Below are 70844 nucleotides of genomic sequence, written 5' to 3' on the forward strand. Positions count from 1 at the left end.
TTGAACTTTATTACTATATTCGTACTGACTTCGTGCTACATGCACATGCCAGCAACTTTCATGCACCATCAAATCAGTAATGTAATGGGATTTCGGAATACTACTTTTCATTGGTTAACTGACGACAGATCTATTTATCGACAACAGAATATGGCTCCCCCCTGAAAGATACGGCTTTTCTTTGTTTTTCCGTCTGGAATCTTACCAAAAAGTCTCACAAACTTAAAACGTTGCTTTTTTCGCACACACATCTGTTATTTATGGATGAAAAGCCACACTGAGTGGTTTTTGAATGGCTAATAGTTACATGTTCAGACCCTGTGCCACTGTCTGAACTTGATACGTTTTGAATTTGTTTCCAAAAATATGAACGCCTCAGTCGGATTTCACAAAAGTCGGTACCAGTCCTTTTCTCAACGCATGTCTTCGTACTTCTCTTGTTATGAACTGAACCAGTTATTTCCATTCATTTAAATGGGTTCAGTTCATGACTACCCAGCTATCTTTTGTCTTACTATTGCATAAGACTACTAGTTTGGCAAATAATACTTGGTTTATAATGGAATATAAAAACACTGCAACAAAGAAGGTTCTGCAAGAGCACAACAGACAAATTCACGCACAACAGATAAACGGGCGTTACTCTGTGTTTCTGTCTTATCTGTCAAATGTGAAGAAGCGCTTAAAAATGACTGTATTCGGATCCTAATACGGATCACCAAAATATACAGTGTAATGGATTAGTCATGTGTCCAAAGTTAATCTGTGCAAAAATTGCTGACAGACAAACAGCTATAAGCTTTTGCTTGGCGAGGGTAATGGTACGTTTGGCCTGTACTGGTGTATTGTGACATAGCAATTTACTGAAAAGAGCTGGTCGTCATTATCTCACAGGATTAATGCCAATGAGACTACGTCAGAGCGAGGGTGGATTTATGGTTAAAAGAGAGAGGAAATAAGACAATCATTGTCGTTGGCGAAACTTGGGTCATGTACCAAGAAACTTCATGCGGAATTAAAAATGTAGCTCATGCTGATTTTAAAGCAATGCTTCACACTTAAAAACCACGATGAATCAACTGTTTTAATATAAAAGACTACGCCACAGAGATTAAGAGCAGCAATGACAGAGTGACAGTTAACAAATGGTCACACGTGCTCTGGTAAAGTAAGGCCTCTTGTCAGTGTACCTCAGTTAGGATATTCTTTCTAACTTCTCGTGTAAATGCTTAAATAGCAGCAATTTACACGCCCAATCTAGGACCATAGCTTAAGCAGAGTGTAAAAAAAGGCGTTGATATTAAATGCAATTCATCGGACGTTACTCGTCTAGAATTACTGAAAATGCTGTGTTGTCATCATATTTAACATACCAAAACATTTAAAATGCTGTGTTGTCATCACATTTAACATACCAAAACATTTAAATGTTCCATCAAAGAATATGAATCAAACAAGCCAATATTTTCATGCGATGTGTCGTCACACTGATCCTGTTGTTTGATTTATTCATCTATTTATTTATTTTATTATTCTGTGGGGGTAATATATCATTCATATGACAGACCTTCCCACTTACGGCTGGAGAGGAAGCCAGCACGAGCTGGACTTGAACTCACAGCGACCGCATCCTGTGGTTTGAACTCCATTTTCTAATAAACACTGCTGTTTATATCTCAGTTATACTGAAAATTGATTAGACTACAGAAATGAAGTTCACATAACTTGTGTATCCTCCTTGTTCTTGTGAGTATTTACATCTATACGCTTTCCAGTGAATTGCTACTCAGGACAGGAAAAAATATATCTAAACAATAAATTGGTGAACAAAAAACACTTCCATGGAGAGCTGAAATGCTTGGATTAAGCAACGCAATTTAAAAACAGTATTCTCTTGGGTTTTTCGTCACGATTCCATATACTTTCTGTAGGCATCTATTGGGAATGGTCTCATGTCATATATTCCTTTTATGTCGTAAAAGTGCTTAAAACTGCGCTTCCGATAATTTTCTTTTGGCAATGAACTATCCGGTTTCTGTACACATGCCACATAAAACGGCACATTTGATAAAAACGAATCTCGCCACTGATGTTCTCGCGTGGGCGTATAATCAGCTTCATTAGTACAATTGTACCAGGTGTCCGTTAGAATTATACGCTGCATACTTTACAGAGAAAGCACGTGTGTCAGCAAAGGCTTGGACAGATGTTCTCACATCACTTCCTGTAGTGTTAAAGATTTCTGTACAAAACGTGCTAGTGATTTATTTATTTATTTACTTGATTGGTGTTTTAGGCCATAATATTTCACTTATACGACGGTGGGATGAAACCGGGCAGGAAACCCACGACGTTCCGCACGTTGCTAACAGACCTTCCCAAGAGGAGAGGAAGCCAGCATGAGCCAGACTTGAACTCATAGCGACCGCAATGATGAGAGGCTCAAGGGTCACTACGCGGCGTTCGCGCGCTAACCAAGAGCCGCGCAGGACCCCGAATGTGCTAGTGGTGGCAGTGACATAAAACGAGCGTAGTGAACCGGGATAGGGGGGGGGGGGGGGTGCAGTCAAGAGTATGTCGTTTAACTGGTATACCGAGGCACTTGGCCTACGGCTTTGCAACACTACTGTTGGTATTTTAGCACACACATACACAGGGATAGCACTGCGAAGCTGACCGGTGAACATGAGTGTGTCTAACCGTCCAACGATACACATGAGCATGGGTGGCTTATCCTCAAGGCGATGAACCTATCGTGGCTATTTGTGGATAATACAGACTCGGACGTTTCGTCTCGTTTGTGTCGCTCTCATGTTATGAAGTCATTTATCACGATAATTGTATTCATCTCCTCAAAGATATTGCTGGACGGCTTCCTAGCGGAGACTGTTCTCTCTGTGGTGCGCGACGAGATGAATGAATTGCTTTCTAAAGCCAATCGCACTGGGTTTATCCATATTTCATGGTCACACACACACAGCGTCTGTTAAAACGCCAAATTATTAATACAGATATAGCCCCTGTTGGAAGCCAGTAGCATATGACTATTTAGGAGTTAATATACTGTTCGTATAGATATGTGTGCTTAATCGTGTCCTGTGCCAAAGACCGGTGGGTAGATCGACGCCAGCGAGCTGGGAGCCCGTTACCTAGGGAATGCGACACTTCCACTCTCGTTTAAAAATATATATATGTACAAGAATTCAGCTTTCCTTTCACAATGTGAATTGTTCTGTAGTGTAACAAATTCTTACGGTCATATAAGGTCAGTTATAAAAGAATTGCCACTCTGCACATATAGGCCTACTGGTATGTATAATGTTGATGAAACTCAGAAAATCATGCGATAGAAGATTGAAATTCCTTCATCCATCTTTTCTTTTTACTTTGTTTATAAATACTTGAAGCATATATAATCAAATGCTTAAACTGTGATTTAAACTTATGGCTCACATAGATATCGTTCAGCCCAAGAACGTCACGTTGATGTTGTGTATCTTATGCGTGTGATGTATATTATTAAATATTGCAATACGACATTAAATTTGTTTCCGATTTAGTCTAGTGAAACAATTATGGTTAGACTTAAAAGTGGAGTAAACATATAAATTACATAAAGTTCAGATAAAATGTAAATGTGATCTTCAATATTTTTTTCTATTTTTCTTTAAAGAGAAAACACACTTGAAAATATTTTTTGTATGGTGGGTATTTGGGACCAACACATGTTAAATAAATATATTTGCACTAGAATTTGGTCTTTTCAAGTAACAAGTGTGTTCATCATGGATTTTGATCATATTTATATTTTTAATATATTCATAAATATTATCATAATTCAGATGAAATGCATATGTTTGGATATAAACAACAAATTTACATTTAAATAAATTTATTACACATGCATCGCATCCTTATTTAGATCATTATTACGTAAAGACGATAAATATCAAAAGGTGGCCCCAAATACCCACCATACAACAACCTTTTCATTTGCCCTTTTCTCCTGAAAAAAAAGTTGAAAAAAAAAATTAAAGATCATATTTGCAGATAAAGTTTGACGCTCTTTTTCATCTCATTTTTATGTTTTCTTCTCCTTTAATAAAAATAAAACTCTAATAAATTTTAGTGTATCCATGTCAAAAATTGTAACAATCAAATCAAATCATAGACTTAAATCATAAACAGTTTTCTGTTGCCTATGACTTGGTGATTTCCTAACTGAGTACATGACACCAACTTTTCTGGTTTTACCTCCATATTCCGTTTTATTCTTTATATGACTGCTGTTTTACGCCGCTCTCAAGAAAATTTCATACAGCCTATACGACGTCAATCACCACTGTGTTGAGAAGAGAACGGGTAGAACAACGGGTAGGAAACCCACGGACATTCGTAGAGTCCGAGTTTTTATCTAGATCCGGTCTGTCCAGTTGTCTTGCTCTTATCTTCTTTATGCTGAGGGTAGTGGAAACCAGGATGTGGTACATACACCATCTTTAAAACTGAGGGTACGTGGGGGTAAGCCGCAATGTTTTCCAGTAGATGAAAGGACCCGGTACTGTAAGCCGGAGAATTGGCCCCACAGAGGTAAGATTAGAAAGTGCAAAAATTAAAATCCCAGCATAATTCTGTATATTTCTGAATCAGAAGTAAAACTTGATTATATGTTATATGGCCATAAAATAGATGGTTGGTCAGTAATAGCCTGCCAAAAATGCACTGTCGATCAAAAACGTCTATTTTCGCTCAAACAAGGCGCTATGTTTTTAATTTGCATTTTAAAGTCAACGTTAACCACAAAAATACTTTTACGGAAAAATTCATGCGTTTTTCTACGTGATGTCAAAGTTACGGTTTGGTTAACGTTTGTTTTCACATGTAAAACATAAATTTTATAATGTGATTGATTTTGTCACAATTTCGAAAGTTTCAAATACGTATTTCACCAAAACTCATTCAAGCATTCTTCATAGTACAGTGAACTACCGAAATCAATCCGGGGAACGGGTTATACCTCACGAACGAGTTCGCATCTCTGTGGTTCTGGTTTTTTTTCTTTGGAAACATGCTTTTATGAGAGTAAAGATTAAATAAGTTATATGTATCAAATAAGTGTTATCACGGATTGAAATGGATAATTGTTAAGGCATGGTAGTACGTAACGTGTGGGAACTATAGCGAAATCATACTGACTGAGAATCCTGACTGAGAGCACCTGTAGGTGTCTGTCATTAACATTAACATGTTACCCTTAGCGGAAGTATAAGGCTGAAAGTTACATTTGTTATATATTTATTTGATTGATTAGTGCATATCTGCGGCACAAAAAATTTTTGGAAACTTACATTTGTGGCCTTCCCCTCTCTATAGTGTCTAATGCAAAAAAAAGATATTTCTGTATGACTGGTCAGGAATAGGCTGCCGTTTATCGATTTGATGTCGTCTACATGACTTCAGTGCAAGTTTGCAGCTTTGTAAGTCGGAAAGGAAAGGTTGAGTAAGACACGTCTGGAAAAGGAAGTGGCCTGACAATTGTGTCATTGGCTGTCACAGATATAGTCAGTTTCACTTTTTGAGGTGCACAGTTTCTTGCACTTGGGCCAGTTAGCCCACCTTATCATACCAGACCCTTTTTAAACTAGCCCGACCCCTTTATATATAGTGAACTGCGACAAAAACAGGCCACCAGCCTTGCGAAGGATGGGAATTCCTTTCAACTTTTCAGCTTGTTAAATGTAAGTTGATGTAAATCTGAATATCATATTAATTTGCCCCATACGCCAAACGTTTCCATGCATCCGAAATTCATAATGGAGAGGCTTACTTATCGAGGATCACGTGTAGTTAAGTTTCATATTGGACTGCTAAGACCCACTAGATGGTGGTTCGATCCCAACCTCGGACATGATTTTTTCTTCTAGATTACCAGTACACACTTTCGTAGGTAAGTTTTCGACAGCACTCCTTTGAGTAATTTTACTGAAAGTTCATTGGATATTCATCCTCCAGCAATATGAGATTGATATAACTCGCTTTGACGTTTGAAAATTCGCTTGTTATTTATCCAAGGCCACTGGTTTACTCTTGACATTGCTGTGTACTCTGCTTATATTTATTTATTTATTTATTTGATTGGTGTTTTACGCTGTACCCATGAATATTTCACTTATACGACGGCGGCCAGCATTATGGTGGGTGGAAACCGGGCAGAGCCCGGGGGAAACCCACGACCATCCGCAGGTTGCTGTCATACCTTCCCACGTACTGGCGAGACTCCGCACTGGCGAGACTCCTGGGTCATTATGTTGCGCTAGTGCGCTAACCAACTGAGCCTCGGAGGCCCCTACTCTGATTATAACTGACCATCTTCATTAAAAGGAATTATTCCTGAGTATACGCCAAACATACACTGAGTAAACAGCAATCAGATTAATAAATAAATAAATAAATAAATAAAGTTTCCATTCACAATTGCATGAGAGCTATTAAAACATACTATACTTACAATTGAACACATGCGTGTAGCTAAGCTGCTTATTAAAATGTAAATATACATATACCGCCGATTTATAATTGCGTTGTGTCAGGAGACTTGTCAGATATATTGTGTGGTGCGGCGCATGGTTTAAGCATTGGTCTTCACATATTCTTGCGCCCATAAATGAAGAATTCTTGAGTAGGAGGTAAAAGACTAATAAGTAAATAAGTACACATATACAAGTATGTCTTTCTTTATTTCTTTATTTATTCCTTTATTTTTTTTATTTTTTTATTTATTTCATTGTTGTTTAACGCCATGCTCATGAATCGTTCATTTATAGGATGGTGACCAGTTTTATGGATTGAGGAAACCGAAGTGCCCAGCGTAAACCACCGACCTTTGGAAAATTACCCATAAGCATCTGCTTAATCTATCTCAACTGCCGCATGAGTTATTATACGTTATTATCGCATCTACTGTACATTACAATATCAGTATACATCACAATTAAAGGAGAAGAAAATGTAAATATCAATCAAATACCATTGAAAAAAGTATGCATTTCTTCGCAGGTGCATGCCATAAAAAAATTTTAATATGTACCTCAAGTTGATAAATTATAAATAAAGTCAGTGCCAACATCCGCTGTCAACGACTCCATTTTGCCTAAGAACTAGTCCTGAAGTCTTTTGTGTTAGGAGGAGAACTGCCGTGGGAAACCACTGAAGTGCAGTTCGTACATTTCCGGTAGAACTCTTCTTTCAAGATGGTAGCGAACAGTACAGTTCGTTTTCCGCTTGACGATCGGGAAACCGGAATGTTGGACGTAGGTTCCGAGTTTACACGAACCAGGAGGCAGTTTTAACGACTCTCATTGGGCTGAGAGGCAACACACCCCCAGCATAAATTACAGGGTGGTAAAGATGGTAAACGATAGACTCAGCGATTTATGCCAGCTTTGCCAATTCAGGCTTTACGTGTATGGCGAGAAAAATCGCAAAATTATGCAACAGGCACCACCAGATAGAAAACGATGTGCTCTTTTCAGGCTATAGTGTCATGTTTTTTTAAGTTTTCCTCTCTTTTAATGGTTTCCTTCTTTCCAGGGATAGTCACAAATATGACGACAACATACGCCATTGATGGTATATGAAGATTTATTTTGAAGGTCAAAATAACTGTAGTACAATTACGTCAAGGTCATACAGACAGCACTGGGGAATGGATCATTACAAATTATGAAACAATAACACATCTGACAATCGTCAAAAAATAATAGCACATTATGAAAACCGATGTGAAAGGAAATGATATTCACCAGAAAAAAATGTATGTGTTAGGAGCAAGTGTATCAGACCTGACAGTGATTTATTAGAAATCATATTTTGACGAATCCGCTGCATGAACGTGATTAGAGTCATATAATGCACCATTTCTTGCAGGAAAAGAAAGCGACAAGGGCAAAATAAGTCTTCATCATAACACACATCACTGAATACTGTGTTCAAAATATCTTTATTGATTTTTAAAAATTTTAATAGAATTAAATGAATTAAAGTATTTGAATTTTAAGATAGGCCATATTGTCGAGGTCATAGACGCCTTCTTTGATTATAGCATTTGCCAAAGAGCAAATTTATCGAGAAATGCAATATATAACGTGTGTTAGTACACACAAAGAATAATTCTGACCGTGATTACTTGGGTCAAGCACTATCAAAATCTCAGATCTAAGTTACCAAATTCTCACAAATAAGATTTTTTTTTGCATATATGATTGACATCTGCTTCCTCAAACATCTGGGTTTTTTCTGGGTCAATCATTTCCTTAACAGTATGGCTCAGTACAGTATCACAAAAAAGAAACAACTGGAAGACTTTAGCACATAGATATCGTCTTCGCTTCTCAAACTATTTTCTGTCGCGCAAGAATCGCATGCGCAAAAAGACACGTGAATAGGTACCTGTATATAATGGCACAAAGCTTTTACTCTGTCCAGAATATAACGTCCCCAGTTAGGCCTTCCGTATTTTCCTGTTTATACACTTCATGTAATTTACACTAATTCTCTCGTAGACGAATAGAATATTTGACGACGATGTAAATTCTCGCCCTGCACATGGATTTCTTGGAAACCGGTGAACAGGTACACCATCTGAATCATTGTGTACAACATCAAAGACAAAAACGAAACTCTTCACAAAAACTTTCACTCCATGTTCCTTTTGTTAAGAGATTTCAATAATTACACACTTGGTGTTAGACACCAACCAATATATCGACTTTGTAACATTTTGTATATCTGATATCATGGTTGAAAGCAATTCTGTTCCTCGCTGCTGTACGGCTTCACTAAATAAATATCTACACTTCTCATAACACTGTGGATTTGTTTAAATCATTGGTGTGGTTACATAAGACATCTCTGTTTACAACAACACTGTTGTCAGTCAATAAAATGTTATTATTTTCCGTGAGATTCGAAACTGAGCTCAGAAAAATGTTCACTTGATCCGATTCGTGCCGCAAAGTTATCTCCCCTCAATCATCCAATGCCGACAGTAATGTCCCTTGTTTTTTCTTATCTTGCTTGTTCACTTTCAAAGTCAGTAACGTATAAAATCAGGCGCAGGCATACAGAATCAGATAACCCCAACATGAATTTCACACTTAATAGTTCACGTAAGTTTAGTGTTGCTGCCTGGTAAGGGAAGTGTTAGCCAGTGTGTCCGTGTCCCTTTCTCTGGGGCACACCCCCGAGCAGTAGTATCGTTTATGCGCCAAGAAGGAAGACAAGAACGTGAAGTTAATATCACAGGATTTACAGTACTTTGGCCCCAGCTTGTCAGTGTCCTGTTGTATGGACGTGTCGTCATAGTGATCCCCTGGCTGCCGGGTAAGCGCGCTGACACAACTACTGATTGGCAGCGGAACATTCTCCTTTTCGGCGTGTTCGCCAAACCCGTTTTCCACACTCTCCACAGTTGGAGATTTACTTGAGCTAATCTTCTTCAGAGCTGGCGGCGATACAGGAGACGATGTGGGCGAAGACGTGTGGAAGTCGCTGGAAGAATCTCTCTGTGAATTGCCAGAAAACTTACGCGGACTGGTTTGTTTCTGTGACGTTTTCTCCTCCTCTGAGTTTTCCGTTTTCACGGTGGAAGTGTCCGTATCAGTGCTCGGAGTTTCTCGCCTACCACTCGAATTGTCGTGTTGACTCTGCATGTGCTCGATCAGAACAGATTTGTGGTCAGTTGTAAAATCACACGCCCGGCATGTGTACTTTGAGCTGGATATGTGCATCTGCATATGATCTGACAGCGTTCCACTGTCTGGATAGACAGCGTAGCAAATGGGACACACATGCCGGCCATGTTTTTTCGGTGAGGGAGAATACTCGGATTTTTCGTACGATTTTCTGGATCGCCGCCTTTTATACGGTTCGTTTTTCATTCGGATGAGTTCGGCTTCCACGTCGATGGGTCCCACACCAGTTCCACTGACATGAGTAGCAGGTATTTGCGGAGGTTCCTCAAACTCTAACATGTGTTCATCCGTGAACTCTGATCCCTGGTCCACGTGCATCTTTCCGTGCATGCGCATTCCTCTGATCGTGTTGCCCCGGTAACCACACAAAGCACAGCGGTACACCTTGGAAGGCGCATGGGCCTTCATGTGATCCACATATTTGTTTTCCGTCTGCGCGACAAAGTCGCAATAGAGACATCTAAACAACGAGGTTTTGGAAGTGTTCGTGTTACAGAAGTGTAACTTAAGGAGTCTGGCCGACGGGTAGGAGTTATTACAATCGGTGCAAGAGAACACACCGGGTTTCTTCTCGACCTCATCTTGAGGGGAAGTAACGTCACGTGGATCAACACGGGAAACTCGCACTGAATTTTCCTGAACTACTTTCGATTTTATCTCTGAGCAGTAAAATTCCTTGTGGGCTTGTAAAGTGTCGGCAGAACTGAACTTTATAGAACACGCGTTGCAGAAGTATAGAAGTTGTGGAGTACAGCCGTTCTTGGTGAGGGCGATAGGAGTTTGCCGAGATTCAGTCACAGCTTTGGGACCGTAGTTATCCGGAACTTTGGCTTTCATACCCGTTCTATATTCTGTTTCGTTCTTCCTCGGAGAGAGGCGCGAACCAGCGCCACTTGTGTGAATGTCGCCGTCTTGCACGGAGACAGAGCCGTACCCATCATATCGCCGATCCTCTGGACTACGTTTCCGACTTGCACAATAGTGCTTCTTGTGAATGAGAAAGTTTTCATGTTTGAAGAACACAATATTGCAGTCGAGGCATTTGCTGACATGCGGAGAAGTCGCGTTGAGTCTAGAGTCACCATGTATCATATCATTCTGCATACGCCCGTAGAGAAACGCTGGGTTCGGTATCAACTGCCCATGAACGTAAGACGGCGCTAGATGGTCATACACTAAGAACTGACTCGGCGCTATCAAAGACTTCCCCTCAGTAAGATCAGACTTAGGTGATGGCGCCATCTCGCTGTCTGCACGACAGCCAGGTTTACAAGACCCGGATTCAGGCCTGTCCCCTGTAGGACTCGATCCCTCTGCTCTGAGTTGATTGACAGACTTCTCAGCTGACGGGCGCTCCCCCTGGGAGCGACGCGACGAGATGGACAAATCCCGCACGGTTTCTTCCAAATGCGCGTCCTCAGTCTTCTTACCCTTTGTAGAATCCGTTTTCTCTTTGTCCCCGGACGATCGTGACGAATTCTTCGTGCTAAGGTCAAGGGGCAAATCCGCTTGTTCTTTCGTCTCTTCTTGCTTCATCTCTGGGGACATTTCCCTTAGCGGACTTTTCTCAGAACTTGAAACCGTTTTTTGGTTTGTACCAGGACTTGTCTCTCTGTTGCTCACCACTGGCTGCATGATGATTGCCGGCATCGCTATGTTCGCCAGTCCTCCCGAAGCCAGGATGGGGGCAGCCAGTAGTACCGTCGGTTGATTGCCCATGGAAATTGGAATAGAAGGAGACAAAAACTGCGTCGGGACCACAATGCCAGAGTACATCTGGTTGTCCTTCGATGACATTGCCTTAGTTCTGAACGTTGGTGACGCCAACATGACACTCTCTGGCGAGTGCTGAGGGCTGTGTTTCATATTAGCAGATCTTTGATTGGGAGATAAGGAAGAGCTAGGTTCTGATTCTGTCAAGCGTTTAGGGCAATAGTAGTCTTTGTGGCCCCTGTACGTCGACATGGAAGAAAACTGTATATTACAATCGTAACAAAACATGTCACTAGGGGACACTGTAGGAAACTGTTCTTCGTTCTTCTTTTGGGACTGAACGCCGTGGATTTTGTTCTTGTGCCGAGTGAGACTAGAAATAGACCAGCAGGAGTAGGGACAACTCTGACACTTAAGTAAATCTTTGTTATTTTGCCTGTCGGCCAACTCCCGCTCTGAAGACACCGGGCTGGAGCCTACGGAACGCCCCGAGTCCATTGAGCGCTCATCTTCTGACGCACCGCACTTCTCCTGCGCTGACGACCGAGCCGAGACTGAAAATGTAGAGAAAATAATCATCAAATCTAACATCCTGATAATACAACTACAGCTTAAATAAGCACTTTGAACGTTACAAAACCAAAAAGTTCACGATTTGTAGAAGGACTAAGAAAAAACATTACATTACGAATAAACTGAGCAATGAGACACTACAAGCTCTATGGAAGATGAGCGGAATAACACCCTAACTGAAGTAAATTGCCAAGAGGTAAGTTGAGAAGAGGCTGTATTTCATCGGTTTCGTGTGACAATTTTCCAGCAATGACACTGTGGTCGCCGCTGTGGTTTTTCTCTCTGTGCTGTACGTCTAAGTGTCTTATGTAGTATATGGTCTATGATTTGATTGATACTTAACGCCATTTCTTAGATTTTGCAGTTCCTATCGTACGGTGGACAAAATGGATAAAACCTGTAATAAAACTGGCCAGCATGAAGATGGGAATAATTTCTATTCATGTATGCATGCATTTGGCTAAAAATAAAAAGATTTTACTTAAGAGGGAAACTTGTGAATTGCTTCAAGAAAACGCGTTTTACCTTTGCCAGGGCGACTCCCTTCTCGGAAACCCGTTGGGCTGAAGTGAGACGATGGAAGATGACAGTCTGTCGTCATCACTAAATCCGGGGGTTTCTTAGAGCAGTAAAACTGGACATGCGCATCTAGGGTGCGAGGGCTGCTAAATCTGACAGCGCAGAATGGACAGGGATAGATCAGTGCTGTGGAGAAACAAACAAAAAAGAAAATCTCATCTACTGTCTACCACACAAGCAAGTAATGCTTACTGACTTATTCATTAATTGCTTTATTTATTCATTCATATGTATTCATGATCTTAAAGTCTGACGTCAGTTATTCAAGAATTGTTCCTGTCAATCTTGTATCCACGAAATGATCAACTTAACTAGTTAAACGAGAATTAATTTTGCTAATCAGTTATATTCTACATTGACTGATCGAGTCATCACATTCATAACTCGTCGATTCAGTCGGATATTTATGACATCATCATAAAAGACGCGCATGTATTTCAGGAAGCGTTTTTTTATTTTTTTAAGTACGTATACTTGTAGCAATCCTTATATTAGAAATTTTAAGAACTGTTTCCAGCAACTACATAAATAAATATATAAATAAATAAACACTTCCTTTATAAGATTTAATCGATTGCTTTAATGCTTTTCGATAGCATCAATATTTCGTTACTTTCAAGGAAAATAACATGAGACTTGTAATACAATCCTCTAGAATTGACCTCTGACTAACGACGCCATAGGGTCACATATTGCTGGCTCAGCTGCTGCTTTACCTGAGTAACCCGAGAGTAAGTCGTTGTACAGGTAATCAAAATTCTTGATCCGGGCCTCAAATCAGTCAATCAATCAATGAAAGTTAACATGTTCTTTTTACTTATGAATTAACTGCCAACATATACAGGAAAGTGAAAACGGCATTAAACAACAACCAGTCAGTTTCTTCATCTTAAACTTCCTTTACCTGGTATTTTTCTATAAAGACAACAAAACACAGAAAAATCTAGAGACTTACGATGTACAGGTGAGGTTTGTTCTGGCCGTGGAACAGGCGGAGATTTCCGTGGTGAGCTGAGTGGGCTCACGGAGTCTGTGCTCACTCCCACCCTAATGTCCGGCATATCCGTGTCGTCCACGCAGAGCGGTGAGTCCGGCCGGGGCGAGTTGACTTCCGGGTTATCCACGGTGAACACAGCAGTCAGCTCGGAATGTATGAGGACGTCACGCTTGATCTCGCACCAAACCTTATCACCTGACAAGTCATTAAATTATAACCACATATAATTATATAATTATAGATATAATATGAAAAGAACCACGTGTTCACACTTTTGTATAATGTAAGGAGAGTTTCTATCTAGTAGGCTGTAATCAGTGATATGTGCTATAATTAATATCAGATCGAATATTATTGCAGATACAACAGAGGGAATTCTAAGATACACTACGTACTTCGTCCTCAAACAAAATTAATTTAAAACATTTAATCCCGATCTTAACTAACGACGTACTGCATGCTAAGGGAGGCAACTATGTAAGTAGCATATAATCATTAGTTATCTCCCTTTGTCTGCACGTTCACAGTCTTTCTTAGTTACGATAGGACAACTCAAAAAATTTAGTCACAAATCTTACCGTCGTAATACACTAAGCAGTTAGCTGTGTGCTTGTCTTTTTTCTTTATTAGTGACAGCCAGCGTCCGTTATCACCCATCTTTAGGAACACTGGTTGGCCGTGATGATCGGTAAACTGGACAAAAATAACACCCGTTTTTCAACATTTCAATGAACGTGTTAAGATTTATATATTCACTTGATGGGTGTTTTATGCCGTACTCAAGAATAGGCGAAGAGCATAACTGTGGGAAACCGGACAGTGCCCGGAGGAAACGCACGACTATCCACAGGTTCCTGGCAAACCTTCCCAAATATGGTACAGCCGGAGAGGAAGGCAGCATGAACTGGACTTGAACTCACAGCGACTGCACTATCATTCCCTACATTCCCGCCTAAAAACAAACACAACAAACACAACAAACGGCATTGCATAGTGAATTAAGAGCCATTTGTCGATCTCAAAATATCCATAACATATTTGCATTTTAAAGCAAACACGATAAAAGACATATTGTATATTGAACTGTGCCTACCTATTATGTATGCACAACAGCTCATGCAATCACTTACAAAAATAAACCATTGGGAGCGAGTGTGTTGTGTTTGATGTCCAGTATGTATATGACTGTGTAGACTGGTTGACTGTGTAGACTGGTTGACTGTGTAGACTGGTTGACTGTGTAGACTGGTTGACTGTGTAGACTGGTTGACTGTGTACACTGGTTGATTGTGTAGACTGGTTGACTGTGTAGACACTGATCATGTACGGCAAAGGTTCTACACATTCTATTCCACATTATAATTTTTTGACAGCGTCGGTAGCGAATAAAGTCATCAATTACTTAAAGTCTCTTGGCTTATGTCATAAAATATAATTCTTTATACTTCTCTATATATACTTATCTAGATTATACATCTGTAAACATCTATATTGTATATTCTAAACATAATAATTGGCTTTAAAAAATGTCTCCTTTTGTTTGATTCCGGGTGTAGCCATTGTCGCCCTGAAAACCCTGCACAGCTTCGTGGTTTAAACATGTTCTTGCCATGATATGGCTGTAATATTACCTAATTTCATTCATTCACTCTTTAAGAAACACGATAAGCTGCATTGTTAATTGAATTAAAAGCCATTTGTCCACATCATGTACGCACAAAAACGTAGGCCCGAAGGCACTTTGGCAAGATAATTTGTTCCTGTAATACAGAAAACCATCAAAATGATGCATACTGTAGGCCTATTCATGTAAGATTTGCGTATTGCGTATGGTGTACAGGTATGTCTCTTTTCTTACCTCAATAATAGTCTGTTTGTCTTCCTTGTTTAGGTCCGATGGCTCAACAGGTTCCCCTATGAACGGACCTAGACTGCCTCCCCTGGGCAGGCGTATCGCCCCGCACACTGTCATTTCCCGTCCTTCCTCATTACACGGCTGCAACTCCAGGATATCGGGAGGTAACTCTATCTTCGGCTTAATGTCAGATGTGGTTATCTCCCCTCCTTCCCCGTCTTCGCTCTCTTCGTCTGATGGACCTAGCAATAATCAAGTAATATTGAAAAGTGCGATACTTGTAACAACCAGAAAAGTGTGTAAAATTAGGGGTGGTTAATGAAAGAAAGCGATGCTAAAATGTTTACATGCCGTTCAGTTATCCAACACCAGGATTTTTTTCAACCTCAATCTCAGACAGGGAATTTTATTGGTATCCCTGTGTTTGCAAAGTGTTTGTGGCAATAAGTGGGCAAAGTCGCTCGTGCATTCTTGGTTTATTCTCGTGCTAGCCGCTGTATTCCACTACCATAGAGAAAACCGGCATGATTCCAAGAGAAAATCCAGATGATCCAAGAGGAAACTGGGATGATCCCGAGAGAAAATTCGGGATGACAAAATTAAGAGGAAACCGGCATGATTACAAGGGAGAATCGAGATGATCGAAGAGGAAACCGGCATGATCCCGAGAGAAAATCGAGATAATCGGAGGGGATACCGACATGATCTCGAGAGAAATTCGAGATGATCGAAGAGGAAACGGCATGATCACGAAAGTCGAAATGATCCAAGAGGAAACCGGGATGATCCAGAGAAAAAATTGAGGAGATCCAAGCGGACATGGGAGGAAACCACCATGCTTTGGAAAAGATGATTACATCACAAGACTCCACTGAGTTGTGACATGTCATAACACTTGCTGAAAACAGGATTATGTGACAGAAATTATTAACGTGTGTTAATGGTCTAGTTTTCTCATCACCATCACATTAAGCCGCAGTGTTGCGTGTTAAAGTTTACCATTATACACGGGACACGACGTAAAGACTAACATTAAGTCGTACTGTATTTCAGACTATCGTATTTGTTACCAAAAGTTGTATTCTTTCCGGATATCTATATGAATATGGCTATGACAAATATTCCCAAACCAGCTGTGTAGAAGGCCTGAATCCTATTTTCATTACCTGTGTTTGACTTTCTAGCGAGGATAAAAAAAAGACTCTTATTTGTTTTTTCGCCTTATCTATTTAATCGAATAGATAGGGTGGGGGGAGTGTACATCATCCGCTACGGCGCGTACAGATCGGAGCAAAGAGACTAGTATGTAGATAATCCCTAAGCTTTTAAACTGGATGTATATTACAGGGCTTAAATCGATTGTAATCTAGGCTACAGCTACAAAAAAAACTATGCTGAGCTTGTCTGTAGCGAGTTTCCCAAGCCGACCGCTTGTTTTGCAGTATGATTGCGTTAGCTGATGTTATCACAGTCTGAAATATTCCCCGGGGAGATATAGGAACGGGTGCTGGCTTATCTGTCTCGTTCGCCGATAAAGACCTGTTAGAGCTTATCCTATTTTGTTAAGCCTGGGAACGTCACTATCTACAGAAGAAATCTTTTAATTTCCCCACCACAGCAGCCAATTTTTATCTCTTCTGGGATACGGTGCAAATGTAACAGTGACATGGCCCACGGGATCTGTCCGGGTGGAGTTGGGAAGGAAGAGCGAGGGAGCAGGATATCACGTGTTATGCGTATTTGGTTAACTGATGAAATGTTGCGAAACAACCAAGGAGATTCAAAATTTACATCTTACGCTTGTTTGATAACCGTATGCAGGGCCTTGAGCTAATCTACAAACGCAAGTATGAGAGCAAAATCATATAAAATAAAAAAATTTCACAAGTAAGTTAAAACCCATTCCCGCTCCTCACATTTCTTTAAGCCTGATAAAAAGCTAAGGCGAAGTGTAACCCTGCCAGAGGCGAGTGGCCATTTCCACAGCTTGACTGTATACTGGCTTGCTTCTGTTAAAGATGGCGTTGAGTACATACAGGTGTGGTTCTGCAAATGTCACGAGGAACCTGTGACAGCAAAATTGTTAACAACTACTTTAAATTGTTTATTGCATGTTTGTTTATTCGCAATAATATCAGATATCAAAATACGGGTTAAATCAAGCCTGCAGTTCAATCAAAATATGGACCCACGGTTTGAAATAATCTCAAGGACAGTTACACAAAGTATTCTTATTTCGGTTCATTGTAGACAATAAAAAGAAAACTCCCGTTTCCAAAGCGGTACTGCTAAGTTGATTCTGTGTCGACAGTAACGAATAGTTTCCAATTTGTTAGCACTTTGTTGTGCTGTGAAAGCCTCTCTAGTTTTATGTGCATGAGATCCCTTTAGCCTCTTTCCCCTCGGGTAAGCTAAAAAGTGTAAATGGACGTCAATTAAACGTCGAGACAGCTTTATATAAAGCCATGTTCTCTAGAGAACGCTAGTCCTTACAGCTGACAGGTCTTAGAACGTATGTAGAGCAAGAAAATTAAAATTTAAAAAGCATCTTATCTTTATCTTATCAATCTGTCGTTGTTTATGAAGCTTACGGAGTATGAATAAACCGTGGTTCGTCTGCGCTCGACCATGGACTGCGGAACGATTTTAAGTTAAGTCATCATAGAAATATATGTCAAATATGCTAATTAGAAATTGAAGCGTATATATTACACGACGTAGTAGAATATTGCGAAAAGCACCCTGCGGTGTTTTAAGTGCGTGTCTCAAATTTAAATGTAATTTACGAAAAAAATCACCTCAAAGTTTAGTTATATTATTCAAGTTCACAACGAGCCGAAATAAAAGGTCTGGGGATGATTTTCGTTCTAGCCTTCTGTTATGATGGTTTTTTTTTTTGTCTTTTTAAAGTTATTTCTGTTCAAGGCATACGTTTTAGTGAGATAAATAGCCAGTGGTACTGGTTCCTCTAAGTTTAGCTATATTAATTATTCCAGCTAACTGCAAGCCGAAATAAAACGTTTGGGGGTGATTTTCGTTCTATCCCTTTGCTGTTTTTCTGTTTTATTTTTAAAGTTATTTCTGTTCAGGGCATACGTTTTTAACAAGATAAACAGCCAATAGTATTGTGGTTTTTCTCACCTCATTCGGCTGCAGGAAACGGTTATATCTGATTCGAACAAGAGAACCCGGATCTGGCCGCTAATAGGATACAGGCTTTCTCTTCGTATATGTTTACTCGTTCTCGAGTTTCACATCTATTACCATACCGTATAGTGATGGCCAAGTGCTTATATCATATAAATATATATGAAGAGCACAGGTGTCCGTACAATGTTGCAAAATTTTTGGTTTCAAGTTACACTCAAAATCAAAAAAGGAATCTGTTATTTTTAACAGAAAGTCTGTTGTCTGTGTGATGCTAGAATGTATTCTTTTATTGCAGCAGATTGTTCTGTTAAATATAACATACATATTTTATTAATTCAACATAAAGATAATATTAGACTAACAGGATATTATGTTGAATATGACGCAGTATTATGCTATAATAACAGAATACACTCTAGCTTCACTCAGACAACAAACTTTCTGTTAAAATTAACAGATTAATTTTTTTTAGTGTAGGTGGCAATTCATACTGACGTTAGAATGAGGCAGCATTGTGAGCACTAGAGCTTGTATATGTGCTAGGTCTTACCATAACACATATGCTGCCCAATTCCCACCAACCCTTCAACCGAGAAACACAGCCATTCCGGCTAGTTCAAATTCTGCAAAATCTCTTTAGTAGTGGCTCATGCTGGCTTCCTCTCCGGCCGAACGTGGGTAGGTCTTTCAGCATCCTGCGGATGGTCGTGGGTTTCCCCCGGGCTCTGCCCGTTTCTTCCCACCCTAATGCTGGCCGCCGTCGCATAAGTGAAATATTCTTGAGTATGGCGTAAAAAGTCCAATCAAATAAATAAATGAACCTTTAGTAATGCTTTTTAAAAATTAACCAGATCGTCCCACACAGGTGCAGATCATGATACCCATGCTGGCTTTGCAATGACTCATGATTAGGGCCATGGGGGAATCGTCGTGATATGATTAAAATAATACTGAAAGCGAAATGAATAAAAGGGAACAGGTGATTTGCCTAGTTTTTTGTGCGTTTTCCATTATATGAACCTGTGCCTGATGCGAGCTACGCCACGGGAACAAAATCCTGTGAACTTATCGAGAGGAGAAAAAAAACTGCTATCCACACAGCGGATATATACGAACTTAAGGACAAAGAGACGAACCGAAACGTGCGAACCACGTAAAGTAAGAAACTTATGGATTGAATGACAGCTAAGAACCTATGGAAAACTAGACACTTGTGAACCACACCAAGCAAGAAACCTGTGAACTAAATGACGGATAAGAACCTATAGACATGGAGACAAACCTACGGATATAGAGACGAACCTATGGACATGGAGACGAACCTATGGACATGGAGACGAACCTATGGACATGGAGACGAAGAGAAACCTGTGATCCACACCAACCAAGAAACCTGTGTGCTAAATGACTGATAAGAACCTATAGGCATGGAGACGAACCTAGGGACATGGAGGTGAACAGAAACCTGTGATCCACACCAACCAAGAAACCTGTGTGCTAAATGACTGATAAGAACCTATAGGCATGGAGACGAACCTAGGGACATGGAGGTGAACAGAAACCTGTGAACCTCGACAAGCAAGAAACCTGTGTGCTAAATGACTGATAAGAACCTATAGGCATGGAGACGAACCTAGGGACATGGAGGTGAACAGAAACCGGTGATCCACACCAACCAAGAAACCTGTGTGCATAATGACTGATAAGAACCTATAGGCATGGAGACGAACCTAGGGGCATGGAGGTGAACAGAAACCGGTGATCCACACCAACCAAGAAACCTGTGTGCTAAATGACTGATAAGAACCTATAGGCATGGAGACGAACCTAGGGACATGGAGGTGAACAGAAACCTGTGAACCTCGACAAGCAAGAAACCTGTGTGCTAAATGACTGATAAGAACCTATAGGCATGGAGACGAACCTAGGGACATGGAGGTGAACAGAAACCGGTGATCCACACCAACCAAGAAACCTGTGTGCATAATGACTGATAAGAACCTATAGGCATGGAGACGAACCTAGGGGCATGGAGGTGAACAGAAACCTGTGAACCTCGACAAGCGAGAAACCTGCATGCCAACTTTTATGGACTTTATATGGGTCGAAGTGTGTGAACTACATGTACATGCGAGACTACAGAGAAATACCCCCACCCCCACCCCCTAACCAAAACAAAAGCAAAAAAAAAAACCTGCATCGGTCCAGTAAACACATCATTTTTACTGTTATAATTATTTCTGTTCATAGTGATCGTTATTGTAGGTAGAGATCAAACCCCGCATGCTCCATACACCGAGCTGCGCGGTTAAATCGAGAACACGTCATGCCTTCCCCGCACTGACTTCAGTGTATTTCACAGGAAAATATATGTGGCGATAAGAGATGAAAGGCGGAGAGTGAAAACATATTGCCTGGTTATGAACGACGGGAAAGAATAGCCGATGAACGATAAAACTACCGGAAATCGGCTTTATCAGGTTTGGAGCGACATTAAACTGAAAATCTTGACAGATTCCTGTCGATTTAGAACAGAAAAGTTTTCGGAGTCTATCTTTTTTTCCCCTCTCTCCTTTATTTTTTTTGTTTTGTTTTTTTTTTTCATTTACAGCCATTATCAGTGCGATGATATCGTCAACGTTCAGAGGACGCATAAAACGAAGGCTTTCCGCGCATTATGTCACTGGCTTTTTCTGCTGCCTCTCAAGTTCTAAATGTTATAGTAAGCTGACATGGGAACTGCCGCTATCGACCGTTACAATCTAAGCTCATTAATAACAAATCGTCTTATCAGCGAGCCTATCACACCTCGCCATCCTTCGCTAATTTGCCTTCATCATTTGGCGATACGCTTGGTGACTCGCCCGAAGCCCGTTACACAAGCCGCGTACACACACACACACACACACACATATATATATATATATACTGTACACTAACACCGTCACCGTGTACAAACAGGCTTGCCAGATAATAAAGGGGACAGCAGATTTGGTTCATGCCGGGGTTACGCGTTCGTTTTGTCTACATCAGTCACGATATACAAATATCCCATTATTGAGCCCTACAAAATATTTATCTGACAATGGCAGAGGCTGTTTAACACTCGAGTCCAGACAGTTTTCGGAAATTGTAGCCACTTGGTTCTTTACCTATACATCCTTGAGAAGCGAACCTTCCAGTTAGCATCGGCGCTTAACGACAAATTTGTACAAACTACTGATTTTCTATCGCGGGTACAGATGGATCATTTGACATTGGGAAGGTTTGACCTTCATATATAACCCTTTCGAAACAGACTAGTTTCTCACAACAACACACTAAAAACTTAGCATTTAAGAACGCAAGAAGCTTCAAATATACATACAGAGCCGCATTTTTATCTTAAACTTTTAATATGCATGAATGATAGAAGTAACGAATATCATAGGGAATTATATGTTTTAAGGTTCCAAATTCACTGATCTCATCAAAAAAGATCCTACGCCTTGCGTCGAAAATGGTGATACGGCATATGATCAAACGGTAATCTGCCACAAAACGTAGATCTTATCGAACTGAATCTTTCAAATGTCTTCTCGATTTCACTCGTCATTTATTTCCAGCTCTAAATTGCACGATGTCCTCTGAGAGAAGTTTCATGAATTAAACAGCATGTTTGTGATAAGGCATAGCCAGGATGGCCGAAATACCAGGGTCTAATTGAGAGACAAGCGCATCGGCGTTTAGCTAAGGTGGTCTGTAGATAAGAGACAAAGACCATGGTGTTTGAGGCAGCTGGAACGGTTCTAATATACAGACCACCATTGCTATAGCAATCCGTTTGATCTGTATCCTGCCATCAGATTTACTAAATCGCTCCGCGATAATGCATTGTAATGAGACGATATAACGGAAGAATATCGCGAGTGAAATCGGCGCTATCGCAGCTACAATATCCTGGCTAAGCACTAAATTGAAACATTAATCAGTAGTTCAAAATAAGATGTCTTGTGAAAAGAGGGGAGCGAGAGGTAGCGGATGTAGTGGGGTGGGGGATGGGGGAGGGGGTGGGATGAATGAAGGTTAATGTTAAAGCAGCTTTTTAACACAAAACCATGGCGAATTCATCTGCATTTCAACAGATAAAGTCCTATATTTTTTTCATTCAGATATTAAGGATTTTTAATCCAAGCCTGGGAAATTCTGCTCAACCAGATTAGTGTCAACTGATAAAGCGCTGCTTTTCGAACAGATATAGATTACCTACAATAATATACTGGAACAATTGATCGATTGCGCTATGTTTTATCCTTGTCCAGTCATGAAACGTAACAGGAAATGTACTTCAGTCGCTAATAATACAAAGATGATCTATTGTGAAATGTGACATAATGTATAACGTGTCGCTCAATAAGCGTCGGGGTTTTTGGTCAGTGTTCGTTTCACAGGCTAGACAAAGCTAAATTAAGAAATCTGTCTGAATCATTTTTTTTCAAATTAAAACATGATCTGGATCATTTTTTTTTTCTTTTCAAATTAAAACATGAACATAAGAAACAGGTTCTGTAGGTAATGCATTAAACATAACCACTGGACATTTAACTGAAAGAGCATAGTATGATATTCATTAAGAAGTTAATTGGTTAAAACCAAGGTTCGAACCAAGCTAAAGTAATTGTTTATTTATTTTCTAAACAGAAGAATGTCTTCAGTACACGTGACAGTAAATCTTTAACATCTTCATTAGGCTTTTGGGTAAGAATAAAATAAATACATTAAAAAATCGATTAGGCATGAGAAATGTGTTATGAATGATTAAATCTTATCTTCGTGTACACATGTTTGGACTACGAAACCAATTAAATTAAGTCAGACAGTTGTCAGTACAGGATTAACACCAACTATCAGCTGCTATTAGTTTACAAAGTTATTCTCTACATAAAAAATATAATAGTCGTATAAATATATGATCATTATAGGTCAAATAAATTGTTCAGTGTTTTCAAATAGTAAAGCTCGGCCTACGTGGGAAGGTTTGTCAGCAACCTGCAGATGGTCGTGGGTTTCCCCCCGGCGCTGCCTGGTTTCCACCCACCATAATGCTGGCCGCCGTCGTATAAGTGAAATATTCTTGAGTACGGCGTCAAAACACCAATCGAATAAATAAATAAATAGCAAAGCTAGGAAAATCTCTCTTTACACTATTTACTTGTGCTATACTTACTGTACCGGAAGAGCATATCTCCTACACAAAAACATTAAACCGCCAACGTGAGGCCAATGTACCGTTAGTTAGGGATAATAGCCATAATCACCCATTATCCGTCCCACATGCCTCAATTAAATAAATCAACTGAACGAATAATATTATATTTATGTTATAAGCCTACATATCCCGTTTATGTAACTGTTAACTGCTTCATGACATATAACAGGTTATTTGTTTTGCAATAATGCTAACCCCTCACAACCTCCGCACAAAAACTTCAATCTTGAAACTATTTGGCTGTTGCCGTGATGTCATCTTGTCAACTTTTTCAGTTATTCGGATTTATAATACAATGAAAAAGTCTGATAGTAAATATCTGCAAAATAATTCGTATGTATAAAGAGAACAAAAAAAACGCAGCCATTTAATCAGATTAATTAATTTTCTATAATCATTAAACAAGGTTAATCTCACAATATACTCAATCTATTACCAAAAATGTCGTTTTTTTCTGTGTGTGTCATGATGACTTGAAATACTGCGAGAACAAGGATTAAAACCAGTCTCATAATTCAGTTTAAATGTACATATACGTGTAGGTATGATGTACTTTAAAAACTAGTCAAATAAATAAATAAATACTTGATAAATTAGCATATAAATGCTAGAACTGCAACCTGTTGCAAGCCTAGTAAGCATGCGTATATAGTCATCAACTCGTTAATGTTTTTACAAATACTAGATTATCTGCATTGCAGTTGAGATGACATGTAGAATTAGTATCTGATATCGACGCATCTCATTTATTTTCCTAATACAAAATTAATAAAATACCAAGGACTGTATTTAAAAACGCTTCACTGAGCACGGTAACTCTCAACAGATCTGTGAACACAGAAATATGACTCGTATGTTTATTGGATATCAAGAAAGCAAGCCGATGTCATAATGCTGGCTGAATGAGCCGTCTTTACGCTTGACCGATCCCAGAGAGTAGAGAAGCTTTGTCTGCTGATAACGCGGAGACTTCACAAACAGGTGTCGATCTGAATACTTAGAGGAGACAAATGAGGGAGATATCAGTAAACTGCATAACACCATTGTTCCTTGCGGGGAAACAAGCTCTTGAGTTTAAGTCGGCGATATCCGGTATTCAGGGAAACAGTATGTGCGCGTGTGTGTTTGTTACGACGGAGACGTTAAACATTGTGAGAGGAGTTATGTTTGTACATTATATGGCTAGGCTAAGAATACATTTCTACCACACCATCTGTAGTCATTAAGCCTAGTCAGAATCAAAGAAGTATTTTGATTACCAATCCAAGATATCTTGGAATTAAAGTGAAGAAAAAAAAAACATATGAGGAGGATCATTAGGAGGTGGAGGATCATTAGGAGGTGGAGGATCATTAGGAGGTGGAGGATCATTAGGAGGTGGAGAATCATTAAGAGGTGGAGGATCATTAGGAGGAGGATGATCATTAGGAGGTGGATGATCATTAGGAGGTGGAGGATCATTAGGAGGAGGAGGATCATTAGGAGGTGGAGGATCATTAGGAGGAGGAGGATCATTAGGAGGTGGAGGATCATTAGGGGGAGGAGGATCATTAGGAGGTGGAGGATCATTAGGAGGTGGAGGATCATTAGGAGGAGGATCATTAGGAGGTGGAGGATTATTAGGAGGTAGAGGATCATTGGGAGGTAGAGTATTATTGGAAGGTGCGGAACAGGGATCAGTGAAAGGTGGGGATCATTGGGAGATGGGGATCATTAGTAGGTGGGGATCGTTGGGTGGTGGGGATCACTGGGGTGGAGGATCATTGGGGGTAGGGTATTATTGGCAGGTTGACATCATTGGAAGGTAGAGTATTATTGGAAGGTGGGGATCATTGGAAGGTGGGGATCATTGGGAGGTGGGGTCATCGGGAGATGGGGATCATCAGGGGAGGATGGTCATTGGAGTGGTGGGACACTAAGGGGGGGGGGAGAGTATTACTGGGAGGTGGGGGATCATTAGCAGATAGAGGATCGCATGGGTTGAAGATCATTACGTGTAGGATCAGGAAAGGTGTAGGATCATACTCAGCAACCAACAGCCGGACTCCAGGTATTACATATCATGTATATATCGTGTACAACAAAAGCACCAATTCAATTCTTGTTAACACAAAAAAGGATGTGCACTTGTCGGCTTTGGCTGATTTCTTGTATTCTGATATAAGATGATCTAACTACCTACAGGAAGACCTGTGCATTCTTCTGATACATTGTCCTCAATAGTGTCCACAACTGACACTGACAGTCAAAACTAATGGGCAGACATACATATAAAGCCTGGTTCTGTTGGGATGTAAGGCGATTTCCGTGAATGTCTACTAAATGCCCAGTAATTGGGAAGGTCTTGCAGCAACCTGCGGATGGTCGTGGGTTTCCCCCCGGGCCCTGCCAAGTTTCCTCCCACCATAATGCTGGCCGCCGTCGTATAAGTGAAATATTCTTGGGTATGGTGTAAAACACCGATGAAATGAAAAAATAAATACTAAACGCCCACACCTCCAAAAGCTATGAATTAAGACCAGGTGACAACATCCAAACATTTCCTTTAGTTAGTATTTTTAAGGAAATCTAAACAGCGCTATATATGATAATCTAGTAATCAAGTAGAAATTTATTGGTGTATACGCCTGCATGTACATCTCTGTCCAACAGCAGGGAGGTAAGATTCATATGATCAGACTACATTCATGTTTACACTGTTCCAGTATTCGACACACGTAACTGCACGTAGCGGTGTTTTGTTTTTCAGTTTTAGAGTTCAAAAGCCTGTAACAATATTATACAAGCATGGAATTTCCAAATTTCGAATATTCCACTGCTGTACTTGCTTTCAAGGTATCATCAAAATGAATTCGTTATGCAACCGTCGTGTTTTAAAAGAAGTTGTCATGTGCGAACGCAAAGCATGCTGATGCTGTGCTTAGGCAGTCTCCTTAGCTGTTCGTATAAATCCCCGTCGTTCAGAGAGGTGTCTTTTTCCACACCATTGTCACTAACGTACGTCAAACCCATAAAACTACCCACCTAGTTATATGTTGTCTGATACCCTCGTTAGGTTTCTATACATTAGACTCGCTTTCAGATCCCATATTTTGGTCTTATCAAGCCAAGAGTTATCGCTAAAGGTCTAAGTGCCCGCGTATCTGTAATAGCTCTACTCCGCCTTTACCAGAGGTTGTGAAAGTTGTGCTGTCTATCTCATAAATTTTCTTAAAAGGGGAAACGCGAGCCTCTTATCATGGTGTAGCCAAAGATAGGACAGGATCCAAACTATGGCCACAACCCAACTATTTGTCGATAAGAACAGCATTCTCGCGCTATCGCGCACCACCCATATCCCAGCATGCATTGCAATCCACTTAAGGACTTATCAAAGAGGAGATAACTCCCGTTAGCAGTCTGATGGTTATCTGAGCGAGTTATCTTGAAGCGAAACACCAGTTTGGAGGTTGAGATTTGGAAGGAAAAAGCACAGACAGCCTGGCAACAGACCGGCATAAAACAGAACGGCTTTTCAAAAAAGATCTAAACCCCTCATCAAAACTTATGTAAGACAGTTATCCCAAAATCAGCAGTGAGCAAGAGCTATAACGATACTTCTAATAGCTATTGCGCCAAAAACTCTAGGCCCATCCATAACCACGTTCTGAGCAACACTGGAGCTGGTCATGCACATCTAATGTCTTGCATCTGACGCTGAGTCAGGCTTATAGTAGTTGGGTAATTAAGACTTTATTCAAACCTCATTATGAAGACCGTGCATAACTGTTATTTCTCATTTGCAACAACACTGAAACAATGATACTTCGTTGGAAGGTAACAAATTTTTTGCGTTTTTGTCATTTGAACTATAAAGATAAATATATGATTTTCTTAGCGGTAGCCTCTTTGTCCCCAACCAACTTCTGGCAATGTCTATCTTTGCTGCACACGGCGTGTATTACATTTATCGCGGCTATCAGACGCTGGCCGGCAGTGACTGGTCGTCCACCCAGGGGGATCGATCGACTTGCTTTGCGATCAAGCGTGATTATCGGACGGTTACAGATTTCCAGTCTCGCGCTCCTAATTTACTGTGCCGACGCCGGGGCCGCTAGAGGCCGCCACTATCACCGCTTGGAATCGTCCTTATCTCCTTTACCATCTCGGGTAATGGATTAAAGCTAACAGAAATCTATCAGTCCTTGTGAAAACCCAAACCTTTTAATCGGACAATCCATACGAGAAATGGAAAAATAAGGCACGATCTTATCTCCCTGCGTTCTGTCGCTTCTTGGCGTGCCTGTAATACCCTGATACCCCTCCCCTCGCTCCAAAATCTTAGGTTTCTCCCTCCTATTTCTCTTAGCACGCTCTGCGCCCCTTTTCAAACCTCTTTCCACTGCATTTCACAATGTACAGTCTCCCCAGATCTCATATTCTCAATGTCTGGTGCAATTCAAAATATAACCATTTTCTCGCCCCATATCCATAGCCTGCATAAAGTGGGCGTACAGTGGACCTCAACATCGCCTTCCTTGAGAGCCTTGGACACCTGTAAAATTCATCACTGAGAGTCTTGAGTAACTGTAGACTCGTCGTCACTGAAGGTGGACCTGCACAAAAGTCCCTTATGCGCACTTATAATCTTGCAATCTCTTCTCACACTCGATTGGAAATATGTCAGATCAGTCCCGCTCCATATAGGTATAGAGTCTCGCGATTGTTTCATCTTACACAAAATCCTTAAGATATATTGTACTCTTGAAACCTGCTGCTCTTTACATGACTCCGTCCTAATGCTTATTAAATTTTTATATTTTCTTAGTTCTGTGGTAATTTATGTTGAACAGAGTTCTCGAAACAGACATTTCGATTACTGACCTGGAAGGACCATTGTGGATGGCGATTGGGTGTTAATTATACGGTACCTTTAGACGTGAAATTAACACTTAATTACCTAACATAGGCTCAAATAATTATTTATTTTACGACAGAGCTTGTTACATATATCAAAGTCAATATAACTGAGGTAAACTCCAAAGACTGCACAGTGCAAGGTCGTGGGGGTAGTCCGCTAAGGCTTCTCAGATCGTTCCTCATTATTGTGTCACGCAAGATCGACGGAGACAATTCAGCCTTGTTCCGGTTCAAATCAATGATAGTCTACATATATATCAACGACAGATGGCATTTCGAATGTGGAAAACGGTACATAGGTTTTTCTCAGCGTGGAAATGAATGCATTCACATTATTGAAACTGTCCAAAAACTACAGCGAATTCGGCACGGTATAGTTGCAACAACACCACAATATTACCTATATGCCTAGATGTGACATGCAAAGCTCAGTTTGAACGAAGTTTTATCTTGGAATAGGTTGCGCAGAAGTCTTGCGACTTCCGGTTTTGTTTAGGGAGGTCATAAAGGTTAGATACGATGAAGATCCTTCATTTTACTAAAATGTGAACATGAACACTGCTTGTGACTGACTGAAACAATTCATGGCATGTTATGTCAGTTTTCCTCAAAACAAGGCACACCGCACTGTATGTCACTCACCTCAGCCAATGAGTCACGGGCTACCCCTTCAGCTCCCCCCACCCTCCACACGCAACATACTGACCTGTGTCACTGTCGCTAATGATGTAACCTTAGACTGAATCTACAGCTAATGCTCCACATTCAATAATCTACAGATATACACCCTGTGCCGTACACCGTTATGTGGGAGATAAGAGGTTCGTGCTATAAAAACGGTCCCAGTGATAGCGGAATGAAAAGCGGCCTTGAACGCTGGAGATCGACGGAGGCTAGAGAGCCGGGCAGGAGTGCGGGTATCTCACAGGCCGGGAATGAATCCGCTGTCAGAGATGGAGGCAGACGATAGGAAGGGGAGAAGAAAGCAACGATTGTTACCCAGAGATGGAGAGATAAGCCATGCCCGTCTAGAGTAACCAGATTCACTGTCCAGTCAGTTATACAAGTATACGCAGAGTTTAGCGTTTCTGACAGAGACGTGATTCAGCAATTATATATGTGCAGCATAACTTGGCTACATAACTGACACAAGTGTGAATGCTTTCGACAAGGCGCAATATAGATACAGGTGTCAGCCCACACAATCGACGCTGTGCAACTGACACCTTACATCTGAGGTAGTGCGACAAAACAGAACTAAGATAACACGAACTACGTTATCCTGCAGAAATGATATAATACAGACAATATCCAATAGAAATGCGACAGTACGACAGACGCCAGACAACAGTATTGGGATACCACGGACCGCTGGAGGCAACAGAAGTTCAGTATTAGGACAGATGTTATCCAACAGACTTGCTATAATGCGAAATGAGATAATGCGACAAACGCAATCCAATAAAACACGCGAGAGAATAAATCGCTATCCTAAAGACCTTAAGCAATGCAAGAGACGTTGGACCAATGGGACAGACGTTATCCGATAGAGACGAACTCTTACAAGACATCACACTCCTAAAGAACTGTGGAATTTACAATACCTTATTCACAATTTGGCACAGTCACAAGACGCTATCAGTCAGAAATTAAATAACAGGACAGACACGATCCAACAGAACTGAGTTAACAGGACAGACACTATCTAACAGAACTGAGTTAACAGGACAGACACTATCTAACAGAACTGAGTTAACAGGACAGACACTATCCAACAAAACTGAGGTAACAGGACAGACACAATCCAACAAAACTGAGGTAACAAGACAGACACTATCCAACAGAATTAAGGTAACAGGACAAAAGAATGAAAGTTTTGTACGACAGACCGTATGTGGTGAACTGAAGGAATACTCTCTATATATACTTTAAAAGAATATCTTAATGTATCTGAGGATACACGCTATATCTGAATTTTTGTGCAAGGACTAAATAGCTATAAATGACTGCTATACGGTGATGGTAGCTGACCAGTTGACACAGGAGCACAGTTAGGCAGTGACATGATGTGAATGGAAACTATGACCAATAGCACATGAACAATGACATTTCATGGCACAAACAGCGTTACTTGAAAAAAAGAGACGAAAACCTGAAAATACACTTGATGAATAATATGTAGACCAAATCGCTCAAACAATGACACAATAGATGTGTCATGTTGATCATATTACACTGTCCCGAAAAGCTAAACAGCTATACACACGTCATGATAGCTGTGAGTTTACATCGTGAGAGTTTAACATTCCCTTGAATGCCGCAGATGAAGGCAACCACTTGGTTGAAGTAAACGAAAACAACAGTTACTCCAACACTGCGGCTATATTACACCTGCATGAAGTTATTGTTTATGTGTTTCACATCGACGAGATACAAGTTTAACTTATCGCCTCTTCTGTGCTGTTCAGCTTTTTATGCCTTCGCCAAAAGTCAGCAAAACATATGCTTTGTACATATATAGATTATGCATTCAAATGTACAACACGTTATTAACACCGTGTCATACATGTCACGTATGAACTGATCGCTCATACGCCCTAGACTATCACTGAGGATTAACGCCGCTCTTGAAAGTATTTCCCTTTATACACAATGACCGTTAACGTTACGGGTGCATTCAGTGCCCGCGGAGTAAACCATCAGCTTTTGTTAAGTAACTGACGAACTTTGTCACAAGTGATCTCCAACGAAGCTCATGTAAAGTGGTTTAAACGGCCATACATGCGCTGTCGACCATGCAGAGTGTTAAAGCTGCACTCTAAACACTAAGTTTTTAAATTTATAATATAATATTATGATTTTTGAGTATTGCTAGAGTAGATTGTGTTACTGCAACATGGTATTATGTAATGAATAGCACCGTACACCATCACACCAACAAAAAACAACGGTATTCTGTTAGAGTAATAGAACAAAGTTATTATATCAAGTAATGATGTATAGCAATTATTATAAGATAATCAATTCTCTCATCACTCAGATCACTCAGATTACATCACTCAGAAGTCATTTACCTGACTGGTGCTTTTACGTCATACTCAAGAATATTTCACTTATACGACGACACCAAGCATTATGATGGCGAGAAACAGACGCAGAAAACATAGTATCCTGTCAAATTAACACATTAGTTTTTACAGTGTAATATGTTTTGCCGTCAGGTAAAGTTATACGGCGTTGTTTGTAAACTGATCTATTGTTAATTGTTAGTGAGAAGGCTTGATACATGAAGACGAGAGACATGAGGTGAAGCCGAAACTGTATACCCTATAACCTAGGTTACGGTTTACCTTTTCTCGTAATGTACGGCATCCTAGCCGCCATGCGCTGTGGGTAGCTTGGCCCGAAGCTGTAACGGTTGGCTGGTGTAAAAAGGATCTGACAACGCATGCAGTATATTATATCCACCACAAAGGTCTATAGCTTATAACACAGCCGTTACGCTGCCTGTCTTATGAACGAAAGAATGAAAGGTCTTCCGAAAAGATATAGTCGTATCGCGATATGAGAAAAGTGTACCATAAATAGTATGATAAGATAGAGTGACATTCTTATCTGTCAACCCTCTATCACGTTTGTTATCGAATGTACCAGTTCATGATATGGTAACAAACACGTTCGGCGAGGGCGTCTTACCTATGTATAGCCTTTTAAACACACGTATTAAGGCAGTGTTCGCACGGTACGTCGCCACATATAATCATATAGTAATTGGACGAAAGCGGCAAAAATTATAAAGGTTAATCGAATCGTTGCTATAACAGGAGATTAAGCTCGATCTTCATTCGTGTTAAGTGCGAGACGAAGTTTCGTTTTAGACATGAGTCGTTAGTACAGATAAGCACACGAAGAGCCTGTATTTATAGTAACGTGAGGTTAAAAATCAAGCCTAAATTGCACCGCTGGCTCTTTACATAGGGCTACCCCGATGAGCACAAAATTCTTGGAATCTGTTCTCTTCTCTGAGTACGTATAATATGTATATTGTCGAGGTGATCTCAGATCGGTTTTTATCACTCTGCTCGATCACATCCAAAACAGTATCAATACAATATCATTTATATACATGTATATAACAAAACGAATAATGTGTTTTTGTCAGACAGCACTCAGAATTACTTGAAAAATATTAGCTTACATATACTGAACCGCCCAGACCCCAGGCCCCATTCGGACACAAAATTGTGTGCTGTATTTACTCGTCTGTGAATTCGGTCACGCGTAGGAACAGTTTCTTAAGCATGGTGGGGATGCTATGCCTGTAAAATTATATTACTTAATATACCCTTCTTAAGCTTTTATCCCCGAAGCGGTAACGTATTTGTTCTTGTATAGACAATAGTTTAAATAGTTTAAATTGCTCATGTATCGTGTTACAGAGTGAACAATACAGTTAACAGTTGTATGTGGAAGTTCTTCTGACCAGATTAAGAGTCGAATCCCCTCCTAAAAGGTGTGTAAATACTCCGAGATTGAATTCAACATCTACCCTGAAAAGGAGACATAAAGCTATGATTATAAAATGGAGGGGAGGGGGAGAGGAGGAGGAGTGGGGGACTGCACTGGATGAACGGGAGGAGAAGGTGGACAAATGTTCCTTATGTAGAAAGAGAAGAGAAGTAGGTAACTTTGTCTCACATGGAAAGGAAGGGGTGTAGGACAACGATCTCTTAGGTGAAAGTGTGTGTGTGTGTTGGCGGGGGGAGGGGGGGGGGGTGATAGGCAACATTGAAAGAAGGTGAAAGAAGTGAAGGGTAGGCAACGCTCCCTTAGGTGGAAGTAGGTGGAGGTACACAACGATCCCGTAGGTAGAATTAGGTGGAGGTACACAACGATCCCTTAGGTAGAATTAGGTGGAGGTACACAACGATCCCTTAGGTAGAATTAGGTGGAGGTACACAACGATCCCTTAAGTGGAATGGGGAATGACGGGCAACAACCAATAGGTGACAGAAGTGAGGGGTAGACAAATGCATCCTTAGGTGAAAGAATAGAGAGGTAGACAACGCTCCCTTAGGTCGAAGGAAAGGAGTAGACAGCGCTCTCTCTAGGGTCTCTCTAGGGGCATATCAAACAACCGTTTTGTGCGAAAAGTGTTCAAAAAATATTCTCTCCTAAGACCAAATATAATTCAACGATCGTGATTTCCAAATGCCGACATATACGTGTCATATGCTAAACAAAACTCTCTTCATTTTTTGGTCACATCAACAACTTCACCAAAACGCTACTATATAGATTATTTGCATCATGACATGTGAAAAACCAGCAGTAGAATGCAATTTATTGTGAACATTTAGGCCAACAACATAATGATATTACCAAGACGCCAAATGCTTCGACATGACGATGAATAGGACGATCTAGATGACAAAAATGATAACGATCAATTGACCTTCACACTAGACTCTCGTTGAAGAGTAAATGCATAAGGCCATACCTATGCATTAACAGCGCTGTTTATAATCGTACAAATAGTACTGGTAGAGCGGGAAGGTATTTGTCTACACCAAAATGAACAGAAGTTAATAGGCCTATGAAACGAGATATTTCCTTGCCTGTGATAAGGGCTTGTGTGAAATGATCGCTGCCGGGGCAGTTTGGATAAGGAGCCGTGGTGTTAAGAGAGTTGGGTGGGTGTGAAAGAAAATAGTTCTTTTGACCAGCTAAAGAGTCGAATCCCCTCCTAAAAGGTGTGTAAATACTCCGAGATTGAATTCAACATCTACCCTGAAAAGGGGGCATAAAGCTATGCTCATTAAATGGCGGAAATTCGACACCTCTTTGATACTGGTGATAAAGGCTGGACCGTCGAGCGCCGATTCCAATATAAAAACGCTCCACAGTTTAATCGGTTTTAGACATCTCTGTCGTTAGGGCAGATATTCGTCGTCCAAACATGTATAATATATCAGCTTTTTTCTTTCTTTCTTTCTTTCTTTCCTTAAACTATATCGCACTGGAAAAAATCGAATGGTATGATTGGTCTAATACAGTGGACCATATGTCTGAATTCACACCAACCACTGTTCAAAAATACTAGGGTTTGCTAGGAATTCAGTCTAATAGCTGGTGTTATATCATTACATATAAATTTTTAAAAAACCAAGAAGAAAAACAAAGGCTATTCAAGGATTGTTCCACGGTTATATTGGAGACCCTTTCAATTCCGTGTAATTGGTATTTTCTTTGCCACTTGTCCAGCGTCAACAAAGTATATTAAAAGCTTCTCTCATCTGAATACTAATCTATTTACTTATTCATCTGATCGTGGTTTTACGTCATATAATAGAATACAACACGATTGATTCGACAGATGAAACGGCACATATGGATGAAGTAAACCGAACTGTACTATGAGGAAATCACTTCCCATTGCCTGTGCTTGACAAACGCTTCTGACATAAGGCTGCAGACATATCAGCGAGAGCTGGATTCGAACTCGTGAGCTCGTTCATGAATTCGAGCTCATTTAACACGGAGCATGTAACAGTCTAGACTGAGGAAATCTGCATCACTCGTCATCTCTACACCAAGAAATAATTCCTTAAACTACATGTACCAGGCAATCACAGTACACGGAAAAGAATGTTATAGGCCTACTCACGCTTTAGCGGCTTGGGGTTAGACTGCTTTCTGCGGGACATGTTGGCAGCCCGGGCTCTCTGACTCCAAGTTGTTCCTCACACGCGATCTCCACTTTCTCTTGACTATCACATGTTTCCTTATCAATAAGGCCTTCTTTCCGTGGACGTCCGGCAGAGAAGTGTTGTGCGCAATGACCCCGAGCCTGAGGGCAGCTAGCTTGCGTCCTGACCTCACCGCTCAGCCTGTTGGGTACATTCCTGTTTGCAATAAAAAGGGGGAAAGTGATTGAAAGCGCTTACAATGGGCAAGTGATATCAGTCTGCGACATATGTACGGTATCAGCTAGCAGCCGCACTATAAATTATAGATACCGCCACCAAACGGCAATAATTTAGGCTTATCTGAAACTGAATATTTTATATCTGGCGAGATAAGGAGAATTAAAATGTCAATTCATATTGCGGCATTATCAGAGATAGTGCGTTAAGGCGCCCATACTAAGAGCACAACCGAAACTTAATCTGTCATCATTTTCAGCCGAGGCTACATCGGACTTACTCTATAGCTCCATCAAGCATACAATTGTATCGGCATGTCCTCAACACAGCCGCTCAGGATATATGCCGGGCGTCAATGTCACGTGACTGACACATCGCCGTCTGCATCAAGGCAAGCAGTACCTCCAAAATGGACAACCGAAGTATCTATTTACTTTAGCACGTCATTTGAGTCTATAATTCATAGAAAAACTCTTAAAGATAATCTGCTTCGGAGAAGTTCCTATCCTTTAAACCAGATTTGCAAAGCGGGCTGGAATTAATGTACAAAAATCCGCTATCATCTGATATCAGTTTTATTATCTAGCTATAGCAGTTTCCGTACTATGACGTTCTGAAACACAGAGCCACAGATACATTCGGATAAGGAAAACAAATAACATGGTTTATGTGTGACTACAAACGGTTGCATGTAGGTGTATGTAGGTCTATGTGTGTTTGGGTCTTAATGAACAATTCTGCATTCGTATGACGACGAGGAGTCCTTAGGTGTGTGTACATATACTGTGTCTTCTTGTGACAGGGCGAATCCATGCCGCCAAAGTGCTGCTGTCACTGAAGTATTAGACCAAAACACTCCAGACATGACACAACCAGTCACATTTATTGACACCGGGCTAACCAGTCCTGTTTCCTTCCTCTAACATTTCCGAGCGCCAAGCGAGTCAGAAACAAGCACCATCTTTAAAGTCTTGGTGTGACGCGAACTGGGTTTGACATGCGATTGTAGGCTGCGTATAATAATTTATGATCACACTGTCGCTGTTTTACTTCTGTTCTATATTCTTTTGACTTATCTGACATCTGCTTCGATTTATTCAGTTAAAGGATAAATTTCTCATGAGCTAAATATGAAATCCTATCTGTTTCTACATACATGTGTCATGAAATAATACGAATATTATTGCATGATCTGTGTTCAAGGTTGACACGGAAATCGAACAGGAATTTCAACTTGGAACAACCTGATCTTAACCGATTTCCAGTTGTATAAGTGGCGTAGGCGGACAAAGCATCTTGTAAATAAAGGGATATTTCTAAAGAAGTGTTCATCATGAATAAAGCAATTGCTGCATGGCGACATTTACACCAGAGAATGTGTCAATGGAAAATCACACGCGACTGATCGAATGTCGGTGACCAAAACAGAATTCCGGTTCTAAACTTAGACGCTATGTTGTCCACCTCAAACGCCATTGAACAAGAGTAAACTGCATGGGATTTTATACGACACAGGAAAGATTTTATACCAAAACTGTTTTCATAAATCTGTCTGGGATGTTCATAGTTGTATAAGAACGCTTATATTTACGCAAGAAAATAGTGTGTTTTGCATGTACTCTGTATGACAGAAATTCACCTCACATATCGCAAGTATGAATCCCTACATATACCATGCTGCAGAAAAGTGGCAGTGTCGTCACTTAATGCGGATTTATTGGATAGCACAACGAAACATGTAAGGTCTAGTCTAGAAAACAACTCCAAAACTCAAAAGTTGTCAAAAAAGTGAACAATTATTCCATACGTTATTGGGGATCAGTTCATCCATCATTCAGTTTATTGGCAAATTGATTAGCGTCTTGAAAAATATATTTGGGACAATATAACTGAATGCGGCATGCTTTAAACCTGTTCACACATCATTGGTAGCTATTGCACTAACAACCATCCAGTAATGCCATCCACTTCGACGCCATCTTTTGGGCACATTTCTGGCTTTCATTTGGAGGAAATGTATATTTATACTTAATAATATATAATATAATAACAATGCAGTACTTCATAGTAATGTATTCAAATATTTTCAGAACGTTGTGAAACATCAATCAAATTATTACCTTAACAAAGCAATAACATGCATTCATCGACCAAAACACATGTATGACTAGCTTTCAAATTTTCACTCTTTTCTAAACTACCTGTGTATTCTAAAGAAAACATAGCCCTGAGCCATCGCGTATGTCGTCAAAATCTTATACTCAAAATGATATATAGGCCTGCAGCTCTTTCCCGATTGTCTTATCGTGAAAGCCGTGCATGATACAAGCTTAGAGCATTACTCCTCTAATGAGCTTCGTCCTTATCAGTCAACAGCCAGACCGATCACACAAGTAACACCTGTTTCAATTTAAACGACCACTTTGCGCCATAAGTCATATCGCTTAACTGATTGGATGTTGACGACACTCCACCATGTAGCGCTTTAGGCCGTGCCTGTCGGATATACAGATATACATATTCAAGCCCATTCGATAGGAACTTGAAGGGACATAACGGTCGGACAATGGAACTTTCAGAATAAACTGCTGTCATTATCAAACAAATATGTTCTTTTTATGTTTTAGCAAAATCGTTAAACAAAACAGAACCGTTCAAGGAATCGTAATTTAGCTCTAGATAAATGTCACAAAGCATGTAGTAAAACGCCATTGCTACTAGGTAAACCATACCATAACCTGTATATAGGCCTATATATGTACTCTTGACGTGTTTATTTCCGAAAGGAAACATGTTCGTCTTTCAGTTATTTATTTTATTTATTTATTTGATTGGTGTTTTGCGACGTGTTGAAGAATATTTTATACGACGGCGGCTAGCATGGTGGGAGGAAACCGGACAGATCCTAGAGGAAACCCACGATCATCTGCAGGTTGCTGCAAGACCGTCCGACGTACGGCCGAGAGGAAGTCAGCATGAGTTGGAATTGAACTCATATCGGCCGCATTGGTAAGAAGTTCCTGAGACATTGCACCGCGCTCACGTGCTACCCCCCTCGGCCACTGAGCCCAAACCCCACCCCTCGGCTTCTTTCATTTGCTTGGACACACGAGATGCGGGTTCCATCCCGGCCTTGGAAAATGTTTGATGGTTCGATAGAACCTTAGGCATAAAACAAAGTCATACTATGACCATTATCACATGGTCAAGGATTGCCTATAATTACTCTTAATCCTATAATAGGCCTATATGTATAACTCTGTCAGAGACAGGTAGCACTAGGTCTGTGTTGTTAACTATCAGTTATCCCCTTAACAGTTAACAGTCGCGTATATACATACACAGTATCACTAATATTTACCTATATTATTTAATAACATGGTTAATGACCTATATGTGAAGTCACATATAACTATAACTGCGTTAATAATTTGTCTTACATCGTCCAAACGAATGATTATAACTGATGCTTATCTGTCCAGAATAACATATATATCTTCTAATTATAGGTGAAGAAATGTAGCTACCCATGCGTGGATAAACGCCTATGCGATATTTCAAATTGGTAACATTATACATAAATACAGAAGGCCTCCAAGGACATAATTATTTTTTGATTTTTTTTTCGTACTTATTTAATTGGTGTTTTGACAGAACTAGTTTATCACATTGTTTTAGCTGTAACTTAGCTGTAACATTGTTTTAGCTGTATATATATATATATATATATATATATATATATATATATATATATATATATATATATATATATATATATATATATATATATATATATATATGTATGTAGATACTTTATGATACATTATGATAACAAGGGATAGTATAATACTGATAACAGTGATAACCGCTGGGCCACTGATACTAATGACGCTTTGGCCCATTCATGACCAGGCACATGTAAACAAACAATTTGCATATAAACAAGTGTCCTCAAACAATGAGGAATTTTGTATAAGGTATCCTCGAATTGGTATTTTGCTAAAGGAAACAAAACATTATTCTGAAATACATGTACCACTGACAACGCAGCATAGTAATTCAATGAATGGCTAACGTGATAACGTGATGTATGTGCCTGCAATACGATTTTTCCAGTATGTTACCTCACGCATGAATATTTTTGTGTCACTCATGTCCATATATTATTACTGTACTCATATTCTGATTGTGTCAGGAATGTGCCTGAATTAAATTCTTTGACGAACGTGTTGATCATGTTACTAACTTGTCTGTACATAATAAGCTTATGAATATCTTGGTTTTGTTTCACCTTTACCGGTAGCATGATGTTAGCCTACCCCTCTCCAGCATTTCCATGGAATCAATTACGCATACCCTGCAGTACAACACAATAACGGCAGCCATCTGTTCTGCCTTCCATCTGACAAAGTCTCTACCCATAGCCGCTTAATGTATAAACCTTTTCGATTCAGTCGAGCTTCTAGGGATGATTTGAAAGCTTACCTAATATCGTCATCCCTAAATCATCGCGAGGGGTTACCATATTATATCACCTGAGGTTAGTGAATGTACTGTTAGCCCAGGGCATTTATTATTATTTAATTTTCTCCCACGTTATCTTTTCCTGCCCCACATTCTTTTAGTCATAACGTTTGATTTAGATCTGTGCCATTAAACCCAGATTTAATATAATCCAAGCGGCGGCTCTGCGCCTTTATGTTTCCTAAAGCGATGCACTCTAAAGTGTTATCTGTTTTAGTGAACATTATGCAAAAGCGAGCGATATTTAAAAGTCAGTAAATATCGCCTATATAGGGTTTGAACTATCCAAATATGTTTATAACAATTTGCATTGGGGTCGAGTTTATTGCCAGACTAGCAGGTCAAACAGTTTTATAGTCACCGGATCAGAAATTTATTATCTCCCATTAAATGGGAATCTGAGCTTTCACACGCCTTCGAGTCATTTATTATGCTTGAATGAGGGGGGATCACAGAAATATGTGTGAAGTATTGAATTGTTGCCACATAATTATGGCTTCCTGTCATCAATAACGGGATAATTCCCTGTTTGTCCAGAGATTCTTCAAAGCCTTTTCATATCATTTAAAATCTGAAATGCGATTTAAAGTATAACCTTTGAATCTTAAAATTTTAGAATTTCAAAAGCCTTACAAGTGTTATGTTAATAAGGCACATCAAAAAGTTTCACCTCTCGATCCGTAAACTATAAAAATTGAACAATATACCTGAATAACTGCAGCTAAGATTCGAGGATGCTATATCATAAATAGTAAAAAACAGTTGTTCTGTGGTTTATATAGCGGTCTCCGGAAATAACCTCTTCGGTCTGTGTGGCCGAGGTGATAGCGTCCCAGCGCGACGCAGTGGCCCAGGAGGGTCTCATTATAACGCGATCGCTTTTACGCAGTTCATACGGGCAAAGACAAGGTGGTTTAAATCCGATAGTGGCTTTGAGTCAGTTTGACGTCGCTCGTGTGAACTCAAAGTGGGGGCATTTAATCCGGTTTATTTGTCCTGCGAACGACGTGGTTTTAAGCCAGTTTCAGGTCTTGAGCCGGTTTATCTGTGTCGTGTGAACGGTAACTGGATTAAATGTCCCGGATGAAAGTCAGGGTGATGTTGCAATTACTTAACCGGCTTAAATGTGACCGTGTGAACGGACAAATTCCGGAACTGGCTTAAAACCTGCTTGGCCACATGGTCGTGTGAACCTACGCATTTATGCTACTGGCTTCGATTTAAACCGGCTCAGATTTGATCTGGATTAAATTTTGTGGACGGGTTATAAGACCAGCTGGCTTCCTCTCCGGCCGCACGTGGGAAGGTCTGCCAGAAACCTGCGGATGACCGTTGGTTTTCTCCGAACTATGGCTGGTTCCCCCCCACCATAATGCTGCTATGTAGCGGCAGCATTAACCGCCAGTAATACTAGAGGAATCCTCATTCACATAAATTTCTTCATAAATCACACTTTTTGTTCAAGCAATAACGGGCACAAGAAAAGCCTGGGGAGCTGTCCATATCATAGTACAGTGTATTGGGTTTTTTTTTGCACTATCGATGCCAAGTTGATTGTCTAAATTATCCAAACCTTTATTTATTTGGTGGGTGGATTAAGCCTTGTAGTCAAGAATGTTTCACTTCTCACAGGTACCTGATGTGAACACGCAGGGAAACCATCTGACAAGTGCCTGATGTGAACACGCAGGGAAACCATCTGACAGGTGCCTGATACGAGCATGCAGGAAAACCATCTGACAGGTGCCTGATACGAGCACGCAGGAAAACCATCTGACACGTACCTGATGCGAACACGCAGGGAAACCATCTCACAGGTACCTGATGTGAACACGCAGGGAAACCATCTGACAAGTGCCTGATGTGAACACGCAGGGAAACCATCTGACAGGTGCCTGATACGAGCATGCAGGAAAACCATCTGACAGGTGCCTGATACGAACACGCAGGAAAACCATCTGACTGATATCTGATGTGAACACACAGGGAAACCATTGCACGCGGAACGCGGCCATATTGGCCAAGAACTAATAATGTCAAGTTTTCAACTACAATAGAAAAGACCGCTCAGCTGGCAACGGGATGAAGAAATCATTGAAATAAAGAAACTGTACATAAATCCGCACATATTCATTAATTAATATGCATATTTATCTGTTATCCAGATCTGAGAAGGCATGGATATTGCATACATGTTGACTTAAAGTGTCAGTTGATAACGTTTTAATTATGAGCCACAACCAGATTGACATATATAAGACAAAGGATCATTTTCTTCCTTTCTTGTCTTTGACAGGTTTTTAATGAAGAACGAATTGTTAGGTTTACTAGTGGATAAAACAGGGGGAATTCTGCCGGGATGGATCTATAGCCGACTGCCTGTTTCGAGAGTGATGCTTTGGGGACAAAATTAAAAAAAAAATAGTCTTTTAGTTCAGCGTAAGTTCATGGATAATACCAGAAGTTAAGACTAACTCTAAACTCTAAACGTGACTTCATTTCGTGAGCCTCGGGACAATGAAACTAGCATGGTACAGTGCACATTTGCTAAACACTACACCGTATGGCAGAACAGTTTTATATTATCTACTTTTTATTATTTTTAATATTTATAACTTTTTTCTTCATACAACTAACAGATCTTGGGGGAAATTTCTTTGCTTATATAGCTAGGGCTTATTAGATTATTAATTTGTGGAGATAACTGACCGTAACTGATTTAACGTTTTAAATGCATAGCAACTATACCTTATACGCTGTCCAAATTCCTGTATACCAAAGCCCGTATAAATTATTTATGTATACAAATGTCGCAAAGATTAATGACTATATGTTATCTTCGTAGTTTTCGCCATTGTCATTTTATATGTATATGTAATTGCTAACGTTCTACCACGTGGCGTTTTTCCACAGAATCACAAAGCTGTCGTAGACCTAAGTCAGAGTTTGTCTTAACTTGTGGTGTTCGTTGTTCTTGAACTTATAAATTGGATCTTAAATAAAAATATTCATTTTTAACATGAAAGCTATGACAAATCTTAGTATTACAATAAAATTTCCTCAAGTATGTTTCTATTTTAGAGAAATAATGAAGCTATTCTGATGTTAGGACTACGCCTGAACTAAGTGTATTATAAATTTGTGATCCTTACAAGGTAAGTAATACGTATCTGTAGCACCTGCATGTAGACTCAATCAAAAATGCCAATGAGACAATAATTACAACTATTTCATTTCTGTGCAGAAATACAGACCATATAAATACATGTTTGAGGTGGCTGTTGTTTTGATCAATATCACACAATTTCAGTCAACATTTATCCTATTGTTTTACTTAAAATATTACGCGATGCAAGATCAAATTTACAGATAAGCAAAAATGACTCCCTTGTTTGGGTGACATTTCAAATTGTTTATCGAGTACTTATTGCGTAAAACAAGTTGAACACACTCTTTTTGAGAAATGTAAAGTCTACGTGAAGCCGGCATATATACTAGGGTAAAATTACAGAACTTGTACGAATGACAGGCACGTTATGTACGGACAAGACCTGCATACAAGAGTATATGAACTGGGCTAGTACTAACACACATCACAATACCACAACGCTAATAATAAAAGTAATATTTGTTTATTTGATTGGTGGTTTACGTCATATTTTATAATAAGTATGCAGAAAATTATATTTGCTTTGCTATAGAGGGGAAAATCTTACACGAGCACTACTGTGGATGTATCTCTATTCTTCATGTTCATATTCTTCAAATATACATGTAGACTAGAGATTTTCATGTAAATATACATTCTTCTAGTATATTTACATGAAGAATATTCTCTATTCTTCATGTAAATATTCACGAAAGAATAGATATATTACTACAGTTGTATAGGACTAAACGTTCCCATCTATATGTGTTATCTAACTGATTTCAGACCTGTCTTGCTTAATAAGTATACACTAACTAGTGGAGAACTAATATCTTGCTCTCAACACACTGATAAACGCTACAGACCCAAGGAGACTGCATTTACGTGTGGGCTCTTCCTCCACGGATGTATCGAATTATATGATAACGCGGGTGTCAGGCTTAGATGGGGATCTGTCGCGTAAGCTAATCACGGTATGGCTTAATGGACTCCCGAACAGAGGCGAATTTATACAACCAGCATATAAATAAATATTTATGTGTGTATTTGATGGGTGTTTTATGTCGCACTCAACAATATTTCACTTACACGACGGCAGACGGCAGCCAGTTTTATGGTGGGAAGAATTCCCATCCGTAGGTTGCCGATAAATAAACGTGACAAGTTGGCGAAACACGAAAATTTAAATGACAATCATGTTATGTTACTGTGTAAAGCTGTATTTTATACAGTTATAGACACTATGAACACAGGGAAACGTCATCACCCCTTCCCCATCCCCACCCCCGCCTGTGTTTAGACACATGGCCATTGTCTATTTCAATAGACGGATTGAGTTCTATATATGCTAAAGGGCGTCACTTAATTGACATATTACAGAGACGAGTACCGTAAGTATGTTAGTATAACGTGTGGATGCATGGCTTAATCAATACCAAGCCGGGTTATCCCGTTATAAGAGTTCCCCGCAGAATTAACTGAGCATTCGCAGGACCGCTGTCTATATAGATTCTGTACTGTTTAGAACTTCTAGGCAAGACAACAATTCAAAATGGAAATACGTGTACCGGTACTCACAATTCGTTCCTCTCAGCATGGCTGGGATTGTTTTGGCGGAGCGCCTCTCTCTTTCGTGGCAGGTAGTTCCCCCCAGTGGCAAGTCGAGGCGGGAGCCGGCAACGTTTATCCCGCACTAAACAGACGAACTGATATGACATTCGCATTACCAGCAGCACGGTCTAGGCGGCACGATAAGGAGGAGATAACCCAAGCGCACTGTTTTTGATTGGCCCGGCAATCTGTATTCTCAGCGCGGAGACTGAGTTTTGAGATAAGATAAAGCCAGAAAGATGTGAGTGCCGATAAGGCTGCCACAATCTCCCAGCGCGACTGCAGCTGCCCCCGTGAAAGTATGCTTTCATATGACGGCACCCGCTCTAGATAACGCTATCCGATCTCAGGCAGATAAGATGGCTATCGTCTCGACTCCATGGTAACGGAAGCCTCTGGTTATTGCCTGGCTGCTTATCTCCCTTATCTTCGGCCCGGGAGCCAGGATACGCCCGTCGCCATTGGTTGTAACGTTTGAATCGGAATACTGCATCATATTTGGAGCAACCACAGGAACAAACCTAATTTTGGTGTAAAAAAAAATAAAGAAAGAAATCGCCTGTTAAAACTTCATTTTAATTTATTTCATATATTACATTTTTCTGTTGAATGTTGCCTTGATATCAGTAGGTATTTTGATGACATGTTGTTGTTTGTATAGCGTCGCCGCATCATTATTACCAGTCTGACGGCGATGTCATTTAAATTGCTCTTCCTGCTTCCTGAAACGACATAGGCCTAGTTACATTTTACCGGTACATTTGATTACAGTGTGAAGATCACCGTAGACCGACATTACATGTATTTAAGCTAATTCATCATGTGCTGCACACCGTGCTTAGGAACTTGTAGAACTCCTTTCTGCCAAAACTATGTAATCTTTTGTTCTCTCCTGGAGTACGTCAGCATTTCTGGAGTATGTGTGTCTCATAAAACACATGGGTAGTACACAAGCACTGGCGCGTTACTGGGGAAAACAATGCGTTTTAGTGTCATTTGGACTTTTCTGTGTACTCGAATCAAAAGTTTGATCAAATGAAATACTGTATATATACATGCAATTTCTGTAGCCGCGTAAGTTCTCCCGGACTTTAAACCCAGGCATTTTCTCAGGCAGTTGTATGTGTGTATACGCTAAATGTACGGACTCAGCTTTGGTGTTTGTTTACTTCATTGTTACACCACTAACACCCTCACTGGTACGTTGACACCTAAAGCCAGTGGAGCTTGGTTATGCGTGACGCGATATTCACGCAGATACACATCTTGGAGACCAGCAGAGACGCCTGTGGAACAATTTCGCTTGAGATCTTGGTAATCAGGATTTTTGGAGAGTTCGTGGGTTGGGAGGGGGGGGAGGAGAGAAAAGGTAGGTATGTATACATAGACTGCCCAGGAAATGTTATCTGCACACGACGAGATGAATAAGTCTGATAGACTTCTTACGACACCAGCCCCACCAAGGGCGATATGAATATCAGGGGAGATAATATCAGTCAGATCTGGAGTATTGACAGTCGCAGATGATATCGGCTCGCCATAAACAAGAAATACGGAGAGCCGACTGGCACGGACAAAGCCCCGTGACTCAATGGACCCCGGTCTGCACTCGATACAACTGACTCGTGTGAAAAGTCCTTATCAACGTCTGCATCAAAAACCCCATGTTCCCGAACTTTTTTCACACGTTAATACATAAGCTCTATTTATAAAAACCATTAGCTCTATACTCCCTTACGCGTCGGACAAGGAAGACTTTTTTGATGTATGACTTTAATAGTCTATATCTGTCCCCCGCGTGAGATGTCATATTTGAGAGATCTCGAGTGCTCGGTTAATTCGGCGTTATAAAATATAATGGGCCCGAATGAAAACCTTGTAAATGAGTAAGTCGGGAAGGGAAAAAACGTTGAGGTACATTCAACGTGCATATACACAGGCACGTGTAACCAAACGAAAGAAATAAGTACATAGCGTAGGGACGTAAAGGTCCTTTAAAAATGTCTAATATACAAATGGACTGTTTCACGCTCCAGCGCACCGGTATCATGGCTATAACGCCTTGAAATCACGTATCACAGACTCTCTCACGAAAACCTCTAATCGGCTGACCCTTCAGGTCAACTTAAAAACACTTTACACTTCATAAATGTCGCCATTCTAAAAAAAAAAAAAAGCAGGTGGCAATATTTACAGATGAAGGTGTCTGCTAACTGGGTCCATCCAATATATCACAGGCAGCAACGTCAGAGTGTCATTCCATATGGAACAAGCCGGTGTGTCATATAGTAACCTTTGTGTCAGTACATTTTCACACAGTGTAAACCCGTCGTTGTCCCGAAACAGATATATGTGAACAGTATTGAAGTTTTTTTAATTGGATTGGTGCTTGTACAGCGCCATACTCTAGAATTTTTCTCCAACGAATATGACGGCGGTGAGGTCTATGTGAGAAAGAAATCGGATTGTAAACCGCACCACTTTTTGTCCCAGCCTAAAGCCCCTGCATGTCTAACGTCAATTGTCGTGAGGAAATGGTTGTCTATAACGAGGACAACAGTTTAGTCGAAAGAGGCTAAGACGGCTCCTACAGGAGACCATGTCAAAACCCCTATGCGCTGGCTGCACATCATTGCCACAACTAGAGAAGCTTGACCATTGGAGACTTAGCGACGCACGTGGGGCTTGTTTAGGATTAGACTCATCACCAATGTTCTCCCGCCGACCTATGATCAGCAATCGTGAATAAACTTGTTTCAGGTGTCCGTTAGAACCAGGTGTTGTGCATACTTCAGATAATGAGAATACATGTGTATCAAGTACAGATGGAGACAAAGGCTGAGACAGAGTGTTCTGTGACATCACTTCCTGCCTCATCACCGTGATACCAATGACCCAGGCGTTGTTCAAGACTTCTGTGCAAAATTTGCCAGTGATACATTGACGTAAAGCGAACACAGAGAGTGGCGCATCCGCTAAAACGAGTATGTCAGGTGACTTTTAATATGGGCCATGTTGAATTTCTAGCAAAGCAATTTCATGGTACATTTGCATTATATGGGCTACCAAGAAATTCTTTTGTTAGAAATCCAACATGGCCTCTTGTGTATGTCCTTTGTACTTAGTTACGTGTCATGTTTAAATTAACTGATGAAAGTCTTAAGGTATTAATGAACACTGAATGAATGGTTGGTTTATGAATGGATGCAATTTATGGGTTGATTATTGTTGGTTATTGATTGATTCAATGGTTGATTCAGTGACCGATTCATTGATTGTAAATATATGTGGAATCCGATAAAATTACATTAACCAGTTTACAGAATTTCAGACAGTAAGATGGAGATTTCTAAAGTTATTCACACAGTACAATAAGCTAGAGATAATAAGCCGGAGTCTTCTCTGTTTTATTCAGTATAAGACAATAAGGTTGGGGTTTCTCAAGTAGATAGATATCATAGATGTCTCTTTGAAACAACTAAGATTAAAATGGAATATTGCCACGTGATATCAACTACATAATTCATAATCATAAGGGTTTAGCGTCCCTTGCAGGACACCCCCAGTTAGCAGTGTAAAACAGCAGCTCTCCCATCTGGACCATCGCACTGGGAAAGGAATCAAACAGTCCTTGCAAGATAATGGGTCCACAAATAAGGGTATCAGACAGGCTATATAACGTGTGTCCTTGTGGTATTTATGAAGGTTATATTTTTTTAATCAAATTCCAATTTGTTGCTTATCACCAATGCAGTTGAGAATAATTTATGCACAATCGCCATGCTCATTTCATAATTTACAGTGAAAGTAGCTGTGCGTTCAATTCCTGTATGCGATAGAGTAAACTCTTGATAATGAAAATAACTAAATGTTTAAACTTTATACTTGGAATGTAGCAATCTATTTTCAACAAGCCACGTTAGCATTCTAGCTAAGTGTTTCCTTGTGGGCTGCGTTTTGGAAGATTAATCGAGAATTAGATGGCTCACGCAGTTAGCTGCGCCGCTGTTTCGTAATAAAAGACTGTGTGGCTACCAATTTTATTCCATATTATTTATTGCAAACCGTTTAAAATCCACATCGTCTTTTCCGTCTTTCGTCATTGCGGATCAAATTCAATATTAGTTAACGCTGACTTTTGCTAAAAGATTTCGCCTGACAGATATCATACGTGAGTGCTCAAACCCAATGTCTGCATATGATTGTCAAGTGTTAATATGAAGTTTTTAATTTACTCAATCCGAAGTTTATAAAAAAATCAGTGTACCTCCTTGATCACTTTAACTGACCAAGGATCTAAGGGTGTACGAGTAAAAAACTGGGCCGTAACACTTCTTTATCTAGTTTGTTAATTGGTGGTTTATGTCGTAGGCCTGCTCAAGAATATTATGCTTATGTGAAGTCGGCCAGCATTATGGTGGAAGGAAACTGGGGTGTGCCCGGCAGAAACCCAGGACCGCTGACATGGTGCTGGAAGGCCTTCCCACGCACAACCGGAGAGGAAGACAACAGAAGCCGGACTTCAAATCGAAGCAACCGCAGAGGAGAGAGGCTCCTGGGTCACTGACTTCAGGCTAGCATATTAACCACTAAGCCAAGGAGGCCCCGGGACCATAACGAACACTAACTCGTAGATTGGTTGACTGATTGATTAATGGATTCATTGATTCGTTTATTTACTCGTGTTTTAGCGACGCACTTAATAATATTGCATGCTTACAACGTCGCCGTCAAGATGCATGGGTTGGGAGAATGGTCAAAAAATTCACTGTCCGCTCGGCGATTAAACCACTGTGCAGTTAGCATTCAAACAAACCTAAACCGCTGTGTAAATAGCCTATGTTACATAAGAGTTCAGACTTATTTGAATGCTGACTGCACGCTGGTGTCTGTTAGTGTTTGGGCAATAGGCCGTTTGTCACAACTTGGACAACTGGGTTATATGTGCATTGCTAGGCCCTCGATGGCCCTCAAAACGTCGTCACTCGGAATTCTTAGGGGATTCCCATCATCTCAAACTTTGTTGGCCTACCGCAAACACCCGAAGAGTTCCGAGTGGCACGAACATGTGACACCCACAACGTCACATGTTCGAATTTAGATCTCACCTGCTCTGCTTCCAGCATAAAGAAAAAGAAGTTGCCAGTTACCTTGTGGTGGCAAATAAACCTTACCGTCATCGGTAAGGTGAACTGTGCAGTGTTAAACACCATGTAGTCAATTATATAAATAAACAAATAAGTAAATAAATAAATAATTTCAATAATTTATTATTTTATCGTATTAAACAAATTTCATTTTGCCAAATTCTGCCAGATCTTTATTACATATATACCAGTATTCTGCGATCATAAATACATTCAGCTAGTCTTTGTGGTAGGAAAATACTAACGACTAACGACGATGTGTAAGTAACACACATGTAATACTGTTACATTTTACGGTTATAAGATAGTGACTTTAATACAATCGCTGAATTGTGGCCTCCGTGGAGGAGGGGTTGGGCTCGCCAGCGCGGCGCAATGACCCAGGAGCCTCTCACCAATGCAGTCTCTATGAGTTCAAGTCCAGCTCACGCTGGTTTCCTCTCCGACCGTACGTGGGAAGGTCTCTCAGCAATCTGCGGATGGTCATGGGTTTCCCTCTGGCTCTGCCCGGTTGGTTCCCTTAATAATGCTGGCCGCTGTCGTATAAGTAAAATATTCTTGAGTACGACGTAAAACACTAATCAAACAAATAAATAACAATGACTGAATTTAATCGCATGTAGTTGTCACGGTCCTTTACAATATGCCTCAGCCTCGACACTAACGTCCTGTTCGACTATAGACCTCAGTTTCCACGATCATGAAAATGCCATAGACTGAAGTCAGATTTGGTCTTAATTTCAAAAAGTATACTGTGCTAATACCTATATTTAGAACTTTTTTGTTTCATTAATAACAGCTGTCGTATACTTTCATGATAAAATTGAGGTAAACCGTTAAAAGCAAAAGACAACATTAGACCAAATGTATATATATATATATATATATATATATATATATATATATATATATATATATATATATATATATATATATATATATACGCATCGATAAAGTATTCCACATAAAGTTTTAAAAACAAACCTTTTTATTATAAGATGTTGGATATATGCAGTTCAAAGTGGGCAAAACCGTGTACATTGAGAATATCAACAGCGCCGCCGCCATGTTATCAAATTTATCCAATCCGGCGCAAGTTATTTCTATGATCCAATGGAATAAAGCTTTCCGTTGACGTCACACGATCACTGGTTTGCCTTTCAGTTCTGTTGGGTTTTCTTCTAACGTATGGTGTGCCCCATGGTCTCGTAAAAAATTCCAGATTAAAATTTTGTTTATAATTATATGGCCTTATCAATAACGTCGGACAAAAAAGGTCTAGCGGTTTAGATCCATTTCAATCTCTCAAAATAACTAACGTAGTTGTCATTTCTTTTAAACTCAAAACTAAGTCCAGGGGCCGTTTCCACAGGGCCTTTTCTGACTTAAATCAAAATATTTAAATCTTGAGGCTTATCTTTCGTCTTTAGAAATTAAAAATTTGTCCACCTCATCAATGTTATCCCAAGACAAATATATTAAAATTCAGTTCCCAAAACTAAGTCAGAAATGGCCCCTGGAATATTACCCCAAGTTTGGATTGAGTTAGGATTTGTGATCAGAAGGGGGAAACAACATGCCAAAAATCTTCATGTGCATGCAATTACCACATCAACGTAATACCTACAGCCCGGAATACCAATGAATTTACGTTTTGTGATACAAACCCTGAAATTAGAATAAAACGGCAACGGTGTTATACGTTGCGCTTTGCAGAACCAACTTGGAATATACAACTACATGGCTGTACGTATTAAATCAGCACCCGATTAACACTTCCGTTTCTCAAGAATGTAACTCTGTGTACTTTACAGTGTAAAGTCTTTTTTGGCTGCCAGCCTGTCATTTTTGGTGTACAGGTGAATGCTTGGTATTAAAATGATAGAAATTGTTCAGACGGGTAAGAGTTTTAATGATGAAAGTTTCAAATTGGTGCTGATGCTGCGAGTGACGTCCCTTTGGCGTTGCTAGGCACCCCTTCCATCTGCCTGCATAGAAAGGTTCAGATTTTGACGGTCAATCTATGTCAGGATTTTTATGGCTACTTTCTAACAGGCTGGGCATGGTAGGCAGCAAAGCTTATTGGCCACGGAATGTTTGGGACTGAGTTACAGCACTATAGTGTATTAATTTTAGAGAGTCGCCTATATTCAGCTCTGCGTAAAATCAGTCATACTCGCAACCAAAATTACCTTTGGCCGGTGACACGTAACAAGAGCTCAACATGCCCATTCATACAGCTGAATATAGACGACTCGCTAAAAGAAATAGATTATAATCGTTAACATTGTCGCTATGGAAAAGTGATAGGGGTTTGGGGCTGTATACGTTAGGCAGGCGGTTTTCGTTGCTTGCTATCATGTGCATATAGTGTCTATAGAAAGGGGCTCACTTCCACTAAGATTTTCGTTAAAGCATAAATGTGAAACACGTGGTTTTGATTCTTAAAGTGAACAAAAAGCCTGCCACTATGTATACATAAACAAAATGATATAGGACCCAGTTATCACAGAAAAATATGTTTAAAAAATTTTATAAAGTTTTGAAAGTCAAGGAGTTCAGCATTGGGTATATGGCATTGACGGACAATTCACTCCATGTAGCCCTTATGAGCTTGGCAAGTCACTAACACTGAAAGCGTCACGTGATAATTGGCTGTCACTTCAAAAAACCTATAAGCTCTCGATTGTCAGTGCGGTTTCTTATAGTGGATAGACAGATATCGATGCAATAAATTGGATTTTGCGGTTAGTTTAAGGGTTAAACTGATGCATTTTGGACCATAAAACTATGAACAGGCAAATGAGAACGGCTGCCCGTGTCACAATGAATACATGTTGGGCAGGATACTGCAGTAATTTGTGAGGGTGAGCTGGATAGAAAAACACCTCGGGAGATTCATTGCTTGAAGAAAAATATTGTGACTTTGCATTATTTTTCCTTACCAAAGTCAGATTTATTACGAAAATATCTTCCCAAAATCTGAATGAAAAAGTCTGTTACGAGCCAGAAGGTCCTGCTATGTTCGGTAAATTCCCTGGAGTCGGTATAGCCAGCTAGACCAAATACTTACACCATAGCAGGACGGAGACGAGCAGGACCGCTAAAACACGACACTTTTGTTCACAAGGATCGCCATGAGCGAGCGCTAAACTACAAGAAACATAGGCCCTTTGAACACCGAATGGAGCTGATACTCTTTGGTTTGGCATCGGGCGTTTTTGTTTGTATTTTCTCATTGTCTCATTCCGATGGTACGGGAGAGCTCCTTGGTTTTGTGACGTTACTCTTGATAGTTATAACATGGCAAAATTGCATCACTAAATGAGTACCTAGGTGCTCATGATTGTTTGCTGTTTATTTAGTTGACAAGCGGTGTAAAATTTAAAAAATATTTTTAGAACATTTCTGAAATACTTCTTTATTAATTAATTCAGATTTAGTAAGGGGGGGGGGGGGGGAGGAGATCGCGAACTGAGGGCGTTAGGCCAGTCCCGCGTTCCCATTTTGTTCATCGATGAGATCGTGAGGTCGACCACTGACGGAAAATATGTATAAAATAAGAAATTTAAATATGCCTCAAAAATGACAGAATTTTCTCAGTTTTTTGGCATATCTTTCTTCATTTTCCTTAGAACCATACTCTTTGTTATATAGTGCATTTTCATGTATCTTTTCAGATTTCGTTAATGACGTTACCTGAATGTGATAGCAGCATAAGAGACGTTTTCGCGAATAAAGTGACCAAAATACTGTATTTTGTGATAAAATTGTTAAAAGCCGATTTGAATGCCTATCCGGTCGTGCAGGACATGCCATTTACTATACTTATTTTATCATGCCAAAACAATTTTACTAACCTTCACAAAGTGAACCCGTGTGCCTCCCTGCGTGGTGATACACTTGAAATTTGTCACTTCTGTTAAGTGTTTCCTCGTACTTATCGCTGAGTGAACAGCTATATAGAGGACAGGTGTCACTGTATAACAACTCCTCCAAAAGACACACACACAGGATGTTATTTTCTGCATATGGTGGTTGTATTTGATAATAGCACGTCCTTACATCAGTTTGAAAGAATAATAAACTTTAAAATAAAGTATATATACACGTTTAGAGAATACCGTTTAACTGTCAAAGAAAAACTAGTTTGCTTTAACTTTTAAGATTAATATAATTTTTAAATGAGTTGTAAGTATTTAAAATATTGTACTGTACGATGTCATGCGTATAAACACCAGTGTACCCCCAGTACAGAAATGTAGAAGCGAACATAACGATATGAGAGTGGATACAATCACATGATGTATATCTCACGTAACTTGAAGCTCACACGGAGCTTATGCCCCCAAGATACCTCCGTAAAATTCATTATTTTGAATGCTTATATAGCCGACTTGAGGAATAAAATGAAAGTTTTATTGGACAATTTCTGATGGCCGCTACTTTTGATGTAAACTTGTTTTAAAAGGAACGACAACAACAAAGAAGTCGCCATGATAAGGCGCATGCATTAGTGTAAACAGTGCTTAAAAATACCTTAACTTACTATTTTTTTTAACTTTCTGGAATATATTTTAACTATTTTTAAATATTTAAAATCTGACCTGGGCTTTAGATTTGTGTTCTTTAACAGCAGGAGAACAGAAATCCTGTTATAAGTGCATCATGCTAAATACACTTACATATACAATGAGCTATATATTCTGCCTGTATCACAACTTGTCAGGCCTTGGTGACGGACAATAAGGGGCCACTCATCTGACAGTTTGGACAGTTAAACGATCCCACCAAATATGGTGTACATGTTTGTAAGTTACATAACAAAGACTGCCATCGAAAAAGTGAAAAATTCTACAGTATGGCGTTATGCATATGTATATTAAATAAATAAATTTGACTGCATAATGCATGGCTAACAGCAAACGAAAAAAGCTGGTGAAATACGTCACACCAAACACGTTCAAAAAATCTCACTTAAGAAATTTTTCATCTCTGAAAAAATAAAAGTGCGTGAAAGTACTTTAAACAGTCCTAGAGTTTACAATGGTGCATGTGTCTTATGACGATGGCGTCGTCTTGTGTTTCCTTTATAGCAATACAACTGGTCACTACATGGTGAAAGATAAATCAAAAGAAAATAGAATGATCCATGTGCTGTCACAAACTGCGACGCATGCGCATTTCAAATGCGACCCAGAACAAGAACAAGAACATACCTGGCAAGAAGAACAACTGGCAGTGATCCCACAGAGATTCTTGTACCTAGAAAATCAAACTCAGTAGTGACGATTGGGTAAGCCTTGAAAAATGGGATGTATAGTGCAACAATACTGCATAATGTATAGACTGGGTTCCTCTCTGGCCGTAAGTGGGAAGGTCTTCCTTCAGATGGTCGTGGGTTTCCCCCCGGACTCTTCGCCCGGTTTCTTCCCACCATAATGCTGACCACCGTCGTATAAGTAAAATATTCCTGAGTACGGCGTAAAACACCAATCAAATAAATAAATAAAGAATGTATAGATCTAAGCAGACATACACCTTACAGGACAAGGCTAATGGTGGCAATGCTGTAAAGCCAATGTACAGAGCAACGCATGGCCTGTAAGGAGTATGCTAATGAGAGTCTACAGACCATGATGGGGGCGACCTCGACCATAAAACAAATACACCATTATTTTGTGATTCTTGGCCTCTCAGTCGTAAAAACTGGTCTGTGACTTTCCTGTCAGTTTGCCTTTGAAATGTTCAGACAAAACCAGCACAATGTTATTCTGATAGCTGTTAGTCTGTATCATCAAAAGAGAGCATACGATTAAGAACTGCCGCAATAAATCTTGTGCATAAGTTGTTGTAACGAGGCTGTTTTTGGTTGGAAACGTGAATATTAGCTTTCCATATATATTATATGGTCATTCATAACCATATACCCGCTAAGAGTGTTACTAATAGCTTATTTACATGCCTACATAAAACTACATTCACATTTCATATTTTAGAGGTGTTAGACAACCTTCATAACGGCTATATTTATATTTAATTCATTGTGTTTAACACCATATACTCACCAGTTTTGTACGGTGAGTTATATGAGTGGAGGTAGGCGGACTATTTGAGATAAACCAGCACCCTTTGGCAAGTTACTGACGAACTTAACCACGTGTGACATACATGTATAGAAATGTGCTCGCTGTATTGGTGGAAGACAAGTCGAACATTAGACTGCGACAACGACCAAATGAACGTGGTAGGTCCCTTATTGTCACCACGGCCCCAGGATCAGCAGTGGCGAGGGTTTGATAGATCCCCTGGAAGGTTTAAGACGGGGATAAAACGCACATTTCGTGTATCCTATATATAGCGACAATCGTCTTAACCATTTGACCACAACCCACTCCGGTATGGCAGCAACATGCAGATGGTTGTGGGTTTCCGTCGGGCTCTGACCGGGTTCCTCACACTATAAAGTGACCGCCGTCGTTAAGTGAAATATTCTTGAGTACGGCGTAAATCACAAATCAAAAAAATTAATAAATTAAACAACTCGATCTTTAATTTATAAGTGCACTGTATAGCTTCTTGAGGTAGGTTAGGAATATCAACTAAATCCAGGGTCTCACCAAGAGCATCTTCTAAACCGTTTGCCCGTATAATATTAACGAGTACAGTCAACCATGAATCCGATATTTTAAAAGTATGAAAACATTCAAAACTAATAGCGTAATCGTAGAAAGCTTAATGTGTTGATTGGAGAGGCTAAACACGTTAACATTTGTGCAGATCCATAATGTTTTTTTATTATTATTGAGAAAAATTTTCGAAATTTTAAGCCGTATGACAATTCGCTATTTTTAATAATTCTACCGTTGTAACAAGCTTTTTAACCGCCTCCTCATTTGTGGACTATCTTCCTTACACGCTCAGTAGGTAGCGCCAAAATGTCCTTCCCGCTGGAATTACTCTTCTCTCAGAGAAAGGCTAATCTCTCTCGTTCTTTCCCTATCTCATGTTTTCTTAACAATACAAGTGAGCAGGAGTATATGAGCTGCCTGCGGCCAAGCGCCTGTCCACATCTGTCAGGAGAGAGAACACCGTAAATTCTAAATGTCTATTGCGCGATATTTCCACTCCACTGTTGGTTATCTTTCATTTCCACGCGACTGTCGTGACGTTATGCCCATCGCTCACACCGAGTATCTGAATAGGTGCCGATAAGTGGAGAGTGCGATAGCGTTCGATACTGCTGGAGCGCAAAACGACACTTTATCTCCCAACGCCAGACGTTCCTTATCAAGATCTGCGCATGCGCGTTATCATGCCTCTTTTTATGTTTGCTTCTGAGACTTCTTGGGTATTATTGCTGATTTTGTAGAAATGATTATTTAAACGTTTAGCCTGTGGTAATTTTCAGTCCAGTGATATCTGGCAACCCTATTTAGCGAGGTTCTCGGGCCCACGACAAAAACCGTCCGCGACATAAACCATTTAGTGCCTTACTATCGGTGGGCATAAGAAGCCAGCAAATGCTTATTCACTGAGAAGTTCATTATACGGACAAAAAAGGTAAAAATTGCTTAATTAGCTCATTACCGCCATGCAAATAACAACACATTTTTTACTGATACGATGGCAAGTTACATACACTTATTTTATAATTTAGGTCCAAAAATGTTCACATTTTAAGACAAAATATCTGTAAAAATCGCCTCACTCTGGGACAGAAATAATAATTGATCACAAAATAATCAGGGTTGAAAAACAAAAGGACATCAGCCAAAAAAACAATTCCACGCGAACTTACAATGTCAACAAGTTCGATCCAATGATGGGGTGTTCCTACTGAGAAATAAGTTTCTTTCTCAACTCGAGATTTTAATTTTTTTTTTCATTATTTCATTGGTTTTTAACACCGTACTAGAGAGTTTTTCACCTATACAATGGCAATCGGAGTTTTGGGTAGAGGAAACCACCGACCTTTGCCAGATACCTGACAAAACTACTGCGGCATCCGAAACAGCAAGAACTGGATTCGAACACACGACCTCCACATTGTTAGACAGGATATAGCTCCTTGCAGCTATTCAGTGAGCTTATAACAATAAGGTACTTGTAAGCCAAGGCACCATAAAATTATCATTATGGATCGTTATCAGAGACACCAATACAAATTGTACACTCCAAAATTAATCTGTTAATATTCTGTTATTGCAACGGCATGCTGTGTTACATTGAACATGTTATGTTAGAATGGTTAGCCTGACAGAATGGTTATTTTGGATGAATAGAATATGTGTGCTATATTTAACAGAATAGTCTGCTGCAAAAACAAAATATATTCTGGCATCACTCAGATAATAGACTTTCTGTTAAATTTAACACATTAATTTTTTGTTTAGTCATAAGGACAAGCTTTAAGAAAACCACTACATATGCATATCAATAAAATACATATTTGTGGATCTATCCTCGGTTAGAGTCACCTATAATCAGCCGATCAGCTGAGAGAGAGACAAAGAGATGACGTTTGAGGCAGGATGTATTTATATGTTTTAATATTGATGTCCACGTCTGTAAATACATTTAGCCCTCTTTGTATTAAGCTTATATTCACTGGATTTTAAAAATTCCAAAAAACGAGATAAATTGCTCTCATTTTTTGTTTGCTTGTTTATTTCTTGCTTATACGTACGCCTGTTCAACTCCACGAGATAATGTGCGATATTGCCTTCACGTGTACCCTCTATAGCAGGTTTTACTGGTAAATATCGTTGACATTCATGACCGGTGAGTGGCTTCAGAGCACACAGGAAAGGCATGTTCATTGAACTACTTCACATAACAGGACTAGGCAGTTCCGATGTAAACAGCATGGCTATCTATTTCCTTTATAACCCATCATGGTCAACACCGATAGCGGCCACTGGGAGAGGCTACCGGTGCTCGACAAGGTCCGTGTTGGCCACAGACCCGCATTAATTTTCTTATCGGCAATGTTAACGTTTAGCTGTGTAGCTCAGCCCCAAACACTCCGTGGCCAATAAGCTTTGGTGCATACCTGGCCCAGCCTGTGAGAAAAAAGTAATAAAAAATCTTGACATAGGTTGACGGTCAAAATCTGGACCTTTCTATGCCGGCAGCTGGGAGGGGTCCCTAGCAACGCCAAAGGGACGTCACTCGCAGCCTCTTCACCACCTGTCTCCTTGTGCCCTCTCGTCCATGATTTCACACTTTCATCATTAAAACTCATACCTGCACAAAGCATAGACCGTTTCCATCATTTTGACGGCAGGCTTGCAACGAAAAAAGACTTTACACCCTAAAATACACAGAATTTGAAGTTATAATGGGGGTCTGTGTTTTGTTAGCCCCTTAACCGGGTCCGGTTTACGGCAGTCAAACATTTAATAATGAAGAGGCCGTTGATAACAACTTTACGATGCGCATCAAAAATGCGGTAAAAAATCACATCACTTTTGTACACTGTTAGAATTGCTAGTAAACCTTCAGCGATTACTGTATATGCTTTACACATATTGTGTAAATGTTTACCTTTTACAGTTAATATTCCACATCTATAAGATGCATGAAATAAGTAGTCCACTTAGACTCACATTGTGATAGTAGCCGTCACTACACACGCATGTACGGGTATATATCCCACTCTCCACCCAAATAGCTGAACGTTTACACTTGGCCATGTAATACGCTCGTGTTCCTGAAATTATGTGTATTAAATCACTTCTTTCCTAAATGAATGAGGACCACAAATCTAGGCTGCATCTTTTCAGTTAAATGCTTCATCAGAGTTTTACTCATGATCGATAAAAGTTTACCAAGATAAATTATGACCTTTACATATACAAAAGAAACCGTATACGAAGTGGAAATTTACTGAATCGGATGCAACCCAGCTGCAACCTTTTCAGTAAGCCCTTAACAGTATACTGTGACAGTTAGTATACCAGTGAATTTTGGAATATTCGAACGCAAACATCATAGGATGTAGTGAAAAACGTTATTTGTGGAAGTCAAGGAAAACCACTGATGGCAGTGCATGGATCACCTATTCTAAAGTGTTTTAAGCTATGCATTAACATAATCTTATACAAGTTTCATTTCTTTTTGGTGTAAGAATGATCTGATTTATGTCTGGTTATTAATATACCCCTTAAACAATACCGTTTCCCGAATGAAACCATAAATCCAGATATAGGCACTGCAAGAGATAACGGTTAGACAGCATATAATTACGAGTAAATTTATTCCCGGCGGAGCGTTATAAATATGAGTATCAGAAGCTAATTATGGAACTGTCATATTCCGTGTACACCTTGAAATCCTTTTCACATATTCTCACAAACAGCGATGTCTATCTCGTCATGAAAATTCCCGTTATTGATAATACTCTACAAACGTGTCGAGAAGCCATAGTTAACTCTGCCAGCGGGATAGGGTAAGTTGCAGGGTCTTTTAAGGCCAATGGTGTACATGCGATACCTTTGGGGATGTTTTTATTGAAATTATTTTCATTACTTGCTTATTACTATTTTGGCTTCAAACTATATGCGCATATATGGGAATGTCACGAGTAAACGTGAAGGCTTTCTTTAAAAATTGACTTGATTTATTTGATTGGCGTTTTACATCGTACTCAAGAATATTTCACTTAAACGATGGCGGTCAGCATTATGGTGGGAGGAAACCGGGCAGTTCCCGGGAGAAACCCACGACCATCCGCAGATTCCCGCCAAACCTTCCCACGCACGGCCGGCAAGAGCTGGACTTGAACTCGCAGCGACGGCATTGGCGAGTGGCTCCCGGGTCATTACGCTGCGCTAACGCGCTAACCAACTGAGCCAAGGAGGGCCCCTTTCTTTAAAAATTCATTGAAGTTATAACAATGCAAGATCGCATATATGTACTCAGAAAACCTTGTTTGTGTTCTAAATTGATAGCGTTAACTGAATAAAAGTATTGTAAGTTTTGTGTACTGATGGATGTGAGCAATGCATGAAAAAATGAGAAATCAGCCCAAAACAGAAAAGGAACGTACATAAAGATTAGCCTTTCACCCTTTCTTTAATAAAAATCGAAAAGATTTTCAAGGATTTTTTGTATAATTCAGAAACTTGACTTCAGTACAGATATCCTATTGTTTATAACTGAGTTTCGACTATACAGATGAGACCCGAGTAAACGACTGCATCTGACTGTTTATCAAATTTCCTCAGAATTACACAAAAGTCAGCCTACTTGACAGAAAAAGAACAAACCACAAGCTTTTCAAAGCCATTATGAGCTTAAAAGAAAAATAACACGTTGAGGTTGTAGCGAATCTGTATATATACACGACACTACTACACAGTGGCTCGAGGAAATTGCATTGAACATGTACATAGTTCATACAGGCCTATTGTTCTAAACACCTTTACCTCCGGTACACATTTTAAATACCACAGATCTTGTTTTAGTTTTTTTTTAAATTATAAAGTATTTCCAACTATAGCGTTGGTCTCGTTGTATATCGGATGGGCTTCTTGAACAATGCAGTCGCAGACTCGAATGCAAGTCACTAGTAATATAGTTTGTTAGATAACCCAGGCAGTCGGTGTTATCCAAGCATCCATAACTCGCCTTTGTATAAATGAAGTAGTTGTACTTCGGTCTCGGATATAAGACTAGAGCCAGGAGAGTAAGATTAGAGGAGTGACAACAGTCTGATAGTTGGTAAATGGTCACACGTAAGCTTGGAGTGGAATTTAGTTCACCTCAGTTAAGGTTTTAGTCTAATTGCTCAAGCAAACAACAATCGAGTTCACGATAGAAAACAAATGATGTTTGTAAACTTTCAATCATATAAAGACTAGGAGTCGTTAGGTGTGTGTACATATACTGTGTCTTCCATTCCATGTAGCCAAAGTGCTGCCTCCACTGTAGTATTATGCCGAAGACATCAGGCATGACACCGCACCAAGTCACATTATACTGACATCAAGCCAACAAGCCCTGTTCCTTTGCTCTAACCACACAGTACTGAGCGCCAAGTCAGGCGTCGACAAGTTCCATCCTGAAGTCTTACGACTTCGAGGCCTATGAAGAGGTTAACAAAAAGATGTTATCGATAACGAACCGATGACTGAAGCCTATATATCCGAAAAGACTAATTTTAAGAGCATTTTATTATTTGTAAGGTCTCTTTTGGTATCAGTGACCAATAACTTACTGCTGAAATGGTTCGTATGTGCTCATTAATTACGCTAGTAAATGTCACTTGAATGTCTCCCAACTGAAAGTTCTACATCACTTTTATTTATTTATTTATTTTATTTATTTATTTGGAGTTTTACCCAGTATTCAAGAATATTTCACAGTTTACACTATTTTAATGGTGGGGGGAAACCAGGCAAATTCCTGCGGAAAGGAACGACAATTGGAGAGTGGCTGATGACAGACCTTAATTACCACAAATGATCAGAGAGGAAGCCGACATGAAGTAGACTTGACCCTATAGTGATCCCATTGGTGAGAAGCTCCTCAACCACAGAAACTGCGCAAGCGTGCTAATCACTTGGCCACGGAGGCCCTTTGCATCACTGCAAGCATTTAACATTAACAACATGGTCCATGATGTAGGAAAGGCGGTTAAGTATGAACCGAGGGCGGGATTCCTACAAATGATTGCAGGGTATTCGGTGAATTACATGCATAGGTATAATATTAACTTCAGGTGGCCTCCGTGGCCGAGGTGGTTGGCGTGCCAGTGCGGCTCACTGACCCAGAAGCTTCGCACCAGTGCAGTGGCTGTGAGTTCAAGTCGAGCTCATGCCGGATTCCTCTGCGACCATACGTACGAAGGTCTGTCAGCAGCCTGCCGATCGTCGTGGATTTCCCCAAGGCTATATATATATATATATATATATATATATATATATATATATATATATATATATATATATATATATATATATATATATATATATATATATACCGCAATGGGTTTGGAATTAACATTCTAGTTTTATCTGTAGTACAACTGCCGAGAACTACATGCAGCTAGCAGTTGTACATAACAATTGTCAACGATATGTCAGCGAGAGGCCATACAAAAACTGCTGTCCGGGTGGAACGTTATAACTAAATGCATCGCCAGGAGGGACATAGTGTGTTGACTGCCAGTGTCATCTATATAACAGTAAAATGCATAATATGGTGAAGTGTGACTTCGAAACAGAAATTAGTAGCATACATGTACAAATTGTCAACTAATTTTGTCAACCAAAATAATGCTTAATGCAAACTACCAGTGAGCTAAAACAAATTACACAAGACGAGATATACAGGGCTAAATTCTAGACTTTCTAGACAAAATTGTTCATATACATATATATCACAAGTTCTTGCACCTTTTTCAGGTTGATCAGCCATTCTTTTTCCTATGGAAGTTTCGTCCACACCGAATGCGATGTTGGCCAGAAAGTTGATCTAATGAGCAAGCCCAGTTAAACAACTTGTTAAATTTGAACTTCGTTTTCAAAATCAAATCTCTCTTCACTGCTTTCAGAAGTAAATGCAAGGGTTAAAGACAATGTAGCTGGTGTCAACTTGTCCATGAGAATCTTGATTGTATTTCCACAGCAAGATGAATAAATTTAGGTCTGTATGATAAAGGTTAAAACTACTGTCACACTCGGCAACCAAATGTTTAACGCCATTTGATAGCGTCAAAACATTTCCTTCGATCAGTTATTATTGCTGTTGGAACACCTATAATTCTGCATTATCTTGTTGAATGAAAACTTCCCTCTCATCACTGTGGTTTCTAGCTGTGAATAATTTATATGGTTTCTACACGAGGGTCTCCGTACATTCTCCTTGCACTCGGGATTACATTGGGACTCCTCCAGGCAGATTGATTAGCCCTTGTTTAACCCGAAAACAATAGACTTTCTTGGCTGTCAGAGAGAATAATATCATTTGTATTTTATCGCATAACGAAATAAACAACCAGCCTATTCCTTGTGACGATAGCATCTCCATCGTCTCAAGTATTTCTGGGAACTGTGTTTTTGGCATTAGAAAGGAAGCGCCGTGAAAAAGGTTTTGGTCAGCGTACGAGTTAACGGCGTCTGCCCCTTAAGAATGGGCACCGTGGCTGAGGTCAGACCGAGGCCGAGTCACGAAAGGATTAAAACCGTCTTAGCTCTAGTCTCGCCATACTACGGCATTTTTCTCTTTTCGTTTTTCCTCCTGGAATTAAACGCGGCCTTATCCGAAGCATAAGCTTTTCACCCGGTCAGATACCCGTATTTCCAGATTGTTCAAAAACTCGATCGATACATTCCAGTAATTTTAAAACGGCTGTAAGATTTAATGAAATTACATATAGTGGGCTAGTGTGACTGGCAGAGCTAGATGGTTATCGACGTAATCATCCTCAGCCCGTCTGCCTGGCGCGCGAAAAGATAAGTGTCGCCTAAGCCCGGGACCCCAGGACGCCATGGCGATAAGCCGTGCCTCCTCGCTGCTCCACCGCCTCCTTACATTGTGTCTGGGGTAAATGCTGATATAGTTGCCGGGAAATTATCCTCTTATCGCTAATGGGATCGGCCGGCTGGATTGCGACTGATAGGAAAGGAGCAAGAGAAGTGAAAGCGATAGTGGCCCCTTCCAAGTCTCAGTCGCCATTGATAGAGGACGGAGCAACGCTTATCTGGGAAATCCTCTCAAAAGACGTAAACACTCACCGTCATATTACAGATATTAGATTTGAAAAATATTAAAAGCTTTCCTTAATCAGTGGCCGTATGGGATGATAGAATTTGCTATTTGCTGGCTCACATGGTTTTTCGTTATGAATTAAGTCTCCAGCTCAGTGAAGCAGAGGGTATTGGCCGACGACCAAGGAGAGAGATGGACGAACCTCAAACCACCTGACGCGCAGCCTGTTCAGATTCCTCTGAGGCTGCGCAGAACAGGCAGGGCAATGGATGGCCTGTAAAGCATTTGAGATCCACACGCGCTTTATAGCAGCCGCGGCCCCAGTACATCGCAGTGCCCTGTCGCCAAATGACGTCCATTGCCATAATCTGAGACAGTCTTGTTCTAACTGTTCATGTAAATACATAAACAGAAGCAATCTACATGCTCTCAAGCACCGTGGCCTAAGCAGAATTAGGTATAAATAAATAAAGTAATTAAACGTTACTGCTCTGGAATTACTCAAAGTGCGGTGTTGTCATCACATTTAACACACAATCACACTAATTAAATGACCATTGTCTTCTTGTAATTATTAAGGAGCATACGTGCCAGTCATCTTCGCAAAGGCATGGGTGAATGGCAGCCCACAGAGCTTAAGGTGAGAAAGATTCCACATTTACAGGTAATTGTTCAGTGTGATACTTTACAGTGGGCGCCCTCAAGGTATAAAACAATGTGTGCGCTAATGCTACTGACTGACGTTATGTTTTAGGTAGATCACGTAATTTGTATGCTTATAGTTTTAGACTAGATATTTAAAGTTGTTGGGTGATACCAAAGACTTTAAAGTGGTATTTGTTGCTGCCTCGCTTCACGCTCAGCACTGAGAGGTTAGAGTGGTTGTCCCGGTGTAAGTATCATGTGACTGTCGTGTCTGGTGTCGACACTTCAGTGGCAGCAGCACTTTAGAGGCATGGATACTTTCCCTTCTGTCTTTGGTCGCAATGAGCTGTTGACAGTGCTCGTAGCGTGGGTCGTGTATGTAACCGTGCTTTTACATGAAGTCCGCCTGAGAACACACACATACATTAGTATACATGGCTCGAGAACACATGCTTTCAACCTATATGACAGATACTTCATGTCCGTCACATGCATGTGGGGAAAGTGGTCGCCAGAAGTCGGTGGTTTATTCCTTAGGCTCTGGTTTCCTCCACCCATAAAAGTGACTCAATCAACTATGGGATAAGTCAAACATTCTTAAGTATTTAACCCTAACCTAATAAATAAAATGCACCGTTGTCCTTCACTCAATGAATGCAACTTAAAGGTGGTATGCTTTATGTGTAGAGTAAGCCGGAATGTCAAGTAAACCACAAACCATCGTCAAGTATATACCATATATCTATTGATCTAAGCCTTGCTTTACGCAGAATTCAGTCACGGGTAATTTACATATCCGACGGCGATCAGATGTATGGGCGGAAGAAAATGGACAGAACCGGACGAAACCACCACAAATGGCCTGATACGTGACAAATCTTCTGGCTTAAAGCCACAGCCGAAACAGGGACGACAGGGATTCCAATTATCGAGCTCCTGTAGAGGTCATTAGCCGCTTAGGTTGCGAGGGCCCAAGTCTCTTCAAGACAGACCATTTGAATCTATTGATTCTATACTACATGTAGCTCTACCAAAAGACATATGGTTTTGTGATACACATGTATGAATTAAAAGTGAACACTCTCTACGCCCAGAGTATATATACAAACGAGTATAAACTTGAATAGGTCGAAGTGAAGGTGTATCTTCATTAATATTCACATAACTTATATACACAGAAGCAGATTGTCGACTACAGTCTCGTATTTCAAACAAAAATAAAAACTACCTATGCTAACCTTTGCAATCTAGTCATATAGGTATCTCTACTTTATGTCTTAACTTTTACGGTGCCCATTTGTGGCGTGATCAGTGCCTAATTTGCGTGCGCAATTCGCAACTTTTCGGACCTACACATATCATGCGATGCATTTCTTTTCGATCCTCAGCAATTCATGCCGCAGCAGCAAGTATAAAGTCGATCGCTTTTGGTGAAAACCGAAGGACAGAAATACAGAGACATACTTCCTTATAATTAGATAATATAGTCTTAAAAAAAGACATCGTGAATGATAAGATACATGGATGGCTTCCAGTTACGTCCGAGCAAATTGCCTCTATTAAAAGATGTCAAATTGTACCCACTTGCCCACGCACCCATCAACCTAACGATGAACTCATATATAAGGATTGTAGAACGAGCCCGCAGACTCTCGTTAAGTTACTGGACCATGTTATATAGTCCAATGTGACCGTCAGATAGGCAGACCGTCAGATTCACATACAACTGCTCGTCGAAGCTACTGGATACTAAGATATCGATACTAAGATATCTATATGTAGATAAAGACTTACAGGACGTAAGCGAAATATCGACAACGAACGGTCGGCGACGCTCGTGTGGCCGTTTGCGCGGTCTGACGTTCGTTGCAGATTTTCCATCAATATTGTGTGGATATTTGCACGTAACTCGTGGGAAAATTATCATTAACTTGCCTAATGCCTGTGGTTTACCACGTGGGCACTCCGGTTTCTTCCACTCATGCATCTGACCGGCATCGTGTAAGTAAAAAATTCTGAAACATGGCGTTTGGCAACATTCAAATAAATGAAATATATAACAGATTCATATATCTTGTATTTTCTGATTGCATAACAGTTAAACTGTAAGTACAACGAAGAAAACTAGAAAAATTCTTATAAACAAACCTTAAAGAAAAATAATTCCACATGAGCCAAATTGTAAAAATGTCATGTTAGATGGTATTTTATTGGTGTTGAAGCCGTACACGAGAACATTTCACTTATATGACTGCCCCTAGCATTTTGGTGGGAGGAAACGACGCAGAACCAAGTTGAAACCCACGACCATGTGTAGGTTCCTGGTAGACCTACTCACTTACGACCGCAGAGAGGAAGCCAGCAAGAGCTGGTCTTGAACTCACAGAAACCGCACTGGTGATAATATATACAGTATATACGAGGCACGATTCAAACAATCGAGTCGCATGAAAAGCCCTTAAAATTCCGGTTATCGGGAAAAACCTTCATCCAGTTTGTTGTAGCACCAAAAATATGACTATTTCCTTTGGGGGAATGCCCAATTTATTTGCAAATTGTAAGTCAAAACTTATTTCATGTTATATTTCAGGGGCCGATTCCACAAAGCCGGTTGCGATTTATGTCAAAATTTAAACAGTGCTCAGTTTGTGGTATAGGGGGTGGAAATTTAGACACATTTGTTTTAAGGTAACATAGATGAGGTGGGCAAAATTTAAATTCATAAAGTGGAAAAATAAGCTGTAAGATCGCATTTTAAATTTTAACTTAAGCGAGAAATGACTTTGTGGAATCCATCCCAGGACCTTTGATTTATTACCAAAAATGTACACAAAAAATCCGCCTAAACCATACAAACTGTACTGTGGTGTTATTATCTGTCATGAGTTCGTACATCGTGTTTTTATCAAATAGGTATTATGCAGTCGTTATCAAAGCATTTCGCATAGAATATATTTGGTTATTTTTCCGAATTATTTTCATGAATGTTGTTCGAATATAGGGCGAAACACTTGGGATCTACTAAAGCATATAGAGACATTTCTCATACGAAAACTTGACTCCATGCACAGTGACTCAGAAGATTTAAACAAAAGACAATAAAAGATATAACCTTAGATATATAACATTAGAAGGGGGTGATCGAAACAGACCTTTAGGGAAAGGACAACACGAGACCAAATGTGCAAATGCATGCGAGGACATTTTTATTTTTGTAATGTTGCATAATCGAGATATCGCAGTTCAAAATCATCAAAATCGCGCACAGTGAGAAAATCGAATGCGTCGACGTCTTATCACTTTTAGCCAATTAAGTTCGGAAACCGCAGCTGTTCCCACTGACGTCACGCCAACCCTGTTTCTCCTTTTAGCCATAAGTGCGTGGGGGTTCCAGTGATGCGATCGTGTTCTGCGGCTATAGAAATAAGTGAGAATTCGCAAGGTGATATGCCGATATAACATGCCGGCGGATTCTAATTTCACTCTGACCGGCCCGGATAGCACAGTTGGTAGAGCGTCCGCTTCGGGAGCGGTAGATCCAGGATCAATCCTTGGTCGAGTCACACCTAAGACTTTAAAAGAGGAAGTTGTAACTTCCTCGCTTGGCGTTCAGCATGAAGGGGATAGTGCAACGACTGGTTGACCCGTATCAGTATAATGGCTCGGGCGGGACGGCTTACTTGCCTTCGGTAAGTCGTCTCAGTGATGCAGCACTAAATAAAAGAGCGGTGGAAATCCGTCCTGCAACAAGGAGGCACATTACACGTGCATGCACCCTAATGATTCCTTCGTCGTCATATGACTGAAAAATTGTTGAGTACGACGTTAAACCCCAAGCACTCACTCACTCACTCTAATTTCACTCTGTGGTTGTTTCGGCTTACTCTGAGCTGCGATATCTGGGTTATACAACATTATACAACAAAAATACCATGTAGGTACGCTTTTTGAAATATGTACAGTTGATCCCATGCTATAATTAAGACATACAGGATAGGGAGAAAAACCGGAGAAGGGACGACAGCGGCAAATGGGTCACACCTAACGGGTGAAATAGGGCCTTTTTTCGATTTACCTCAGTTAGGGTTTTATTCTGTTCATATAAATGCTTAAAACAGTAGCTAATTACACGTCCCTAGCAACATGGCTTCAGTAGAATTAGGTAAAAAGAATTCAGTGATGTTAATTGCCATGTATTACACGTCATTGGTCTGGAATTATTCAAAATTACGTGTTTTCATCACATTGCAACATATAATAACATTAAAACTATGCATAGGCAACAGATTCTTTTCCCTTGCTTGTTTAGATACAAATTTCTAAAATGCTTCTAAAATGTTTACAGCGTAGCATTAGGGCCAACGTGTACACAGGGCTGCCTGAAGCGAACTTGTAAGGTGTTTGGCTTGTAGATTAGAAGCATATTGTACTGTTAATGCTTTACGGTCAGGTTACACGCATTTTTAATGAGAGGTAGACCTGTATTTTTACGTAACATCTGAAGGGCCTGGGGGCACAGAGACTGGATAAGCTTGTATAAGCCATGAGTAAGCGTCCCACAATGGATCACATTAACAATTATTTTATCATCAAAATCTAACTGTCAAATCTGACGACCACATAGCAGTCGTTATCCGATGAGCGGAGCGTTCAGAATTGATTATCACCATGGTCCATTTCTTAAACACCGATCATTGGCACTTATTCCTACACAAATATATATGCAAAAAAGAAACACACACCTCACATTTCAGGTTTATGTGTGTTAACGAGTTCTGTGTGATCTCGGTCACGAGACACAGCCTCGTTCCTGTATAGAACAAACTGACATAATCAATGTCCACTTTTTAAACATTAATTTGGTGTACACTCAATAACGAGGATTCACACGAGGATAACGAGGATGTAGATATTAGTAATATTTATTTTGGTGCCCAGTGATATATATTTACAACATCCTTTTATCTTCAACCACAGTCAAATACGAATCAGTAGTTTCTGTATCAATATCCAAATCAGTACCCGGGTCAGATTGACTGAAAGCAAGAGACAAGAATTAAGTTTTAGAATTAACCAGCACCAGTACGCTTTCAACAATTCACATGGAGCTGTATATATATATATATATATATATATATATATATATATATATATATATATATATATATATATATATATATATATATATATATATATATATAGTATACCAAATCTGTTAGATGTAAAACTGTATACACATGCCAAAAAACATAGGCCTACACCATACTGCCATTCTACTATATGTGTTAAAGGGGAGGGAAACATAAAATCCATAGGCTGTTTAAACTCTGTCACAATACCTTATTGAATTTTATTCAGA

At 40.0% G+C, this 70844-nt stretch overlaps 1 protein-coding gene across 2 annotated transcripts; it reads right to left on the reverse strand.

Annotated features, from left to right (window-relative positions):
• Positions 1-7630: 7630 nt before the first annotated feature.
• LOC135465638 (zinc finger protein ush-like) lies at positions 7631-35537 on the reverse strand. 2 transcript variants are annotated; one of them, XM_064742919.1, is made up of 6 exons: positions 35434-35537; positions 15473-15711; positions 14193-14307; positions 13573-13809; positions 12564-12743; positions 7631-12019 (listed from the first exon to the last, which is right to left on the reverse strand). In XM_064742919.1, the coding sequence occupies exons 1-6, from the start codon at positions 35471-35473 to the stop codon at positions 9174-9176; spliced, it is 3657 nt and encodes a 1218-aa protein (XP_064598989.1). In that variant the 5' UTR covers positions 35474-35537; the 3' UTR covers positions 7631-9173. The 2 variants fall into 2 exon arrangements, with proteins under 2 accessions (XP_064598989.1, XP_064598990.1); XM_064742920.1 differs by lacking the exon at positions 35434-35537 and adding an exon at positions 32117-32214.
• Between the last annotated feature and the right edge of the window lie 35307 nt (positions 35538-70844).

Source organism: Liolophura sinensis, chromosome 5 (genome assembly GCF_032854445.1).
Source record: "Liolophura sinensis isolate JHLJ2023 chromosome 5, CUHK_Ljap_v2, whole genome shotgun sequence".
NCBI lineage: Eukaryota > Metazoa > Mollusca > Polyplacophora > Chitonida > Chitonidae > Liolophura > Liolophura sinensis.

Excerpts from the sequence above, each read along its gene's own strand:
- LOC135465638 (XM_064742919.1), bottom strand. The coding sequence starts at position 35,473 with ATGTCCCGCAGAAAGCAGTCTAACCCCAAGCCGCTAAAGC. Across the intron at positions 14,308-15,472 it reads ACAAACAGACTATTATTGAG|TTTACCGATCATCACGGCCA; the intron begins GTAAGAAAAGAG and ends ATTTTTGTCCAG. Across the intron at positions 12,020-12,563 it reads AGGGAGTCGCCCTGGCAAAG|TCTCGGCTCGGTCGTCAGCG; the intron begins GTAAAACGCGTT and ends CTACATTTTCAG.